Source organism: Coenobita brevimanus, unplaced genomic scaffold (genome assembly GCF_032717465.1).
Source record: "Coenobita brevimanus isolate Jiangsu-jjx unplaced genomic scaffold, ASM3271746v2 jjx.HiC_scaffold_2571, whole genome shotgun sequence".
NCBI lineage: Eukaryota > Metazoa > Arthropoda > Malacostraca > Decapoda > Coenobitidae > Coenobita > Coenobita brevimanus.
The window spans coordinates 176,124-239,404 of record NW_027643513.1 but is presented as its reverse complement, the minus strand read 5'-3'; the positions used below and the strand labels follow the sequence as shown (position 1 = coordinate 239,404).

General features: G+C 42.6%; 1 protein-coding gene across 1 annotated transcript; it reads right to left on the bottom strand.

Annotated features, from left to right (window-relative positions):
- Window positions 1-2,966: 2,966 nt before the first annotated feature.
- LOC145389871 (uncharacterized) lies at window positions 2,967-27,052 on the bottom strand (the record flags this gene model as incomplete). Its single annotated transcript, XM_080264998.1, has 8 exons — window positions 27,037-27,052; window positions 25,738-25,918; window positions 23,231-23,384; window positions 16,047-16,232; window positions 11,072-11,308; window positions 5,731-5,852; window positions 3,798-3,937; window positions 2,967-3,072 (listed from the first exon to the last, which is right to left on the bottom strand). Coding segments are annotated over exons 1-8 (1,137 nt in total), but the record flags the coding sequence as incomplete, so codon positions are not given.
- Window positions 27,053-63,281: the final 36,229 nt, after the last annotated feature.

Genomic DNA, 63,281 nt, shown 5'->3' with positions numbered 1-63,281 from the left:
GTCTGACAGATCGAAACGTAGGGTTTTGGTGGAGTCACCCCTCCCTGCACTGTTGCCACGTTTCCGAGCTGACCTCTCCATCAGCGATGACCTTGACACTGTTTCCCTCTTGTGATCTCCGTTTTTCTAATACCCCCTATACCCCTGCCACCAACACCCCCTATACCCCTACCCCCAACAACACCCCCATCAACAACACCCGCTATACCTCCACCACCAACACCTCCTATAAATATAGACCCCCACCATCAACACCTGTATAATAATTAGCCGTTGATAATTGCTATACTTTTATTGAGAGCATACATTCTACCCTATTGCTCAAACTCCCTAATCTTACAATCCCATCTGTCTTAATCCTTCCCACTGCCTTCGTTCCTAAATCCCTTAATTGATCTATTTTTAACCTAAGTGTCCCCACACCTTTTAAACCATTTACCTCTCTGTCACTATTCTCCACCATATGTATCAACTTGTATTATATTGTGTATAGAACTTTCATACTGTATGCTGTACTACTGTATAATGTATAAGAATACCCACTGTTTAGTGGAAATAAAGTTTTATTATTATTATTATTATTATTTCTCTCTCTCTCTCTCTCTCTCTCTCTCTCTCTCTCTCGCTAGATTTTGTTATGTCATCCATGGTTTTTTACTTCCATTTTTATGTATGGATTATAATTTTGACTTTATTTCCGCACCACCCTTGAGGTAAAAGTCACGGCGCGTTTTTTTTATAGAGGTTTCCCCAATAGGCCTAAATCCTGTAGGGGGTTGGTGACCTCCCACAGCGTACACACAAACACGTGTCGCGTGAGTGCTGCCACCCCAGAGCTGTTTGATATATTTATTTTAATTATGAAAGGATCGCCTCTTCCCACTTTTATCCCTTCAAATTTTCTTGCAATTATACTTGCTAAATTAATTAGCAATGTTAGAAGTGTTGGGGAAGTAAATAATAATTAGAATATTTTTAGAGCAACACTGCCAAATTTTTATGCCACGTTTCTCTATTATCGTATAATATAGTATGCAGAATAGTTTTATTCTTCCTTGATACATGTCAGCACTTTCATTACAGTTATATTAGTATGAGTTATGTTTATGTATCATTCCTACTACACAAACCACAGGCGTTATACATCGTAGGGTTAGGAAACATGGCAATAGTGTAGGGAGGGGGTGACTCCACCCAAACCCTATGTTACGAGGAGGAACACTATAGTCCAGGAACGAAAAATATATCAGTTATCCATGTAACTAGCGTTTTCTATTTCGGTAGATTATTTTCTTGTCTGCCTAAAGTATCGTGATGTACGAACAATGAGATTAGATATCGAAACTGTAAGATGCGAATTAGTTACAAAGACGGTATTTTGTTTTGGCTAACGTTACATCGATACGTTCAGCTAAGAGCAACTCGGCAGAACTGAACAGTATATGACGTGCTAGATGAACGCTGTGACCGGAAAATAAATATATATGTATATATACTTCAGCATACAGGAAGCGATTTTATGTTAACTGAAGAGAAGCCACCACAGCTAATGGGTTAAGTTTACACACACACACACACACACACACACATTGCGAAAAGTTTCACTGACGAAGTGGGTGGTTACTGTCCCCCTTGAGCAAGGGGACTGGTGTGTGCGTGTGTGGTCACAGCCTTGCCCTTAGATCGGACTATATGAGCTCTCAGCTCCCTTCCGGGAGGGTAAAAGCTGACGATCACGACCATCAAGTGATCCTGACCGACCCGGTGAATTACACACACACACACACACACACACACACACACACACCATTACTTGCAACTGGCTGGCCTATCATACAGCCATATCCTATATTCATGAAGTACAACACATCTTACATTTATGTAGTATAAAAAAAAAAAAAAAAAAAAAAAAGGTTATATAATACAGAACTGGGAAATATGATGATGATGATGATGATGAGAGGGGAGTAAACAGGGTGAGATGCGGAGAATGAGAGAGATGGATGGACATAACAGTGAATGTATTATGTATATTAACATGACAAATGCCGAAGTAAGCTGGTAAGGGTGAGGTAATATGGAGCCTGACCCTACCGTGACACCATATAATTATTGATTTATCCACTGATAGATCTATCTATCTATCTATAGCCCGACGCCCTAATCCCGCAAAGGGTGGCCGCAGACAAAACGCCTCCAAGTCGCTCTGTCACCCACCATTTGACTACCCTCCCTCCAACTCACCCCCCCCCCTCCCTCATATACCTCTCAACTCCATCCCTCCACCTCATCCTCGGTCTAGCCCTCCCTCTCCCTCCCTCCACCTCACCTACATACACCCTCTTAGTTAGTCTTTCATTCTCCATACTCTTCGCATGTCCAAACCACCTCAGTGCATTTCTCCTAATCTTCTCAATCACATTCACATCCACCCCACAACGTTCCTTCACTTCTTCATTCGTCAACCTGTCCCACCATGTCACTCCACATGCTCCTCTCAAGTAACTCATTTCCACTGCTCCCACTCTTGACTTGTTCCCCTCTTGCAAGGTCCACACCTCGCTTCCATACATCAGGGTAGGGATCACAATACTATCATGCAGTGACTTCTTAACTTCCATACTCACCTCCCTATTTCTCATCACTGCTTTCAGTGAACCAACAACCTTCCTTCCCTGCTGTACTCTTTCACGCACTTCATCCCCCAAAGTTCCATCCTTACTCATGACACTACCCAAGTACTTGAATATATACATATATATATATATATATATATATATATATATATATATATATACACCTCTTCAGTCCTTCCTTCCATCTCATCCTCAGCCTACCCCATCCCCTTCCACCTCACCTACACTCTGCTAGTCAGTGTCTCTTCTCCATTCCCTCCAAATGGCCAGACCTTCTCAAGGTATTTCTCATAATACTTTCCATCACATGATACATTGCATAATAATTACCTTAAGCCATGCAAAGGAAGGCATGTTGCCTCGTGTTGTGGCCCCGTGTAGATAGATTAGTATGTAGTCCTCTGCAATTAACTGGTCTAGTGTTGTCAGCACATACCTGTACAAGTAATATATAAGTTTCATATACCTTTGTGCCATTAATGTATTAGGTGGTCCATCTATTGTGCTCTCCAGTCTTGTCTGTTGCAGGAAGGACTGTCTACTAATGTGAGGAACAAAGTCATTTTGGCTGCCTCATGAAATTATTAATTAACTGTACAGTCAGTGAACATAATAGAATAAACAGTAAAAGGCATGAAAAAGGCTATGGGAAGTAGAAAATGATGCAGGGTATGCACTATACTATTTTTACTATAACATGGCTCAGATTTTTGTCCTTTAGTGGCTTATTTCATGTTGCTAGTGGGAGAAAAAGACAATACTACACCTGAACATCCTTTTCATAGCATATCTTTATAGGTGACATCATATTCTAGTGTTAATTTATTGTTACAACTCATCATTAATGATGTTGACATGGTAGTTTTAGGCCAAGTTAGAGTTAAAAGGATATAGTATTGCTGACTGAGCTGTCCCAGCAACACATGAACTATGGTTGCATAATACATGGATCACCCTTGATAAGTTTCACTTATATATTTTATTAAGACTTTATACAAGTTTCATATACTGTACTTGTATTTCCATTGTGTAAGTTAGCAGTACCAGTCATATAAAAGTAGCTGATACTTTATTTATATTTCCATATAAATCACTGTTCCAGCATTAGGCCTACATTATTTTAAAATACAGTAATTTCATTCAAGCTGGAAGAAAACTTACATGAAGAGGTTGTCCATGACATAATCATAGTCTTTGCGTGACCTGTCAGGGAGGAAGCAGGCAGAAAAGACGATGATGGCCTCATTAGCCCCTGAATAGTAACCCCCGTGGCTCAACACTTTTTTGTACAGCTCAATCACCTGCAACATTATCATCACCATCATCATCATCATCATCATCCCAACCTCTTTTCCCATACAAGGGTGGGGTGAGGTAGGGTTAAGAGAGCAATAAAAAACACTAATAAACTAGAGGGAGAACTATCTAATTTCTGCCTAGTTAACTAGGCTGCACTCTCATTCACTCACCATTCATGCTCCTGGGATTCTGACTCCACCTTGCAGTCACAATCCTTACAGAGAGAGTGATGGCCTTGGGAGAGGGGGGGAGAACCAACACATCATCCATTTTGGGATGAGATACCCTAGAAAATATGAGTATGAAACGTATTGAAGACGAGGAAAATTTATATAATTAATGCTGAACGTAAGAAAGCTAAAGATAGCGACATACAGTTAACAAATTAGAAAACTGCCAAATTTCACAACATCAAAAGCAGTGTTTTGGTGATGAGACTTACGGCAGTGTCTGAGGGGCAGGACTCTCATCGGATGACATGGATTTCTAATTTTGAGCATCCTGTAAGTTTTTTAAAATTTGCCTCCATTTGCTGTGACAGATAATGATGCATTCTAGAAGATGTGGCAGCACATACAAGAGAGTTTGCTGTATATGCACAATATATTGTATATATATATATATATATATATATATATATATATATATATATATATATATATATATACAGAGAGAGAGAGAGAGAGGGAGAGAGAGAGAGGAAGTGAGGAGTGTGTGCTGCAGCACAAGCTATTGATTTGTGATATGGTGTTTAAAGAACAAGTGATGAAAAAGAGGACTTATGTACCTAGGAGGAAAATATGGAAGCTGGAAAATCAAGTAGTAAGGGATGTCTTCTATAGCGAGATGAGGAGAGTGGTGGCTGAACAAGGAGTCGTAGACCGAGGCGTTAATGAACAGTACAGAGCCCTTAAGAACAATCTCTTGAGAGTTACTGATGTAATGTGTGGTTGGGCAAGAGGACCACCAAGACATAAAGTAGCTTGGTGGTGGGATGAGGGTGTAGAAGCTGCAATTAAGATGAAAAGACTTTTCTGGGAATGGAAGAAGGATGGTAGCAAGGAGGAATACTTGGCTGCCAAGCGTAGGGCTAGAAGAGAGGTATACAGGGTGAAGTCTGAGTCACAGAGACTTTTTCTTGATAACCTAAACCAAGGGTCTATCATTAATTTTAGTATTTGCCCCAAGTAACTGTACTCCTTGACTACTTCAAGAATTTCTTCTGGTATACTGATGATGCTCTTTGGTATGTGAAGATTACACATTACAGTAGTTTTAGTCCAGTTCATCTTTAGCCCTACTTTGAGCCTTTCTCTGTTCGGGTCATTTAACGTTTCTTGCAATAAATGTACCATCATGCAATCCCATTTTGCCCATATAAAAAGGAGTCCTGAGGCCCAGGCAAAGGCTACCCATTCCTAATATTTATAGGCAATGGTGACCAGCCCCACTTTCCCGTGAGTGGCATTGTGCAAGCAAAGAGCCCCCAACTTCCTCCTCAGATGAAACCCATAGAGGCTCCATCTGGTCACAGTGCCTTAACCCACTAAACCACCAAAAACCATTTGGTTATACAGATATACTGACTGAAAGTATCCAAGCAGATGTTGCTCATAAAGGTGTACAGTACGTACTATGGGTGGATGGGGTTTACTGCTCACACAATACCATTCTGGGACAATAGATTGGTCATTCTCACTTCAAAAATCAGGAATTAAGTAGACCAACCCAGGGTCCCTATGTTCCTGGTGGGGCAATAAAAGATTGGATGATGGATAAATGATGATGTACTGACCTTCATGTCAATCCTCCGTTCAATTCCAGATATGACAACTGATCGCCATGACCGTTCCTCACTGGTTTCCTGCACTGCTGTGTACTCAGGTAGTGGCTCTATCCTTGGCTGAGGACCCAGACCTGAATCAAGATAGAAGGGTCTTGTTATCTATTCTTTTTTTTTTTTTTTTTTGAGAAGGGATGTCTTCATGTTGTGTCACTGATATAACCAGGCAACTCCACTGCCTGATAATACTAATGCCCCTGAACTCTCATCCTATCCCCTGAAAAGAGGTTGATGGACTGCAGGGGAAGGACAATGTACACCTGCAGTCCACTGGGTTCATGTTTCAGATGAGCATGATGGCACAACAACAGCATTTTTTTTTTTTTTTTTTTTTTTTTTTCCCCCTCAAATAAAGCCACTGTAAGTTACAGAAAGATTGAGTGTTAAAGTTCTTTTGTCACCTGTAAAGCTCACTTGCTAATTTCCCTGTTTCGGTAGTAGATGGATGGCTACCATCAACTCGGGAGATACTACCATGAGAGTGGTATGTGATTACAAGCTCTGTAACAAGGCACATAATCATCACTCTCAGGCATGAAACTCTGACAAATTGTTAGAGTCCAGGATGAGACATTTATATTGTTACAAAGCTTACCGAACATCTCTGATATCTTTTTTCAGCAGTTATCAGCAACTGTAGGAAAGTAATTAGCTAGTTTTGGCACTTAATTTAGTTGCCAGTTCATATAAAACATAAGTAATACCCTGATCAACCCTGTATAGTATGACGATTCCACAAGAGTAAACATGGCATCATTTTGCTTGTGCAAGCAATGTTGGGTCTGGTTAGTACTTGGATGGGTGACCGCCTGGGAACACCAGATGCTGTTGGCATCCCTACGTGTCAAGTGGGGTTGGTGGAGGATTAGTGCCCCTCCCTGTAAAACAATTAACTCTAAGCCCTTGGTCACCCCCGTTTGGGATACATGGCGTCTGGCAATGAATGAATGATGTACCTTATATATCCTACTGGCTGCATGGAAAAAACTGTGATATTATGGAACTTATCACTGTAGTGCATTTATTTTAGGTGAATAACCAAGGGGACGCATTCCTGCCTAATAACTATAGATTCATGAAATTCATGCAAGGTCACATGCTATAAAACTACTTCAAAGAAACTTGGATTTTCATACAAAATCCATAATGTCTACCCAAATGAGCAGTTAGCTGTAATTTGCAAGTCATGTGCAGTCTCAGCATAAATAATGCTTTCCCATGTGGAGTGGATGTGGAGATGTTCGTTTCGTTTCGTTTTTAAAGGCTCCAACATGCTTGCATGTGTCGGCCTTGGTCACCTAATGGCGGCTCTCCATGCTGCACGATCCATTGCAGCCTCCCTGTTCAGTCCCTTAACCCTAAGGTCACACTTAATGACCTCGTCCCATGTCTTTCTCGGTCTACCCCTCACAACCCCACCCCCAATATTAACACTTCTCACCTTCCTCACCCAACTATCATCCCCCATCCTCTCCACATGTCCAAACCACCTCAATCTACCTCTCCTCATCACAACACCAATACAGTCCAGTCCCATCCTACCTCTCAACTCTTCCATTGTAAACCCAGCCCCTCCAGGCCTTGGACGCAGGGACGCACTGCACATCCACCTAATCACTGTCATTTCTGTACGTCTGAGCCGGCGAATGTCTTCCTCCTTCACTGCCCAGGTCTCACTGCCATACAGCATTACACTCCTAACACACGCTGCATACAAAGACCCCTTAGCACGTAGGGAGAGCCCCCTCAATGTCAGGAGAGGCAAGAGCTCCCTGAACTTCTTCCAACCACTTCTCACCCTAGCCACAGAGCTAGCTCCAGCCCCACCTCCAGCACACAACATGTCTCCTAAATAACAAAACTCTTCCACACACTCAAGAGATTCACCAGCAAGTTCAATTCTTTCACGTCTGACGATCTCCACCTGCTCACCCCGGCATGCCGTACACATAAAATCAGCATTATCTCGCAGTCTACCTCTGATACCAGCACATCTCTTATGCACCCATTTATCACACACACCGCACAAGATGGAATTACTTCCCACGCCCTTGTGGCAAACTGCACATGGCCACTCTCCCTCGTCTTTGACAGTACTGCCACCAACCCTAGATATCATCACTTTTGTTTTATCTGCATTTACCCTTAAACCCTTTTGCCCCATATCATCTCTCCACTTCCTAAACCTTTCCTCCGCCTCCCTTTCATTCTCTGCAATCAACACCAAATCATCAGCATACAACAACTCCCATGGGAGTCCGTTTCTAAAGTCACGTGAAAGGGCTTCAAGTACCATGATAAACAACATGGGACTCAAGACTGACCCCTGATGCACACCAACATTCACGGAAAACTCATCACTCAAATCTCCATTCACTCTCACCTGGGTGTGAGCACCCACATACATGGCCATAACCACCCTAACCAGCCACTCCTCCAAGCCAAGCTTTCTCATTGCCCACTTCACCACCTCTCTAGGGACTCTGTCAAAGGCCTTTTCCAAATCAACAAAAACAAAATAAAGATCCCTTCTCCTACCAATATATTTTTCCTGAAGCTGTCGAACAATGAATATGGCATCAGTGGTCCCCCTACCTGGCATAAACCCAAACTGCATCTCATCAATATTCACTCTTTCTCTAATCATACCTTCTAAAACTCTCTCCATTACCTTCATTATCTGATCTAAAAGCTTTATACCTCTATAATTCCCTCTTTCCAGGGCATCACCCTTCCCTTTATACACATTTACAATTACACTCTTCAGCCAATCATCTGGGACAACACACTCATAAATAATCCTATTTATCAGGTCAGTGACTAAACTCACCCCTATATCGCCTGAGGCCTTCAACATTTCGGCAGTCAACCCAGACACACCTGCTGCCTTCCCCACCCTCATCCTGCCTATTGCCTCACTCACAGTAGCAGTATCAATCAAAGGCCAAGGGCCAGACACTGGATCTGCTGGCTCCAAACCTTCCCTGTCCCAGTCAAACTCCTCATTCAACAACCGGTTATAATGCTCTCTCCATGCATCTTTAATATCCTCACTGTTCACCACTACCCTTCCTTCATCATTCTTCACACACTGCTCACCTATGATATCCCGATTATCCCTCTTCACCTGACCTGCCACCCTAAATATATTTTTCCTTTCCCCATGATTTAGGTTATCAAGTAATTGTCTCTGTGACTCAGACTTTGCCCTGTATACCTCTCTCCTAACCCTACGCTTGGCAGCCAAATATTCCTCTTTGCTACCACCCTTCTTCCATTCCCGGAAAAGCCTTCTTTTCTCCTTAATTGCAGCTTCTACACCCTCATCCCACCACCAAGTTACTTTATGTCTTGGTGGTCCTCTTGTCCAGCCGCATGTTACATCAGTAACTCTCAAGAAATTGTTCTTGAGAGCTCTGTACTGTTCATTAATGCCTCTGTCTACAGCTCCCTGTTCAGCCACCACTCTCCTCAACTCGCTATAGAAGGCATCCCTTACTACTTGGTTTTTCAGCTTCCATATTTTCCTCCTAGGTACATAAGTCCTCTTTTTCATCATTTGTTCTTTAAGCACCATATCACAAATCAATAGTTTGTGCTGCTGCACACACTCCTCACTTCCTATAACTTTAACATCCCTCACTAACCTCCTATCGGCCCTCCTAACCAGAAAATAATCTATCTGACTGCTATTTCCCCCAGACTCATACGTAATTAACCTACTGTCTCTTTTCCTAAAATATGTGTTGCACACAATCATGTCCGTTGCCTCCCCAAACTCGAGTATCCTTTCCCCTTCTGCATTCCTTAGACCATATGCACATCCCCCATGCACTCCTTCATAACCTTGGGCTGCTTCACCTACATGACCATTTAAGTCCCCTCCCAAAATCACTATCTCCACTAATCACTAATCCACTAAAACAACTGGAAAAAATTCAGAGCAAAGCTATAAGAATAATTAATAATCCTGAAATTATAAATTAACTACCTCTATTACAAGTAAGACAAAGTATTGCCTCCCTTGAATTATTTTACAGATACTTTTATGGCAAATTCTCAGACAAAGGTGCATCCATTGTGCCACCTCTCCAAACATTCCCCTGTGCTACATGGGCATCTGGTAGCACCATGACTTGACTGTCACACTGCCATATTGTAGAACTTCTGCATATCAGAATTCCTTTATTCTCCAAACTACTTCTCTCTGGAACTTGATTCCCCAGATTTTTCCCCAAAACTTCAGCCTTCAGCAGTTTAAGTCAAACTGTTGCAGAGTTTTTATGAATGGAGGATACCTGTAATTTGGTGTATGATATTTTGTTTTGTTTGGTTTTTCCTTCCTCTGTTGGTCTTTAGTTTAGAAAAAAAAAAAAAAGGACAAGAACCCAGTAAATTGCAGGTTGAAGTTGCCCTTGCATTCAATCATCCTCCTTTCAGGGGATAGGAAGACTGGGAGGGCTTGTATAACTGGGCAGTAGTATCACCCCATTACACTGGTGTCACCTTGTGAAGTCATCCCTATCCAGAACCATGCAACCTTTTGATACAGCCAGACCAATTGTCAGTCAGCAATACTCACACTCCATGATGGATTTCACCATGGGTGTCTGGAGAGGGGGGCAAGGGGGGGCAGTTGCCCCACCTTAGAATTCCAAAGTGTGTCTGGAACTTTTCCGGACGTCACGTATATTTTCGTTCCTTTGAGTTATAGCACATCAGCATATGAAGACTTTTCGCCTGCAATTTAAGTACATCTTGATACTATATTTTATAGTGAATTATATGTTCGGTCGGCACATATATGTATAATTTCTTTTATTTTGCCCCCCTTACAAAAAATCCTGCAGATGCCCCTGGATTTCACAGTTCATCCAGTGTATCTGTGTCAACACGGGTGAGCACATTGGTGAACTCGCCACATGAAAGCATCTGTGTATCATCTTCATCACTGTCACATAGGTTCTTTTCATGTAACCTTTTGTTGTAACCAAACAGCTCTTAGCAATACTTACATTCCATAATGGATTCCTGCCGTACATCTAGTGTGTCTGCATCATCAATGAACTTGTCTTGTGAAAGCACCTGTGCGTGATTGTCATTATTTCATATAACCCTTTGATATATTCAGACCAGGTGATGACATAATTATGGAGGTATGCAAAATGTAGGAGGACTGCTTGATGTAACAGAATGGGTTAAGGTAAGCCTGTGCCCATGGTCAGACACGATGAAATGGCTGTTAATCCTTTGCCCAGAGTTAACACATAAAGAAAAAGAGAAAAAAACTCACGCTCCATGATGGATTCCTCTAGTTCATCCGGTGTGTCTATGTCATCTGGCGTAAGCATATCAGTGAACTCATCATGTGAGAGCATCTGTGCGTCATCGTCGTCGTCGTCATCATCGTCATTGGTGTGTTGGCTGAGGGAGGAGAGGGAGTGTTGGTCGTCCTCCACTGCCACTGTCAGAAGCTCCTCTGTCACTGTCAAACGTTTCTTCCGGGTCACCTCCAAGCTTGACGGACGCTCTGTAGAAGAGATGCTCAAAAATAAGAAACTGGGAGTGAGATTCTTGAACATAACTGTATTTATGATCAAGGCCCTGTTATAACTGTGATATGTATTCCCAGGAAGGACAAAGAAAGGACAGTACAGTGTCTTCCCATGTCTCTTGTTCTTCCCAGAAAAAGAAATCTTGGTTATGAGAGATATTATCGTAGGTTAATATATATATTTTTTGAGGGAAGAACAAGAAACGGGCAGTAAAGAATCTCTCATATCTCTGGTTCTTCCTGTAAAATACATATAAGTTATAACAGGGAATCGATTGCAAATGTGTTTGAGAATCCCACCTTGGGATTGGATTCATAAATACACATAGCCCCGTATTCTCTTTGGTTAAGTAGGCCCCCCTAGATTTTATCTGTGTGTCTGATATAATGTACCATTGTATCTCTGTTTCTAATATACTGTTGATATATACAGTTAACTTTTGTGGTAGATGGGGGGGACAATCATCCTGTCACTCAGTGTAGGGATGCCCTATGGTCTCTACACTGAGTGACAAGCCTAAAGGTTTCCTGTACCCTGGAAACCATTTACTACACTGGGTGGCAACCATATAACTGGGGTTTTTTGGCAAGGTTAAGTATACCCCAGATTCCCCTATCAAAAATCACTTAATCATGGCAAATGTTTTGGAGAGCCTCAGAGGACCCAATATCAGCCAAGGACCCCAACCAAATGGACAGGTTTCATGGCCATGTGGAATGTGAGAGGTGTGAATCAGGACAGCAAGAGGGCGGAAGTGGTGAATGTGTTCAAGAGTGCGAGATATGCCATGATGACACTGTGTGAAACAAAGATGAAAGGGTGTGCAGTGGAGGAGTGGGAGGGTGTAAAGTGTGTGAGGTCAGGCATGAATGGGTGAGGAAGATGCAAGGAAGGAGTTGCTTTGTTGATGAATGAGGTGTGGCAGAATGGAATGAGAGATTACAAATGTGTCACCTTGAGATGTATGTATGTCATGTTCAAGTTTGAGAAGGTGAAAGTGGCTGCCACTGTGATTCTAGCATATGCACAGTGTGATGACAGGAGTGAGAGAGAGAAAGACAGGTTTTGGAATGAGCTGGATGAAGCAGTGGGAGAAATGCCTAGGAGCTAGAAAGTGATTGTAATGGGCAATATGAATGGAAGAGTAGGCACTGGTCCTGAGGATGACATAATGGGTTGTAATGGAGTACCAGGAGAAATTGATAACGGGAAGCAACTGAAGGATATATGTCAGGAAAGGAGGTCCTGCATTTGTAACTCGTATTTCAAACACAGAGATGCACATAAATATACATGGTATAGAGGGAATGGGGATCAAGTTGAATGAAGCCTGATTGATTATGTGCTTGTGGAGGTCGATGCTGGGAATGGTTGCTGATACGAAGGCAGTAAGAGGACGATGTGGTCTGTCAGATCATATGATTGTGGTATGCAAGATCAAGCTGAAAGGAGTGAGGTGGACCAGGAGAGAGAGGAGCAGTCAGGGAGAAAGTCTGAAAGTCGAGAATCTGAGGATCACAGAAATGGATGAATACAGGACCAAAGTAGGGGAGGAGTTAGAATCAGTATATTGGAATGAAATGGATCTGGACAGCCTGTAGAATGCATATAGGGATTGCTTAGTTAGGAATGCTGAAGTGGTGTGTGGTGTGGCAAGAGTAACAACAAAGAAGAAAGGTACGGCATGGTGACGTGAAGAGATTAAGAGAGCGGTGAAGGAAAAGAGAACGAAGTGGCTGGAGTGGTTAAAGGACAGGGGTTCAATTGAAATAAGAACTGAATATATTGAGTGCAAGAAGCACGTAAAGAGACTAGTGAAGAGGAAAAGGAGATAAATGATGATCAAGGAAGAAAAATGAATGCAAATTGCTCTGAAAATAGAAAGTTATACTGGAAAGAGGTGCATAAATGTAGAAGTGACAGTGGAAAGAAATGTGAAAGAGTGAAGGCCGTAAGTGGTAGATTTTTAACCCATGGGGATGAAGTAGGGACAAGAGGGAGAGAATATTTTGAAAGCTTGGTGAATAAATATAGAGAGAGCAGAGCCACTGTAAACATGATTGAGGATGCGCAGAGGAATGCAGTGATAGGAAACGTGACACTTGCACAGGTGAAGAATGCTGTGAAGTGGCTGAAACATGGGAAAGTAGCTGAGGTGTATGCAAAGATAATTAAGTGTAGTGGAGAGAGCAGAATGAAGTGCTTTTTGGAGATATGTAAGAAGGCATGGATGAGTGAAACTGTGCCAGCAGATTGGAAAAAGGCTGTGATTGTACACCGGCAGTTGAGCAAAGTGGGTACGAGGATTATTGTGGCATAAGTTTATTAAGTGTGGTAGGGAAGGTATTTGGAAGAATTATTATAGAGAAAGTAAGAAAGATATCAGAAGTCCTAGTGAGTGGTGAACAGGGTGGCTTTAGGAGTGCCAGAGAATGTGTGGATCAAATATTTGCAGTGAGACAAATAGTGGAGAAGGCTTGTGAGGACTTTAAGGTGTTTATGGCATTCAAGGATCTGGAAAAAGCATACAGCAAAGTAGATAGAGAAGGATTATGGAAGATTTTGCACATGTATGATGTAGTTGGGAAACTGCTAGGTGCCATCAAGAGTTTTTATGACAGCAATGAAGCATGTGTAAGGGTAAATGGGCATCTAAGTGAATGGTTCATGATCGGTGTGGGTGTGTGACAAGGTTGTGTGATGTCCCCATGGTTGTTCAGTATATATATGGATGGGGTGATGAGAGAAGTAAAAACATGAGTAATGGAGAGAGGGATGGCATTGGTACTGAATGGTGATGGATGGAATATCTCAAATTTGTTGTATGCTGATGATGGAGTACTACTTGCAAATACTGGACAAGAACTTAGTAGACTAGTGCAGAGTTTTGCAGATGTCTGTGACTGTCGTGCCTTGAAAGTAAATGTAGAAAAGAGTAAAGTGATGGTTATTGAGAAAGAAGGTGACTCCCAGTGTGATGTTACAGTGAATGGAGAAAGACTGCAATTGGTGAGAGAGTTCAAGTACCTGGGTACAGTGATAGAAAAGAGAGGAAAATGTGCAAAAAAAGTGGAAAGTCAAGTGACACAAGGAAGTAAAGAAGCTGGTGCTATTAAGACCTTGATAACAAACAGAGGCTTGAGTGTTGCAGCTGTGCGAGGCTAACATGAAGAAGTGTTCGTGCCAACTTTAACATATGGATGTGAGAGTATGGTGTGGCATGAAAATGAAAAGTCAAGAGTGAGAGCAGTAGAGATGGGACTGCTGAGGATTGTATGTGGAGTACAGAGAGTGGATAGGATACAAAATAATGATTCGTGAACAATGTGGAGTGAGGAAGTCTGTGGACACCAGAGTCAGAGAGAGTGCACTGAGATGGTATGGTCATATGGAGAGAATGGATAACAATAGAGTGGTGCAAAAGGTATATCTGAGCAAATTTGATGAAGGGAGGAGGCGAGGTAGGCCAAGGAGAAGGTGGAGGGGTATGGTGGATGAGTGTGTGGGGAAGAAAGGTATGGAAGTCAGTGAGGCTAGGTAACTGACAGGAGATCGAGCTGGCTTGATGAATGTTGTGAGAAGAAGCTCATGATCAGGGATTTGGCACCCCTTTTTAACGTGACAGCATCCAGAGTGATTATATTGGATACGTTTATGTGAAACTACAGAGTGTGGTGAATGTTTTTAACGTATCAGATAGATCCAGGATTCTGGAGGCTTGAATGATGAGTGAATGGAAGCATGGACCATTGTACTGGGCAAATTTGGGCTGTCTAGACATTGCTGCTCCTCACCCTGCCCTAGTATGGGAAAAGAGGTCTGGATGATACTGACTTTCAGTTATCTGCCATCACAATATATGGCTGAAGGCAGTATCTGGCGCTGCTGGCTCAGCTCTGTTAAAGCAATATCATTCATGGGAAAGTTTTTAGGATAGAGGGTCGACAGGGATAGTAACACAGTATCCTGCTCAACGCTGAATGTCGAGCCGATGGAGGGTATTATGCAATATCTGGTGTTTCACTTTATTTGGCATAGGGCTTGGCTGAATTATGTGGGATAACTGAAAGTTTACTGTACACATTTACAGTCACACTCTTCAGCCAGTCATCTGGAACAACACACTGATATATAATTGAGTTTTTCAAATCAGCAACTAAACCCACTCATATATATCTCCTGAGGCCTTCAGCTTTTCAGCAGTAAATCCAGAAACACCCACCACCTTCCCCAACTGCATATTGCCTATCGCTCTGCTCCCAGTATCAGCATCGATCAAAGTTCAAGGGCCAAACTTTGGATCTGTTGACTCTAAACTTTCCCTGTTCCAGTCAGACTCCTCATTCAGCAAACAGTTATAATGCTCTCTCCAGGGATCTTTAATATCTTCACTGTCTACCATTACCATTTTTTCATCATTCTTCATATACTGCTTACCTATGATATCCCTGTTTTCCTTTTTTGTCTGATTTTCTACCTTAAATACCACGTTCTTCCTTTTCAGATGAATAATGTTGGCAGTGATGATGATGATGATGATGATGATGATGATGGTCCTTTATGTATTATAAGTTGATGATGATGATGATGGTGGTGGTGGATCCTTGATGCTTCCTAAGTTTATAGTGATGATGATGACAATGAGAGTGATGATGTTGATGAAGATTCTTTACATATCCTAAGTTGATGATGAGAATAATGATGATCCTTTACCTTTCCTAAGGGTGACCTGGCCGGTTGGGGGTGAGACAACAGCGGTGTAGAGAGAATAATCGTCCTCTGTAGGGGTGACAGGTGGCTGTGAGGTTTCTTCCCTCTCTGCAAGTCGCACTCCCCCACACTCCTCACTGCCAGGCTCCACCAGGTATCGGAGGGTTGTCGGGGAGCTTGGGAAGTCCACTGGGGGTTGACATGAAGGGAAATTGACAGATAGACTGATGCTTTAGTTTACTGGATGAATAAGTAGATTAGACAGATTGGTAGTTAGAATTATTGACTGTTTTTTTACAATTGACTTATATGATCACATGCTTTTATGACTGTAACATTTAGCACATTTTTTTCATTGGTGTTTTTCACTGCTACATTGCCCATTTTTCTCATTATACCTGTATGTTCATTTCCTCACTTATATGATTGCTAGAACACTAAATTCATTAAAAAATCATTTGTTATACAATCCATCCACCCATCCATCATCCAATCCTACATTGCCCCTTGAGGAGTGTAGGAGCCCGGGGCTAGGCAGTTGGTCCTGACATTTAAGATGAGAGTGACCAGCCTCACTCATCCCTGAATGGCACTACATGAGCAATCAACCCCAACCATCCCCTGGATATAAACCTTCACCGCTCAACCCCAATCACCCCTTGGATATAAACCTTCACCGGCTCAATCTGATTGGAGTGCAATAATTACCCACAAAACCACCAGGAGCCAAAATTTGGTTATATGGTTACCACCCAGTGTAGTAAATGATTTCCTGGTGTACAGGAAACCATCTGGCTTGTCACTCAGTGTAGAGTCACCCACAGGCAGAAGGAAGAGGAAAGAATGAAGGAAAGAAAGACAGAAGAAGGAGTGTAAAGTTACCCATAGGCAGAAAGACAAGGAAAGAATGAAGGAATGGAAGACAGAAGAGGATGGAAGGAAAGAAGGATGGAGGAGAGGAAAGGGCAGACACCCAACAGCAGCACTACACTGAGTGAGTGGATGGTGAGCATTCCCACCCACTTTCAAAGATGCATCCCATTCATATAATGATGGCATGCTGTTGATAAATAAGTAGACATTTTGTTGACCACAATAACATTCCTCTGTAGGCATAAATTTATAAAACTGCATTTTTCTTTTCTCCATCCAGTTGACACTACATCAAACTCAGTCTGTAACTTGCTTAACATCATACATGTACCATGTCCACTAACAATTACAGAATATATAGAAGAGTATGTATAATGCATGAATATTATAACCTCTTTCATGTTGTCTCTATATCAGAAAGGGTGTACTCAGGGTGTGTGTGAAGCTGAAGGGTGTATTATTATTATTTGTATTATTATTATTATTATAATTACTGTATTATTATTATTATTCTGTGGTAGGTGGGGGCACTCACCATCCACTCATTCAGTGTAATGCTGCTCGTGGGTGCCAGCCCTTTCCTCTCCTCCTTCCTTCTTTCCATCCTTCCTTTTCTGTCCTTCTTTCTTTCCTCTTCCTTCGGTCTGCGGGTGACTCTACATTGAGTGACAAGCCAAATGATTTCCTGTACACCAGGAAGCCAAATGCTGCACTTGGTGGTAACTATATAACCAGATTATGGCGCCTGTTTTAGTTGGTAATTAAGGCACTCCAATCGGATTGAGCCGATGGAAATTTATATCGAAGGGATGGTTGGGGTTTATTGCTCATGTAATGCAACTCGGGGATGAGTGCGACCTGTCACACTCATCATCAATATCAGGACCAACCTGCCTTGCCCAGGGCTCCTACTCTCCTCGTGGGGCAACGCAGGATTAGATGATGGATGGATGGATGGATGGATGGATGGATTATTATTATTATTGTTATTATTACATGATTGGATGATTGATGGATGGATTATTATTATTATTATCATGATAGAGAAGTTAGCAGGAGAGTGGAAGATAAAAATGGTAGATTGATGGTGGAAAGAGGAGAAAAAGTGAGTAGACGGAGAGAACACTTTAAGGAACTGTTAAACATAGAGAATGAAAGTAATGTGAGTATAAGTGGCTTGGGAGTGGCTGGGAGCAGGAGGTAGGTGAGAAGGGAGGAAGAGATCAGTAGGATGGAAGTAGTGGAAGCAATGAAGTAAGTAAAAATGGGGAAAGCTCTAGGAATTGATGAGGTGTGTGGTGAAATGCTAAAGCATGGGGAAGAGATAGTAGTGAAATGGATATGGAAGATGTGAAGATTGGCTTGGTAGGAAGATAGAATCCTAGAGGATTGTAAGTCATGTATAATTTTTCCCCTGTACAAAGGAAAAGGTGAAAAAGAAGTGTGTATCAATCATAGGGGTATTTGTGTAATAGGAACAGTATATGGTAGGATGCTTACTGACAGAGTTAGAGAAATAACAGAGGAATAAGTTGGAGAAGAAGAGGGAGATTCTAGGAAGGGAAGAGGTTGTGTAAATCAGGTACTCATCCTTAGGTCTTTAGTGGAAAAGTTTCTAGAGAAGGGAAAGAAGTTGTATGCAGCCTTCATGGATTTGGAGAAGGTATATGACAGAATGGATAAACATAGCATGTGGAAAATATTAAAAATATACAGTAAAAGTCCTGCAATCTGAATGACAGGGGACTGAGGGTCTTTTGAACACCTTTTTTTTCTTTTTTTTTTTTTTTTTTTTTTTTAGAGAGGGACCTCAGAAAACATTAGAAATATGTACATGATCATTAAATAAACACTTAATATAATATGGGTCATTGTTTTACTCGCTGGAAATGCATAAAGGTGTAGCTGAATAGTTGCAGGCAGTTATTCCAAGTCCAAGAGCAAGTCCAAGCCAGATAAATCCTTTGATAAAGCCCAGACAAAGCCCAGAGAAAAAATCCACTTGATAAACTTAGTTTTCACTCAGTTCACTAAACAGTAACTTACTGTAATTCACTTAATTTTCACTTAATACACTTATATTTATTACTGCATTTAAAATTATCTGCCAGCTCAAAAAATTTGGAGTATTGGGATATTCAGATTATTGGTGGTTGGATTAAAGGACTTTTACTTAATAGAGTAAATGGGAAGCTGCTGAATGCTGTGAAGAATATGTATGAGGGTGCTAAGGCTGCAGTGCGTGTGGATGGTGAACTGAGTGAATTTTTCTATCTGAATGTTGGATTCAAACAGGGATGTGTCATGACTCCATCATTGTTCAATCTGTATATGGATAGGATTATAAAAGAGATGCAAGGTAGGGCAGTGAATACTGGTGCAGCCCTAATGAGAGAGAGCAGCATTTGGAAACTTCCTGTTCTGTTGTTTGCAGATAATACCGGTACTGTATTGTTAAGAAAAGACAAAGGGGAACTGCAAGGCTTGGTGAAAGAGTTTGGGAAAGCGTATAAGAAATGGAATCTAAAGGTGAACATAGGGAAAAGTAAAGTTATGGTCTTGGAGAGAAATGAAGTCACTGAATGGTCTGTGAGGTTGGATGATGTGGAAATGGAAAATGTGAGTCTGTTTAAGTACAGTACTTGGGTAGTGTGATGAGTAACGGTGGAAGTTTGGAGGATGAAGTGCTTCAAAGGGTACAACAGGGAAGAAAGGTTGCTGGTGCTTTGAAAACGGTGATAAAAAATAGAGAAGTGAGCATGGAAGTAAAAAAGCCGCTCCATGAGAGTATTGTGAAACCTGCTGTAACATATGGAAGCAAAGCTTGTGCCTTGTTGGAAGGACACAAGTCAAGTGTGACAGCAGTGGAAATGAGTTATTTGAGAGGAGCATGTGGAGTTACATGGAGAGACAGACAAATGAGGAAGTGAAGAAGCATTGTGGTGTGGATGTGTATGTGACAGAAAGGATTAGGAGAAATACACTGGCCATGTGGAAACAATGGAGAGTGAGAGACTAATGAGGAGAGTGTATGTGAGTGAGGTGGAGGAGGGGAGAGGGAGGAGGAGGCCAAGAATGAGATGGAGGGATGGAATAGAGAGGTATGTGAGAGGGGTGTGTGAGCTGAGGGGAGGGCAGTGAAATGGCAAGGGACAGGGTGACGTGGAAGTGATTTGTTTGTGGCTACCCTTTACAGGATCAAGGCGACTGGGAGTTGATAGATAGGTAGATAGATTATTATTATTAGTAGTAGTATTAGTATTAGGATTAGTATCAGTATTGTTATTACTATTATTACAGTACAGTAAATGTCCTCTAATACGAATCACATGGAACTGAGGGTCTTTTGATTGTTTTTTTTAGGACTATTAAGAGGGGCCTTTGAAAACATTTCAAATATGTACATGATCTTTAAATAAACACATAAATGATATGAATTATTGTTTTACTCACTGGAAATGCATAGAAGTGTAGATGAATAGATGAAGGCACGTATATCCAAGTCCATGGGCAAGTCCAAACCAGATAAATCCTTAGATATAGCCCAGAAGAATTGGAAAAACACCAGAAAAAATAGAAAATTTTTGCCTTGGCAAATTCTGAATATTGGGATTTTCGGATTATTGGTGGTCGGATTGGAGGACTTTTACTGTATTATTAATATTACTATTTTATCTATCCATCTATCTATCTATTGCCAGATGGCTCAATCCCATAAGGGGTGACCACAAACAAATGGCCTCCATGTCGCCCAGTCCCCCGCCATTTCACTGCCCTCCTCCTAGCTCAAAACCTCCTCTCTCATATACCTCTCCACTCCATCCCTCCATCTCATCCTCAGCTGCCCCCTCCCTCTCTCCCTCTCCCCTTCACTCACATACACTCTCCTCATTAGTCTCTCACTCTCCATCCTCTCCACATGGCCAAACCACCCCAGTGTATTTCTCCTAACGCTCTCTATCACATTCACATCCACACCACAGTGCTCTTTTACTTTCTTATTTGTCAGACTGTCTCTCCATGTAACCTCACATGCTCCTCTCAAATAACTCATTTCCATTGCCATCACTCATGACTTGTGTCCTTCCAACAAGGTCCAAGCTTCACTTCCATATGTTAGAGTTGGCATCACAATACAGTACTATCATGCAGGCACTTTTTTTAAAATATCATACTCAGTTCCCTATTTCTTATCGCTGCTTTCAAAGAACCAGCAACCTCTCTTCCTTGCTGCACCTTTTCAAGCACTTCATCCTCCAGACTCGCACCCTTACTCATCACACTACCCAAGTACTCGTGCTTAAATGCACTCACATTTTCCATTTCCTCGTCATCCTACCTCACTGTACATTCATTGACTTCATTCCTCTTGAAGACCATAAATTTATTCTTTCCTACATTATTATTATGGAGAATGTGAGTACATTCAAGTACTTGGGTAGTGTGATGAATAAGAATGGAACTTTGGGGGATGAAGTATGTGAAAGGGTACAGCAGGGAAGGAAGGTTGTTGGTTCACTGAAAGCAGTGATGAGAAATAGGAAGGTGAGTGTGTAAGTTAAGAAGTCACTGCATGATAGTATTGTGATCCCTACCCTGACGTATGGAAGTGAGGTGTGGACCTTGCAAGAGGGAAACAAGTCAAGAGTGGGAGCAGTGGAAATGAGTTACTTGAGAGGAGCATGTGGAGTGACATGGAGGGACAGATTGATGAATGAAGAAGAGAAGGAACATTGTGGGGTAGATGTGGATGTGGTTGAGAAGATTAGGGGAAATACACTGAGGTGGTTTGGACATGTGGAGAGAATGGAGAGTGAAAGACTAAGAGGGTGTGTGCAGGTGAGGTGGAGGGAGGAAGAGGGAGGGTTAGACCGAGGATGAGGTGGAGGGATGAAGTTGAGAGGTACCGGTATATGAGGGAGGAAGGGATGAGTTGGGGGGAGGGTAGTCCAATGATGGGTGACAGAACGACTTGGAGGCGTTTTGTCTGCGGCCACCCTTTGCGGAATTAGGGCGTCGGGCTATAGATAGATAGATAGATAGATGATATGGGAGGAAATATTGTACTGAACAGCAGAATTATTATGACTCCTATGCCCACAAACGTCAGCTGTGTTTACAGCCACAGCCCTTGCATCTACTTCTTCCCCATCTGACCACTGTCACTCCATCCCTCACTCACCACTCAGCTGTTTTGCAGAAAATAAAATAAATATGTAGGAATTGCAGGCACAGTAATTTTGTCTGGCAAAACAAACATTTATTCCTGTCAACTAGATTTCTCTTCTTTGCCAGAGCAAATGCAATGATGAGTGAGTGCCCTGGGACACCACGTATGCCCCAGCCTCAAAGAGACCCATGATGATGGCTCAACAGGACCTGGTACTCAATAAGGTTAGTTACACCTGTTTGGTTAGTGTGTTACATCTACTCAACCTCTGATCACTCTTTCAGTCATACTCATAGGTGATACGGTGATGGAAAGTAGTCAGATAAGGCATTAAAGGAGGTCTAGGGACCAGTCTAAGGTTCTATCTATTTATCTATAGCCCGACGCCCAAATCCCGCAAAGGGTGGCCGCAGACAAAACACCTCCAAGTCGCTGTCACCCACCATTTGACTACCCTCCCCCCAACTCACTCTCCCCTCCTTCATATACCTCTCAACTCCATCCCTCCACCTCATCCTTGGTCTACCCCTCCCTCTCCCTCCCTGCACCTCACCTACATACACCCTCTTAGTCAGTCTTTCATTCTCCATTCTCTCCACATGTCTAAGGTTGCTGTTGTTACTTTTACAGAGGGGGAAGGGTGTGGGTTCCACTTGGCCTCAAACATAGCCTTATTAAAATCATGTTTTAATTGTCCCGGTATCCCATAAATCATTATCCGATCCACTTTCCATAATTTAACCCCATCGGATAATGGTGGTGTGCTGTACTGGCATTATTCTTAGGCATCAGAGTATTGAATCACCCTGTAGAAACTTGAAGCCTGCTTTTAAATGCAGAACTTGGGGAGGCAGGAGGGAGGGTTGTACCTTACCTGTCATTGGTTCACAGATCGCTGTCTCTGTCTGTCTGTACCTCATAAATGTTCATTTAAAAAAAAGATCAGTATTACTGTCAGGAACTGTGCATTACTTGTCTCTGGCCGACAGATTTCTCTGTTAGGCACGGTGTACTGCGGGTGTGTGATGCTGAGGACAGGAATGAGAATTCAGATGGATGCTGCAGATGATAAGATGTAAAGTTTTGCAAATGGCTGTACACAACCTGTCTGGGAATACATTACCTGTCTCTAACTGTACCTTACCTGTCTCTGGCTCATAGATCTCTGTGTCAGGTAGGGTGTACTCTGGATGTGTGAGGTTGAGAGGTGTGCCCCTGTGTGCGATGGGGGCCTCCGCTCCACTGAGGGCAAACATCTCCTCCTCCTCCTCCATCGCAGCGCCCACCAGGCGCCCATTCTGCTTGAACACAGCATTAATGTCTGCAGCTCACTGAGATGGTTAACCATGCTGAAAATATGGAGAATGACAGACTGACCAGGAGAGGGAATGTCAGTGAGGCAGAGGGTAGGGGGAGTGGCAGACCATGCATGAGATGAAGGAATGGGGTGGAAAGGTATATGAGAGAGGGGATATGAGTTGGAGAGAGAGAGAGCAGCCTCTTGGCAGTAGACAGGGTGACATGGAGATGATTCATTTGTGATTATGTTTTCCATGATTAAGGTGTCTTGCTATAGGCAGATTGATGGTGAATTGTTTAGCAATGAAGATAGTATTAGCATTAGAATAGTTTAAAAGAAAGAAAAAACCTGTCTGACACTATACTGCTTTACTGTACACAACAAGTTCAAGTGTTGTATAAGAAACTTTAATTTCTTACTCCTTATTTTAATTTTTTACTCTTTATTTTGAATATCTGCCAGGAGTAGACTGTAGCACCAGTTGAACAGGGCGGCACTTCTGAGGTGGAGGGCAAGCTTATGCCAGGGAGAGCTGGAGCCCTCATTTCACCAGCCCTCAGGAATTGATCCTTACCATCCCCCTTTGCTGAACATTTTCAGTGCTTTCATTTGCACAGAGAGTAGGCCAGCATATTCTCTTAATACCTGTACCTTCAACTGTCTACACCACACTATATGCATGTAAAATATCACACCTCCTATTTCCATTCCCTTTACTAATGGCCGCTACATTAACATCAGCAAATGAGGTGATATCTCGGATTGCCACCACCGGCAAGGTAGGGCTGGCAGCACAGGGTCCTCCTGGTTGCCATGAAGCGACTGTACCAGCAGCAACTGTTGCAAATTCTGTTCTTGCTTGTCAGCGGAGAAGAGCAGGTGCAGCCTTATTCTTCGCCAGTGTCCGTGCTTTCGGTACCAATTAGAATTCAGTTCATTTTTTCCTACAGTCCATATCCTCTCTAGCCTTGTTCCTCACAGAACCCCAAATTTCTCCCTCTACTGAATTTCCCCATTTTGTTTTCCTGGTTACCATCTCTTCACAAACTTCTGTAACAAGGGTGGCACCTGTTGTTATACCAAATCTGAATGTGCAGTTGACACTGTTTTAAACTTCACCTCAACTAATTTTGATTACTCACTGTGTAAACTAAATTATCTAAATATTACCAAATGTGTCTGTGTAGTCTATCACTCCCCCAATGCTTCTTTAGAACCCAGTGTATTTGACTCCATATCCACACAGCTGAGTAACTTTAACTTTGTCCTTAGCACCAAGATTACCATTTTGGGTGATTTTAACGTACTTAATGTTGAATGGTTATTGCATTCTGCCAGGATTGACGATGCTGGTCTAGAGTGCGAGCCGTTTGCAGAATCATTTAATCTCACACAGTTGGTAAAGCAACTAACCAGAATAACAGATAATCCTGGCCATAATGCCCATCTCTTGGATCTGTTCCAGACAAATAATCCAGATCAATACAGGATAGAAGTACTGTCACCACTTGGATCCTCTGACCACAGTCTCATCAAAGCCTCATTAGTCAGCCCCCCCAGACCTCCCTATTCTGAACCTGTCAAGGTGACCCAATGGCATTGATTATCTTGCTAACATTCCATGGCAGGCTATCTTCTCTAGTGATGTCAATTCTGTCCAGTCCCACATTAATGACTTAATACTGCCTGGTATAGATTTATTCATACCAGGTCAACAGTTAAGTAAAAGATCAAACTCTCCAAAATGGTTTGATAACAACTGTGCCAGAGCAATGGCCCAAAAGTCATTAGCATTTTTTTCTTCTTTTTTTTTTTTAAGTGTCCGACTCTGGGCAGAGGTTCAGGGCCTATTTCTTGGGGGCAGTGGCCTATCCCAAGGCCCAGTAGTCCTCCTACACCTCCACATGTCACCACTTTGGCACTAACACCCACTGTCCATATTGAATACATGCTAGGGCTGTCTCATACAGGACTGGTGTACTGGTATTAGCGGGGGTACTTTTAAGACATGTCGGCGGGTCATCTGGTGGATCAGGAAAGTCTGCTTTTAGGAAATTCAAATCCATAAACTGTTCCCTGCCCCAGCCGGGATTCAATCCTGGGTCCATCAGGACTGCAAGCCGCCTCTCTACCGATTCAGCCACCGCATATAACTCTTACGTGTACGAAAAGTGTTAAGGATATGTATGGTAAAAATGGTTTAATATATGGGACAGTACAAGTTTGACTCATTCCTGTGAAGATACAATTAGGTAAGAACACACACACACACACACACACACACACACACACACACACACAATGTATACATTATCATTACCTCAGTGCAGTCTGTATCACTAAAGTCTTACCTGCATGGGGAACCTGAGAGGGTCTCGAACAGACTGCTGGTAGGAGTAAATAGGAGGTGGGATGGATGTGTGATCTGAGAGGGGAGACTGGTTGGCAAGGGTACCACTGCTGCTGCTGCCACCTTCAGACAAGTCCATGCTCTCTTCACTGCCTGGCTCTCCTGCACCCTCACCCTCCCACCTGAAGAAACGTGAAGCTGTAAGAGTTACTCCCCTCTTTGGAGTGTAGGGATTCAAGACCACGTTATCATAGTCCAAAACATTTAGAGACAGGAGAGAGTAAATGGTAATAGTCAATCCCATGTTGCCCCCTTTAGAATGTATGGGTCTGAGTCTTGGCTACCCTTTTGTATTGTATGATATTGATTACAAAGACATCGACATGCTTGCATTCATCGGCTTCGGTCGCCTAATGACAACTCTAGACACTACTTGATCTCATGCAGCCACTTTGTTGTATGCTTTTTCCAGATCCATGAAAGCCATAAACACCTTATGGTCCTTCTCACAAGTTTTCTTTGTTATCTGTCTCACTGCAAATATTTGATCCACACATCCTCTGCCACTCCTAAAGCCACCCTGTTTATCACTTACTAGGACTTCTGATTTCTCTCTTACTTTCTCTGTAATAATTCTTCCATACACCTTCCCTACCACACTCAGTGAACTTATGCCATGATAATTCATGCACTCACTTCACTCACTGTTATTTTTTTACAGGGGTACAATCACAGCCATTTTCCACTCTGCAGGCACAGTTTCACTCATCCATGCCTTCTTATATATCTCCAACAAGCATTTAATTCCTCTCTCACCACTACACTTAATCATCTCTGCATACACGTCATCAACCCCAGCTGCTTTCCCATTTTTCAGCCGCTTCACAGCACTCTTCACCTGTGCGAGTGTCACGTCTCCTGGCACTGCATTCCTTCTCTGCACACCCCTAAAACCAATCATGTTCACAGCCACTCTGCTCCCTCTATTCCCATTTATCAGGCTTTCAAAATATTCTTTCCATCTGGTCCTTGCTTCATCCCCATGGGTTAATAATCTACCACCTACATCCTTCACACCATCACATTGTCTTTCTTTTTTTCACTTCTACATTCCTGCATCGTTCCAGAAGGAGAGTTAATGAGACAAAAAGCCTTTGACTCCACCTTGTTGAGAAGAGTGTATGTGAGGAGCCTCCCCACACAAGAGAGTTATACTCTACACAGGGGCGAATAAAACATTGTGTGTGTGTGTGTGTGTGTGTGTGTGTGTGTAATACTCACACGTGTGGCCGCTACTCACGTGTCGTTCATCTTCACCTAGAAAGAAAAAAAAGAACAGGTTAGAGATAACTCTCTAAGTACAAACTCATTATGGGATCTGGCTATAGATAGATGGATAGACAATTTTTTGTTGTTTCCTTTTTGTCATTTTTTTGCTTACCTTTTGGGGTTCTCTTTTTATCAACTTTATTTTGCCATTTCCATTTTTCTTGTCTGTCTATTTTGTTTAATTTTCTCTATAAAGGCTCCAACATGCTTGCATGAGTCAGACTTAGTCACTTAATTACAGCTGTCTGTGCTGCTCAGTCCCTGGCAGCCTCCCTATTCAGTCCTTTATCCCAGAGGTCACACTCTATGACCTCATCCCAGGTCTTTTTTTGGTCTGCCTTTCACAACCCTAACCCCATCGTTCATACTTGTCACTTTCTACACCCAGTTGTCATCCCCCATCCTCTCCAGATACCCAGACCATCTCAGTATATCCCTCCTCACCACAACACCAATACACCTTTTATGTTTTCTCTTTATTTCGTATCATATTTTTTTTCTCAATTTTCTTGTCTTATAATAATTTAGCATTGGTTAAGAAGAGGTACATGATTGAATAATAAGGTGAAGGTCTTAGTGTTTTCTTGGTGGTAGGTAGGGGCACCCATCATCCACTCACTCATTGCAGGGATGCCTTATGGTCTCTAAACTGAGTGACAAGCCAAATGGTTTCATGTTCCGAGGAAACCATTTACTGCACTGGGTGGTAACCATATAATCAGGATTTTTGGCCAGGTTAAATGTCCTCCAGATTCCCTATCTAAAATCACTTAATCATGGCAAATGTTTCAGAGAGCCTTAGTGGGCCCAATACCTGCCCAGGACCCCAACCAAATGGGTAGATTCGCGTGGCCATGTGGAATGTGAGAGGTGTGAATGAGGAGAGCAAGAGGGTGGAAGTGGCGAATGTGTTCAGGAGTGCAAGATATTCCTTGATGGCACTGTGTGAAACAAAAATGAAAGGGTGTGAGCTGGAGGAGTGGGAGGGTGTGAAATAAGTAAGATCGGGCATGAATGGGTAAGGAAGATGCAGGGAAGGAGTTGCTTTTTTGATGAATGAAATGTGGCAGAACTGAATAAGAAATTACAAATGTGTCAGCTGGAGATCTATCTATGTCAACTTCAAGTTTCAGTAGGTGAAAGTGGCAGTAATTGTAGCTTATGCACCGTGTGATGACGAGTGAGAGAGAGGAAGACAGGTTTTGGGATGAGCTGGATGAAGCAATGGGAGAAATGCCCAGGAGCTATAAAGTGATCGAAACGGGCGATATGAATAGATGGAACGGGGATCATGTTGAAAGGAGCCTGATTGATTGCGTGCTCGTGGAGAGGTCGATGATGGGAATGGTTGATGATACGAGGGCAGCGAGAGGACGATGTGGAGTTTCTGTCAGATCATATGACAGTGGTATGCAAGATCAAGCTGAAACAAGTGAGGTGGACCAGGTGAGAGAGGAGCAGTCAGGGAGAAAGACTGAATGTCGAGACGCTGAGGATCAAAGAAATGGCAGATGAATACAGGACCAAAGTAGGGGAAGAGTTAGAATAAGTGAATTGGAATGAAATGGATCTAGACAGCTTGTGGAATGCATATAGGGATTGCATAGTTAGGAATGCAAAAGCAGTGTGTGGTGTGGCAAGGGTAACAAACAAACAAGAAAGGTATGGCGTGGTGGTTTGAAAAGGTTAAGAGAGCAGTGGAGGAAAAGAGGAAGAAGTGGCTAGAGAGGTTACAAAACAGGAGTCCAGTTGAAATAAGAACTGAATGTACTGAGAGAAGAAGCACATAAAGAGACTAGTGAAGAGGAAAAAGGAGAAGGTAAATGATGATCTAAGAAGAAAAATGAATGAAAATTACTCTGAAAATAGGAAGTTATTCTGGAAAGAGGTGCAGAAATGTACAAGTGACAGCGGAAAGAAATGTGAAAGTGTGAAGGACGTAAGTGGTATATTATTGACCCACTGGGATGAAGTAAGGACCAGGAGGGAAGAGTATTTTGTAAGTCTGATGAATGTGAATGGAGAGAGCAAAGAGACAATTAACATGACTGGTTTTGGGGGTGTACAGAGAAGGAATGCAGTGCCAGGAAACGTGGCACTTGCAAAGGTGAAGAACGCTGTGAAGTGGCTGAAAAATGGGAAAGCAGTTGGAGTTGATGAGGTGTTTACAGAGATGAAAAAGTGTAGTGAAGAGAGCAGAATGAAGTGCTTGTTGGGGATATGTAAGAAGGCATGGATGAGTGAAACTGTGCCAGCAGAGTGGAAAAAAGCAGTTATTGTACCCCTGTACAAAAGTGAAGGTGAGTGAAGTGAGTGCAAGAATTTTTGTGGCATAAGTTATTGAGTGTTGTAGGGGAGGTATATGGAAGAATTATTGTAGAGAAAGTAAGAGAGAGTTGTCAGAAGTCCTACTGAGTGATGAACAGGGTGGCTTTAGGAGTGGCAGAGGATGTGTGGATCAAAAATTTTCAGTGAGACAGATAGTGGAGAAGGCTTGTGAGAAGGACTATAAGGTGTTTATGGCATTTATGGATCTGGAAAAAGCATTCAACAAAGAAGACAGAAAAGGACTGTGAAAGGTTTTGCGCATGTGCGGTGTAGATGGTAAGCTGCTAGGTGCCGTCACGAGTTTTAATGAAGGTAGTGAAGCATGTGTAAGGGTAAATGGACATCGAAGTGGATGGTTCACAATCGGTGTGGGCATTCAACAAGGTTGTGTGATGTCCCCATGATTGTTAAATATATATATATATGGATGAGGTGATGAGAGAAGTAAAAACACGAGTAATGGAAAGAGGGACTGTGGTAGTAGTGAATGGTGATGGATGGAATATCTCAAATTTGTTGTATGCTGATGATGCAGTGCTACTTCCAAACCCCGGACAAGAGCTTGGTAGTCTAATTCAGAATTGTGCTGATGTCTGTGAGTGTCGTGCCTTGAGGGTAAATGTAGAAAGGAATAAAGTGATAGTCTCCCAGTGTGATGTTACAGTGAATGGAGAGAGACTGGAATTGGTGAGAGAGTTCAAATACCTGGGTACAGTGATAGAAAAGAGAGGAAAATCTGCTGAATTGGAAAGTAGTGGGACACAAGGAAGGAAAGTAGCTGGTGCAATGAAGGCCTTGGCGTGAAACAGAGGCTTGAGTGCTGCAGCTGAGTGATGCATACATGAAGGAGTGTTAGTGCCAACTTTAACATATGGATGTGAGAGTACGGTGTGGCATGAAAATGAAAAGTCAAGAGTGAGAGCAGTAGAGATGTGACTGCTGAGGAATGTATGTGCAGTACAGAGAGTGGACAGGATATGAAATAATGTGATTCGTGAAAGGTGCGGAGTGAGGAAGTCTGTGGACACCAGAATCGAAGAGAGTGTACCGAGATGGTATGGTCATCTGGAAAGAATGGATAACCACAGGGTGGTGAAAAAGATATATCTGAGCGAATCTGAAGAAAGGAGGAGGCGAGGTAGGCCAAGGAGAAGGTGGAGGGATATGGTGGATGAGTGTGTGAGGAAGAGAGGTATGGAAGTCCGTGAGGCTAGGGAACTGACAAGAGACTGAGCTGGCTAGATGAATGTTGTGAGAAGTGCATGATCAGGGATTTGGCACCCCTTTTTAATGTGACAGCGTCTGGATTGACTCTTTGGATACGTTTATGTGAAGCTACAGAATGTGTTGAATGGTTTTGGCGTGTCAGATAGAGCCAGAATTCCGGAGGCTTGAACAATGAGTGAATGGAGGCGTGGCCCGTTGGGTTGGGCAAATGTAGGTTCTCTGGACGTTGTTACTCCTCACCCTGCCCCAGGGTTGGAAAGGGGGTCCAAATGATGATGATGATGATTATGATGATGATGATGATGATGATGATGATTGTTATTACTGTTATTATAATATCCCTACGCGACCCCTCACCAACCACTCACTCAATGTAGTGCTGCTTTGATGTCTGCACTTTCCTCTCTTCCTTCTTTCTTCTTCTTTCATTATTTCCTTCATTCTTTCCTCTTCCTTCTCCCTATAGGTGACTCTGCACTGAGTGACAAGCCAAATGGTTTCCTTTACACCTGGAAACCATTTACTATGCTGGGTGGTAACCATATAACCAAATTATGGCACCTGGTGGTTTAGTGGGTAATTAAGGTGCTCCAATCAGATTGAGCCGGTGCATGTTTATATCCAAGGAATGATTAGGGTTTATTGTTGGGGTTTATTGCCACTCAAGGATGTGAGGCTGGTCACTCTCATCTTAAATGCCAGGACCAGCTTGCCTAGCCCCTGGCTCCTACATTTCTCGTGGGGTGACATTGGATTGGTTGATGGATGAATGGATGGATTGTTATTATAAAATTTTATTTTTGTTACTACTTCTGCTACTATTACTACTGCTAATATTTTTTTTCACTTAAGATCACCTCCATCCATATTTTATATTATAGTGTGAAGATCAGTACCAATCTTCATAATACAAGGCCCCATTTGGAGTTGTAATGTGAAGTACCGGTACTACTGCTACTACTGCTGTTACTACTACTACTACTATACTACAATTGTTATTGGCACCATAACAATTTTCATACTACAGACGAATCTCATACATGATAATACCGTACATGAGAGAGAGAGAGAGAGAGAGTTTAATAAACATATCCCAGGCCTGTTATTTTCTTGAACTGAATAACTTTTCCAGGATGAAAGGCCTCATCAACTCTGCTTAATTTTTACAGTAAAATATTCACGGGTCCAGAAAGACGACGGTAATATTTGGAGAGAGAAAAAGGGGTTGTGGGGTGGTGGTGATTATGATGACGTTGATGATGGTAACAATTATTATAAAGCTGCTGCAGCTGCTGGTGATGATGATGATAATGATGATGGTAATGATGATAATGATCTTTCTGCCACTGCTGCTGCTGCTGCTGCTGCTGATGATGATGATGATGATGATGGTAATGATGATGATGATCCTTCTGCCACTGCCACTGCTGCTGCTGTTGTTGTTGTTGCTGCTGATGATGATGCTGATGATGATGATGATGGTTGAACACTAACATTAGGAGTGACACTAAAGAAAGGAACAAGGAATGATGAGGAACATGAAGAGAGACCTAGCAATGACTCGAAGAGACTGGAGGAGGGATTGGAGAGGGAAGAGAGGAGGGGAAGAAAGAACAGAGGAGGAGGGAAAAGGGAGGGGACTCGAGAAAGAAGAATAGGATGAATGATGAGAAATGTGAGGGGAGGAGAGACTAAAGGGAAGGAAGAGAGAAAGGGTAGAAAGAGAGGAGGGGGAGGAAGAGAGGAGTGACAGGAGGAAAAGAGGGAAAGGTAGATAAGGAGGGGAAAGAGAGAAAGGAAGCAAGTGAGAACAGGAAGAAAGAGAGGAGAGAAACAAGTGAGAAGAGGAAGAAAGAGAGGAGAGAAACAAGTGAGAAGAGGAAGAAAGAGAGGAGGGAAGCAAGAGAACAGGGGGAGGATGAGAGGATAGATGGGGAAGGAAGGGAGAGAGGAGGGAGAGGAAGAAAGGACTGCATGAGAGAGGAGGAAATGAAGAAGGAGAGGAAGAGAGAAAATAAGAAGAGTGTAGGAGAGGAAGATATGAGATGGATGAAAAAGAGAGAAACGAGAGGAGAAGAGTGGGAGAGGAAAAAAGAAGTGTCAGGAAGAAACTGGGAGAAGGGAAGAGGAGCGGAAGATGATAGACTCAGGCTAGGAGGAATAGAGAAGGGGGACGACGAGAGGAGAGGAATGGAGAAAGAGAAGGGGTAGGGAGCGAGCTGAGGGTGGAAAAGGGTTAAGAAGGGAAGAGACAAGGAAATGAATGGATCAGAGGTAGAGGTGAGGAAGAGAAGAAAGAGGGGCGGCACGAAGAGATACGAGGGCAAGGGGGAAAGGAATGAATGGAAGAAATAGCGAAGGAAAATCGAAAGGAGGGGGATGGAGAGGTGATAGAGGGAGGGAGCGCACAGGAATGGAGGGAGGGAGGGAGAGAACAGGAACGGAGGGAGGGAGGGAGGGAGAGAACAGGGATGGAGGGAGGGAGGGAGAGAACAGGGATGGAGGGAGGGAGGGAGAGAACAGGGATGGAGGAGAGGAGAGAGGAAGATAAGAGAAATGGTGGGAAGAAAGAAGGGAGAGAACGGAGCGGGGATATAAAGGGAGGACGGGAGAGAGGAGAGAAAATAAGAATGGAGAGAAGATAAGAAAACAGACAGAAGGAAAGGAGGGAAGACTAAAGGGGAGAGAGAGGAGAGGCAGGATAATGGTGGGAAAGTTGAAAACAGGAAACAGGAAAATGAGAGGAGATAGAAAGAAGTAGAGACAGAAACCGCAGAGAGAGAGAGAGAGAACTAAAGGACACGTATTGTTGACACCCAGACCCGGTACACAACACTGTACCCAGTCCGCGGTGCAACACACACACACACATACACACACACACACACACACACACACACACACACACACACACACTGTAAAAAACTGCATAAAAAGAAAGACGACAAAGACGTAAGGAAATTTAGTTTCCCAAATAGGGCAATTGATCAGTGGAATGCACTACCGAAGGAAATAGTGTGTGGCAAAACAATTCATAAATTTAAGGATATGTACGATAAATATGGTTTAAGACACGGGACAGTACGAGCTTGACTCATTCCTGTAAAGATACAATTAGGTAAGAACAAACATATACTTGTACACAGAACAGGAGAAACTTGGAATGTGACATCCGTAGACTGTCAGGCAGCAAGATTTTCTCATAGCGAATTTATAGCCGATCGAAAGTTAGGTTAGGTCACTTTGGGCAGGGTTTGGTCTGATTAGGTAATTTTTGGTTGGGTTGGCTTCAGTTCGACTAGATATAGACGGATTAGGTTAGATTGCTTTAGAATACGTCCGTTTTGATAGGTTTTGGGTTGGGTTTTATTTGGTTGGGTTGGGCTGGGTTAGGTTCGGTTGGATTAGGTCATTTGAGGCTTGACTGGGTTTCGTTAGGACGGGTATGGTATGGTTAAGTGAGACTGGGTAGGATTAGGCAGTGTTACATGCGGTTAGGCTGCGTCAGAATTAGTTAGCTTAGGTAGGGAGGTTACGTGAGATAGTGAGGTTAAATACAATTAGACTGGGTTAGGTGAGGTTAAGTTAGATTAGTTTGGGTTATTTAAGGTTGAATTAGGTCACTCGAGGTTAGGCCAGGTTCAGTTCGAGCAAATATAGATAGGTTAGGCGAGACTGGCCTAAAATAAGATTCAGACAACGTTATAAACACAACCCCCTCCTCCCATCTGATTCTGTGACCTACGTCTTGGCTTCAGTCTTTCTCTCCCTATTTCACTCTCTCGTAAAAGTCTTGGTCCCTGTCGAAACGCCTAAATTTACTGCATTGTCAAAGTGGTTTATACATTGCGGTCTTTTGTTGGTCGGTCCTTCCAAAGTCAAATATCACACGAGGTGGACGTGGTTTTGTGTGTGTGTGTGTGTGTGTGTGTGTGTGTGTGTGTGTGTGTGTGTGTGTGTGTGTGTGTGTGAGCTTGAAGCTGTGTGTACTTGAGTAATGCCCACATGCACACACAAAGGCCAGGACAGTAGTGTGTGTGTGTGTGTGTGTGTGTGTGTGTGTGTGTGTGTGTGTGTGTGTGCAAACGTGTGTACTTGACTGATATCTACATGCATACACACAAAGGCCAGGACACACAGAGTAGTTGTTTATGTGCGTGGGTTTATGAATAGACTACACTTACACTCAGGCCAGGACAGACATAGGGTAGTGTGTGTGTGCGTATGTGTTTGTATGTGTTAACAGAATACACATACAGAGTACCATGTGTGTGAACAGAATATGTAGAGTAGCATGTGTGTGTGTGTACGTGTGAATGGAATACACATGTAGACGTGTGTGCTACCCACACTGACACCCTCTAATTCTTTCAGCCAGGATTGGAGATGTACCGTGTATATGTCATTACTCCATATTATAATTACAAATCATAATAGATAGCATGATGGATAGATAGATAGACAGATAGAAGCAGCAAGTACGTGTGGACATTCAAGTGCATATACTGTACATACATACCAGTTCTCACAAACCACTTACTAAAGTCAGTCAATAATATCTTTACAAACACTCCCGACGCAGTGCCAAGCGACATAGGTTTCATATAGTCAGGGAGCCCACTGGAGTTCATTTACACTTTTGGGAACGAAAGGTTTGATAATGTTGATCGGCTGCTACTAATATGGGAATGAAAAAAAAAAAACATTTAAGTTCAACATTCGTGGGGTTTAGAGGGGCCAGGCCCCCAAGCCCCCCCAAAAATAGGCCTTTATTTACACTTTGGTGAACAAGACTGAAAATAACATGGATCAATACCATTATACTACTGAGTTGAAATATGCAACTTAAGAAAACAAAATTTCAGGGGTTTCCATTTAAGAAGGGTTCATTTGGAGGGTTCAATAGGTTTTTAATTACACTTCCGAGAACAAGGTTGAAACTCATACTGGTGAATGACCTTACATACCTTATCCAAAATACATCACTTAAGAAAATATATTCCCTGGCATTTTTAAGAAAGGTGAGTTATGGTGTCAATTGGCCTAAAACAGATTATATTAGGAACTTGGAGATCAATCCTATAACTTACTTTGATCATATCTTTTGTATTCCTAATAGAAAAAAGCAACTTAAGAAGCAATAGTATCAGGCGTTTTTATATTAGAAAGGTTCTTGTTGAGGGCCCAAAAGCATATCGGTTATACTTTGGAGAACAAAGTTGAAGCTCGTGTTGGTAGATGACTTTACGTAACATGTCCAAAGTTCATTAGTTAAAAATGACATTCACTGGCATTTTTGCATTCTCTGCAGGTATGGTGTGGTGATTTCAGTTTAAGAGACCTTCTACTAAAGACTGACGCTGTTTCAAAATGGCTGCACGAGAAGATTATACTGGTATGTTTATCACTCAGCTCGTATTCTTTTCTTTTCAGTCACAAATTGGTTATTGATGAGAACTGACATAAATTATTGATACTGTTTAACCATAAGGAGTCTACATGATTCCTTTTGTCTTTCTTTTACAGAATCTACCCAGCAGCCAGTGCCCTCCAGATGTCTTGTACATGTTCTGCCCATTGAATCAAAGATTCTACCCTGGGAACCTGACAAATGGAATGTAGTAACACGTGTTGCCGAAGCTAGGAAACAGTGCAAAAACTTCCAAACATCAAAGTACAGAGCAGTTATTGAGGCGTTACCAAGTGACCCAGGAGAGGATGATGGCTACCACAGCAAATGTTATAAGAATTTTACTGCTATTCAACCTGTGTCTAGGCCTATTCATGACACTTCAGGCCCAGAAAGAAAGATTTTGCGCTCCGAATCATCATCATCATCTGCGTGTGTTAGCCCTATTAGCTCTACTAGTAGAAGAGAGTCTACTGTGGGTATTTTTCCCAGTACATGTTTGTTTTGTGACAAGAAGGTTAAAACACGACCAGATGGAACAAAAGAGCTCCCAGGAAAACTACTAACTAAGCAAGCAGAAGAAAAGATCAGGGAGATAGCAAATATCCTCAAACTATCACACGTACTAGTCAAAATTAGTGGAGTTGACCTTATAGCTAAAGAAGCCCAGTTCCACCACAGTTGTCGATCCTTACACATACGGAGGGCAGATAGGGCAAGAGGATATGATCTACCACCAGTTGCTGAGGAACGTGTTAGTGCCAAGTTCCCCCTTGACCGTATCTATTTATATGTCAAAGACAACATCATTGATTGCCAAAGACCTGAACGTCTTACATCCATCTATGAACAGTATATAGATCTCTGTACAGAACTTGAAGTAGTCCCTACAGTAAGCAAACCACAATATCTGGGAGATCTTTTGACCAAAAAATTTCAGGGCACAATTTTATTGCATTCTCCAGAGTCCCGCCGGCAAGGGGTGATTGTCCACAGCACAGATATTGAGTATGATTCCATCAAGACAGTGTGTGACTTTACATCATCTCCTGAGGCTCAGATTCACAAAAGCTGCCTTACAGCTCAGACAGGCCCTAAAGGCTGTTACGAAAGAGCCACTCCCAGATCCACTAACTGTTGAAGCTGTGAACCATGGTGAGGGAGAACCTCCTGAACTTGTCAAGACTTTCTTTCAGACACTAATTGGAGGACCCAAAACCGGACAATATTCAGACTCAGTAATGCGCCGCTCTGATTCCTTGAGCCAGGATGTACTCTTTTTGGTCAAGAATGGTCACCTGAAACCGAGAAAGCATATACTGATGGGTTTGTCACTGAAGTCCCTTACTGGTAGTAAGAAGATTCTTACACTTCTAAACCGAATGGGACACTCTCTTAACTACCATGCTGTTGAAGAAAATGAGACCAATCTTGCCTATGCTATATTGGACAGACAGCTGAATTGTCCAGCAGGTACGGTTTCTGGAGTACCGTGTGGATTGGCCTTTGACAATTATGATGAAGTAACACACACACTATCAGGGTCCGACACCTTGCATGACACAATGGGCATATTATATCAGGCTCAGAGCAGGTCGCCCCCTACAGAACCCTCCCCACAAAGAGGTAGGCAGAATGAAGATAAACCTAAAGAAGACATTTCCCTGCCAAAGATGGAAGGTAAGAAAAGGAGGAGGAAATTAGATGTCCTAGATAAAGACCTGCCACCCTACAGGAAAAAGCCAAGAATGAATGACTTCTCCTATGACAACAAGGATTTCCGCAGCAACATGGATCTCTCAGTTCCATCAAGAAAGCTGGACTTTTTATGGATGGTGATGCATGCTCTGGGAATGGAAGGTATTCCCATGTGGACTGGGTTCAATGGTCAAACTTACATAGATGATCTTCCAAAACAGTCAGTCCTCTACATGCCTAACATCAGCCAATCCCCAACAAGTAGTGATGTTGTTGTGGAGACTCTTTGTATTACTCAGAAATGTGCAGAGGAATGCAGACAGCCATATGGTGTTGTGACATATGACCTGGACGTTGCCACAAGGGCCATAAAGATACAGATGACTGAGCAACCAAGGTTTGACAACATATTCATTATGTTTGGAGTGTTTCATGTACAGATGTGCCTATTTAGAGCTATTGGAAAGATCATCAAGGAGTCTGGAATGCCAGAAATGTTAGTTGAAGCTGAAGTCCTCGCATCAGGGTCACTAAAAGGTTTCTTGGAGTGCAAGAACTTCAATAGATGCAAACGCTTACACCCAATGCTAGCACCTGCCTTTCAGATACTACATTTCCGTGAATTCTGCAGGGAGCACCAAGATGAAGTGGACTCTCTCAGTGATATCCTAAAATCCTCAGCATCAGACAAGAAGGAGAGCAGGAATCAGCTCTGCACCACTTCAGAATTCAACATGCTCTTTGATGAATATACTCGTTACTCTCAGTCAACACTTGATGGAAAGCATGGCCCAACTGCCAGATTTTACATGCAGTACGTAAATAGAATCAACCTGTACCACACCATCGACAGAGCAGTCAGAGAGTGTGATGTCAACCTGTACACATGGGCACTCACTCAAGCAGTTGACATCTTTTTTGGGACCAATCAACAAAATTATGCCAGGTGGATGTCAAAGCATCAACTTGATCTGATGAATCTACCTTCCACACATCCAGGCCTAAAAGAAATGCTGAAAGCTGGACTTTTCAGTATCCGAAGAACAGAAAATCAGTTCACCAGAATTCCGGTAGATCTGACTATTGAGCAAACAATAAATGCAGATGCTGCATCAAGGATGACAGGCTACACAGATTCCACCAACAACTTCACTACCCGTCTCCGATGGAGTGCTACCAAAGGTGCCAGAGCTGGATTCATAAGTGCATTCCTTGAAATGGCTGGAATGAGTAAATCTGGTGACATGCAGGCAGAGCTAACACCAAGCCGTATCGCACGTGACAACAAGGACCTCAGAAAATTGCTAAAGACGATCGACCAAGACTTTGCCAATCCATTCATTGAAAAATTAGAGTTCCTTGTTAATATTCAGACAGGGAAAGCGGCTACAGCTGAAATTTCTGAGTCATTACTTAACATTGAGAGCAAAGGCAGAGAAAAGCATGATGATTTCATCTCAGAGTGTGTGGAAGATGCTGAAAGATTCGAGAAGCCCATCACCCAAATTTCCTTGAGGACATTTGGTGACCAAGGTGCAAGAAACAAGCGGGCAAGCAATCCACTTGTGAAGGAACTCAGGTGCACTAGGGACCTCTTTGGACGGATTGCCATCATCACTGCAAAAAGGAAAGTAGACCTGGAATACCTCCTGCAGTACCCTCTCACTCCTGTACCTCTCACTATGTGTCGGACAGATGGCACTATGGTGTCCATTGCGCATGGGAAGAAGGCCGACCTTTTCAGAGTCCTTAAGGAAAGAGTAACAGTTCATGGTTCCCCAGTGAAAATAAAATCAAGCATAGTTGATGGTAACTTCCTCCTTCACTGTCTTCCACCAAATCTACCCCCAACATACGGTGGACTTTCACGAGCTTTCCTGAAGTTAGTCCTGACTCAACCTTCAAAACGGGTAGACATTGTCTTTGATACATATGAAGAACCTTCCATTAAGGACAATGAGCGTGAGCACCGTGGGGTAGAGGAAACCATTTATGTCATCACTGCAGCAGAACAAATTCGTCCACGCAACCTTCAGAAAGCTCTAAAATCCCGATCCTTCAAACAAAATCTACCCCGCTTCTTTGTGAAAGATTGGGCAGACAAGCAGCATTTTGCAGAGCTGAATGGTAGGGAGCTCTATGTTGGTGTAGACACAAGCTGTGTGCAGTTCAGGGGAATCAGTGGGTATGTTGAAGTTACACCAGTAACTCACTTGGATTGTAACAATCCAAAGGCAGACACAAGAATCTGTCTCCATGCAATTGATTCAGATATCTCTCTCCAGCAGCCAGGTGACATAGTTGTGAGGGCCTCAGATACTGATGTTGCTGTTATCCTCTTACACCATTGCCATCGTATGAAAACCAATGTGTGGATGGACACTGGTACCAAAGGTCAAGGCAACAGGTGCTACGTAAATATTTCAGCCATAGCCAGCAAGATTGGATCCAAAGTCTGTGAAGCCCTGCCAGGTTTTCATGCTTACACAGGATGCGATTACACCTCATCCTTCATTAGGAAAGGAAAGAAGCGCCCTCTGAAAATTGCTGAAGTCAGTCAAGTCTACCTTGGTTGCTCTCTCTGCATTGGCAATGGGTGAAGTAGATAAACCAACATACAAACTTCTCAAAGAGTATACTGCCAAGATATATGGTGCAAAGAAGGTAATGCCCCTGAACAAGCACAGGTTCCTATGTTTCGAGAAATCGTTTGAACCAAAGAAAGGCAAGGGGCTGTTTGCAAGTCTGAAGGGTGTAGATGCAAGCAGTATTCCACCCTGTGAAAATGTCATTCAGCAGAAGATACATCGCAGCAACTTTGTGGCAATGACATGGCATGCAGCATGTGACAAGGTGATCCCCAAAGAGCCGTTAAAAGGATGGGAACTCGTGGATAATGCCTACCAAATTGTGTGGTTCACCAGTTCCCAGATGCCAGACTCTGTTCTCCCCGATTCTGCTTATCCAACCGACGATGACAGTGATGCTGAGACTCCAGAGCAATGCTTCGACTCAGACTTCGATGACAGTGAGAGTGATGTAGATGTATGCAGTGAGACTGATGATGACTCTGACTGATAGTAAAGTAAAATATAGCTTGTTTCTCCAAGTTCCTAATATAATCTAATGTGATTGAAAATCTACTGAACTCTCCAAAAGAACCTTTCTTAAATGGAAACCCCTGAAAATATTGTTTCTTAAGCTGGATATTCAAATTAGGGATGCTAAAGATATAATCTATCTATCTATCTTTCTATCTATAGCCCGACGCCCTAATCCCGCAAAGGGTGGCCGCAGACAAAACGCCTCCAAGTCACTCTGTCACCCACCATTTGACTCCCCTCCCCCCAACTCACCCCCCCCTCCCTCATATACCTCTCAACTCCATCCCTCCACCTCATCCTCGGTCTACCCCTCCCTCTCCCTCCCTCCACCTCACCTACATACACCCTCTTAGTCAGTCTTTCATTCTCCATTCTCTCCACATGTCCAAACCACCTCAGTGTATTTCTCCTAATCTTTTCAACCACATCCACATCTACCCCACAACGTTCCTTCACTTCTTCATTCGTCAACCTGTCCCTCCACGTCACTCCACATGCTCCTCTCAAGTAACTCATTTCCACTGCTCTCACTCTTGACTTGTTCCCCTCTTGCAAGGTCCACGCCTCGCTTCCATACGTCAGGGTAGGGATCACAATACCATCATGCAGTGACTTCTTAACTTCCATACTCACCTCCCTATTTCTCATCACTGCTTTCAGTGTACCAACAACCTTTCTTCCCTGCTGTACCCTTTCATGTACTTCATCCCCCAAAGTTCCATCCTTACTCATCACACTACCCAAGTACTTGAATGCACTCACATTCTCCATATCCTCACCATCCAACCTCACTGCACACACTGTGACTTCATTCCTCTCAAACACCATAACTTTACTTTTGTTAACATTAACTTTCAGCTTCCTCCTCCTACACACTGTCCCAAATTCATTCACCAAATATGAAATTCACCATTGTTCTCTGAAATGTAATTATAACCTATTTTTGACCCCACCTGGCCCTAACTGACCTTTCTTAAGCAAAAATGCCAGGGAATATATTTTCTTAAGTGATGTATTTTGGATAAGGTATGTAAGGTCATTCACCAGTATGAGTTTCAACCTTGTTCTCGGAAGTGTAATTAAAAACCTATTGAACCCTCCAAATGAACCCTTCTTAAATGGAAACCCCTGAAATTTTGTTTTCTTAAGTTGCATATTTCAACTCAGTAGTATAATGGTATTGATCCATGTTATTTTCAGTCTTGTTCACCAAAGTGTAAATAAAGGCCTATTTTTGGGGGGGCTTGGGGGCCTGCCCCCTCTAAACCCCAGGAATGTTGAACTTAAGAAATGTTTTTTTTTCATTCCCATATTAGTAGCAGCCGATCAACATTATCAAACCTTTCGTTCCCAAAAGTGTAAATGAACTCCAGTGGGTTCCCCTACTAATAGCACTTTTTTTTTTTTTTAGGGATTTATGTGTATTAAACCTTAAGGATTCTTTAGTATGTTGCATTTATTGTTTTGATAAAGACAATTTCCATCAGTAACCTTCAGAATGACACCAAGGTATAATGTACAAAATAATTGGCTATGGAAAAGGTGTTAGGAAATCTCAAGAGTCACATATAATATGGGCCAAAACCTTATGACATGTAACCTTCAATCCGATGACCTAACAGTAATGAGGGGGATATGAAGACTAAAGCTCACCCTTTCAATTAGGAAAGGTTGCTTCCTAAATGAATACAATTGCTTGTCGGTATCCACACTATAATGAACCCCTTCAATACGATGTCTACTAGATTTAATTATTGCAACTACCACGAGATTTTATTCAACTTATGACATCTCAAAACTCTTCACCTTAAGTGGAACTGCCGAGACAGACAAAGAAAGAGACAGACGGAAGCAGAGACTAACAGAGAGACAGAGGCACAGGCAGAGGAAGATTTAGAGAGGGAGAGATTGGATCAGTTACAAGGACAGGGAAAACTGAGGAGAGGAAATCAGGTAAGGAGAAGGGTAGAAAGACCGAGAGAGAGACTGAGACAGAGAGAAGGAGGCAGAGACAGAGAACATGATGCAGAGGTGAGTGCATGCAACTGAATGAGGTAAACGTGAGAGGATGCGGGGTTTGGAAGTGGAGGAAATGGAACGATTCTTTCAGTCCAAAATGGAAGAGGCTGAAAGAGTGCGCACATATTCATTCACGCAAACACTGATACAAGCACTGATCAGCGCATGCACGCACACTAATACACGCAGGCACTGATACACACGCGCACTAATAGGCATTGATACACACAGGCACTGATACACACAGGCACTGAATCACACAGGCACTGAATCACACAGGCACTAATAGGCACTGATACACACAGGCACTGATACACACAGGCACTGAATCACACAGGCACTGATACACACAGGCACTGATACACTATCTATCTATCCATCTATATACCTAGGCTGCTTCCCCCAAGGAAAGGGAGGTAGCCGAGACAGGACGACACACTCCCCATTTACTCATCCATTCAAAGACGTTCATTCCCATCTTAGCCCCAAAGGGGAGAAAGGACAGATCCTCACCGCACCACACTGCACAAGGGTCAACTGCGCAATGCAATCAGTGACATCCGCAGCAGGGCCCGACAGCAGAGCTGCTTTACCCCTGCCACATCATAACAGACTCATCCCCTTACCTGCACCTGACCTGAAATAGCTGATCAGACCAAATGGGGGAGGATATCCCCTCAGGGCTGCGTCATCACTTATTCATTCACAATTTCTCTCCACCCATTTCTGTCACGCACAGCCACTCTTCCTTGCTCAACAGACGTCCCTCTTGCATCTAGCGCTCTCTTCACACTGTCCATCCATCCTATTTGTGGTCTCCCTCTCAGCCTTACACCTCTCACATCAGATCTAGTTATCTTTTTCACCAATCGCTCATTATCCATTCTCTCCATATGCCCAAACCATCGCAACACCCTCTGCTCAACTCTACCAGCCATCTCCCGAACAACTCCAGTTCTCCTTCGCACTTCATCATTCCGCACTCGATCCATAGGCATCACTTCACACATACTCCTCAGACACCTCATCTTCATTACATTCAAACTTTTCCTCTCTGCTACACCCATATTTTTTTTTTTTTTTTTTTTTTTTTTTTAAATAACAGAACGGAGGAAGGAAAAACAAATGGAGAAAAAAAATAATCCATACACCAGATTACTGGTGTCCTCTGTTCATAAAATATCTGTAACAGTTAGACTTGAACAGTTGTAGGTTGAAATTTGGAGGAAAACAACTCTGGGGAAGCGAGTTCCAGAGAGATGCAGTTCGGGGAATGAAAGAATTCTGATAGGCAGAAGTTCTGCAATATGGTTGAGTGACATACCAGTCATGAGCGCTACCAGATGCCCGTGTAGCACGAGGGAAGGCATGGAGAGGTGGCACCATGGTCGCAACTTCGTTTGAGCACTTGCCAAAAAAATATCTGTAAAATAATGAAAGGGAGGCAACATTCCTTCTTACTTGCAGGGGAGGTAGTTTATATGTAATGGCAGGGTTGTTAATGATTCTAACAGCTTTATTCTGAATTTTGTCTAGTTGTCTTAATGCAACCTCTCCACAACCATTCCACAAGGGTGAGCAATATTCAAGCTGAGAGCGCACATGACTCTTATAAATTATAGCTAACTGCTCATCAGCGAAGAAGTTACGGACTCTGTACAATAATCCAAGTTTCTTTGAGGCGGTTTTAGCAAGTGATCTGACATGAGAGGTCCAGCTGAGGGCACTGTTAAGTGAGACACCAAGAATTTCAATACTTTTGGAGATGGGAATATTAGTAGCACTGAAGGTAATGTATGAATCTGGCAATATCTGTCTATTAGTAAACTGTATATATTTAGTTTTACTAGCATTAAAAGAGACAAGGTTGTTTTGTCCCCATTCACTGATTGTAGACAGATCTTGATTTATGGAGATGGCTGTATTGAGTTGAGAGGTAGAGATATTAGACTTTGTAAATGGATGTCTGAGTGTGAATGAACTATGTAGTGTTGAGTCATCTGCATATGAGTGAATGGGATTGTGAGTGACAGATAAGAGATCATTAATATGAACCAGAAATAGGGTTGGTGCCAGAACTGATCCCTGCGGCACGCCGGCGTTAATTGAGTGGAAATTCGAATGTACATCATCTACTTTTACTCTTATTTTCCTGTCACTAAGATAAGAAGAAATCAAAGGAACAAAAGACGTTAGTCCATAGCAAGGGAGTTTGGACAGCAGGGAACGGTGCCATACTCTGTCGAAAGCTTTAGAGATATCAAGAGCTACTGCATGAGTTTCTCCAAAAAGATCAATTGATTGATGGATGGTATGAGTTAAGAGATTGAGTATGTCAATGGTGGATCTTTTGTGGCGAAAACCGTATTGTCTATCATTAATTAAGTTGTTGGATTCAAGATGTTTAACAATATGCTTGTTAATTAAAGTTTCAAATACCTTACCAAGAGAAGATGTGATAGCTATTGGTCTGTAATTGGAGGGGTCAGACGAACTTCCTTTCTTCGGAACTGGGTGGATATTGGCTTCTTTCCATGAATTTGGGAATAAAGAAGTACGTATGCATAGTCTGAATAATTTAGCTAGGACAGAGGCAAGTTCAGGGGAACACTTTTTCAAAACAATTGGCGGAATTCCATCTGGACCTGGAGCTTTGTTGGTAGGTAAATTGTCTAGGATGGATTTTACAAATCTTGTCTGTATTTTAAGTGGGGCAATTTCGGGAGAATCAAGTTCCAGTACTGAGACATTCTGGCTGGTATCATCTATGGTAGAGTTTCTTGCAAAGGTACTAGCAAAGATATCTGCTTTCCCACGTGTGTCATTTGTAATATTGCCATCTGAAGATTTTAGTGGGGGAATGGAAGATGACTTGTTAAAGTTATTATTGAAAGAATTAAGAGTTGACCAGAATATTCTATTGTCATTAGGGTTGTTAAGTAGTTTTGATGCTTGCTTTTGAAGAAAGTTTGATTTAGATAGATTTAATACAGCTTTTGCATGATTTCTAGCAATTTTAAATTGGGAGAGTGATTCAGGTGTTTTTGATTTTAAGTAAGAGTTATATGCTAATGACTTTTGGGCTGTTGCTCTGGCACAATTGCCATCAAACCATTTTGGAGAGTTTGATCTTTTAGTGAAATGTTGACTTGGTATGAATAAATCCATACCAGCTAGTATTAAGTCACAAATGTGGGACTGGGTAGAATTGGGATCACTAGAGAAGAAAGACTGCCATGGAACATCAGCAAGATAATTTCTAAATCCATCCCAGTCTGCCCTATCAAAGTGCCATCGGGTCACCCTGACAGGTTCGGAATGGGGAGGTGTAGGAAGGTTAACTAATGAGGCTTTGATGAGATTGTGGTCAGAGGATCCAAGTGGTGACAGTACTTCTATCCTGTATTGATCTGGATTATTTGTCAAGAATAAATCCAAGAGATAGGCATTATGGTCAGGATTATCAGGTATTCTGGTTGGTTGCTTTACATGTTTCAGCCCCATACAATGCAGTCGGTACCACAACACCCTCATACAGCCTTCTCTTTACATCCATTCTAAGCGAACGACATCTAAACACTTTTTTCATTCCTCCCAGCACCTTTCCTACTTCATTTATTCTAAACTTCACTTCTGCATCCTTTAAGCGTCACGTTATAATGATTGATGAGGCAGAGCTCAAGGAGAGGATAGGAGAAGTTGTTGAATCAGTATCTGCTTTATCTGACCCTTTTGCAGCAGACATTAGATATCATCCAAAATGTTGGCAGCATTATGTGCAGAATTTAGGCAGGGGGTTTGAAAGTGGTGCCACAATGCATGTTCTGAGTGCTACCCTCCAGGAAGCAAGAGGAGTGTTCTTCAAGCATGTTGACAATGTTATCTTTGTTGAACATGAGATTCGCTCACTGCAATCCTTGCTTAATGATTATAAGCACATTGTCGGTGACTATGGCTATAGTGTTGGTGAAATGAAATCATCCTACTTAAAAGAACTGTTGTTGAATGAATATAAAGATTCAATAGCATTTAAAGAGAGAGAAAACAAGAACAAAAGTGAGTGGGTGTATGATGTGAGTGGAGGAGGTGATTCTATTCACACTGCCATCACTTCGTACGGAATAAGCGATGATCAGCTCATTGAAAACTTAGCACCAAGATTGGCGCAAGAAATTAAAGAGGTTTCAACTCCAATGTGGCCACCCGATCTTGAAGAGCTAGAAGAGGGGAAGAGATATCGCCACTGCTGCTAAAACTTCTAAGTTTACTGCAAACCCCATCAAGAAAGACTGCTGATTTGAGCCCCACTACCCTCAGTCTTGCATCAATGATAACTTATCATGTGAGTAAAAAGCGTACATCTACAGTGATCAACACGGGGGTAACTGTTCATGGTATGACGAGGAGCAGAGAACTGACAGACACACTACACAAAGCTGGAGCATGCATCAGCTATGCAGATGTTCAGCTATTATACGACCACTGGACTCTACAAGATGTAGAGACTTCTTCATCATGCCCCCAAGAGATTGCTGACACGAAACCAGCAATAGTAATCGTCGACAATGATGACTTCAAGGTGGACTCAGTGACTGGCGATGCTTCTGGAGCACACCGAACGAACGTTATGTACATTCAGCCATTAGAGGATGAAGAAAAACGGGATAAACAAGGGCCAAGAATCATTAAGAAAAATGAGATTACAACAAAGTTGAAGCAGAAATGTAGCGAAATGACTCAGGTTCGGTAGTACAAGTGCCCTATGGGCAGTTCGAGCGAGCCCCCAGTGCGTCCTGAGGTGGAAAGAGTTGAGAATTGCACAAAGGTGCAAAGAATGCGATCCGTACTACACACTATTTGTCGAATGGATGACAAAGGTACAAGGACCTCCCCTGAGGCTCAACAAGTACCAGCATACAGTGGCTTCCAGTCTTGCTGTCAGTATCCACCACGGAAAAGCAAACCATACTATCATACTACATATCCAGAACCTCCTACCAAATCTGTACTGTATGACATTATGTTGAAGCTGACAAATGCAATAGAACAAAAAAGAATTCCATTTTCTTTCCTTGTTGGGGATATGCCAACCTACAAACTCATTCTGCAGCTCAAATCTGAATCCCCAGACAGGTTTCACAGCATCATTCCAATTATTGGAGCATTTCATCAACAAATGTCATACATGTACGCCATCTACAAAAGATTTAAGGGCTCAGGTATGGCAGATACATTAGTGGCGGCTGGTGTGATAGCAGGAGGATCTGTAGACCAAGCCTTGCGAGGAAAACACTATAGAAGGGGTTTGAGATGCATACTTCTGTGGCGAGAGGTTTTGATATACAAAAGGCTCCAAGGAATCCTTTGTAACAAAGAACCGTCTGATAACATCAAAGAAAAAATTGATGTTCTAAGGCATCCTTTAGACCAGTGATTTTCAACCAGTGTGCCGCGAAGCAACTGCAGGTGTGCCGTGGGAATTGGGGAAGGAAGATTGATCCTCCCTCAAACAACGTGCACATGGCAAATGTGACATCTATGAGTATGACACTATCATGTGTCACGGCATAATGACAATGAATTTAATTAATTGTGAATTTATATTATACCCTATTTGTGGGGGGCATATCACACTGTATGTACGAACTGGTAACCCTTATTCCGCCGGGCCTCCGGGCTAACGGATTTTCTCAGCCAGACGGGCCTTCACCACAGCGGCACTTGGACGCGCTGCCCGGCGCCCCTATTCCTTGTATACGTCTTAAAAGTAAAGATCAGGAGATATGGATAGATTTGTAATTAAGAAACGAACGTTAGAAGATGAGGGCAGTGAAGCTAGTGTGGCCGGAACTAGTTCTGGAAGGAAGACAATTAGGACAGACAGTATTACTTCCAAATCAGTTGTGCGACAGTATAAAGAAGACTACTTGTCCTTCGGATTCACTTCATCTGGAGAAGAGGAACCTCGTCCTGTCTGTGTTGTTTGTGGCGAAAGACTAGCAAATCAAGCGATGGTTCCAAGTAAACTTAAAAGACATCTTCGGACAAAGCACTCTCATTTATGTGAGAAATCAACTGAATATTTTAAAAGGCTTATCACTGACCAAACACGCCAGTCTCAACAAATCACCAGAATCACGACTGTATCTGCCAAAGCTCAAGAAGCAAGTTATGCTGTTGCAGAAATAGTTGCCCAAAAAATGAAATCACATATAATTGCAGAGTCGGTAATATTACCAGCATGTAGCAAAATTGTGAACATCATGTTTGGTGAAAAATGTGAAAAAGAGATTTTGAAAATCCCAATGTCAGATAACACCATCAGTCGTCGTATTTCTGATATGTCTCAAGACGTTGAGTCACAAGTCATAGCTTGTATCAAAGAAATGAGAATTTTTGCCATCCAATTGGATGAGTCAATTGACATCACTGGAAAAGCTCAGCTGTTAGCATTTATCAGGTTTGTTTGTAATGAAGACATAATTGAACAATTTTTATTTTGCAAACCACTTCCAGAATCAACACGAGGTCAAGATATTTTTGAGGTGATTGACAGCTATTTCAGCTCAAATGATTTGTCATGGAAATCATGCATGAGTATCTGCACAGATGGTGCCCCTTCCATGTCAGGGAGCATAAAAGGATTCATTGCACTTGCAAAACAGAAAAACCCTGGCATTGTTTTTACACATTGTTTCCCGCATAGAGAGGCCCTTATTTCAAAATCATTAGTTCCTGAGTTGCTGCAAGTATTAGATGAGGCAATCAGAATAGCTAACTATATCAAAAGTGGACCATTAAAATCAAGGCTTTTTTCAAGTCTTTGTTCTGCCATGGAATCTGCTCACACACAACTGCTACTGCACACAGAAGTGAGGTGGCTATCTCAAGGGCGAGTTCTTTCAAGGTTTTATGAACTAAGAGAGGATCTTCTTACATTTTTAACTTCAGAAGGGTCTCAACTGGCTGACCTACTTAGTGATGAAACCTGGTGCAATAAAGTGGCATTCCTAGCTGACATTTTTCAAGCACTGAACACTCTCAATAAGAGTATGCTGGGAAAGAACGAAAACATTCTTACTTGTACAAATAAAATTTATGCATTTAAGGAAAAACTAACGTTGTGGGGATCCAGAATAAAAAAAGAGAACAAATTTGAAATGTTTGAATTAACAAAAGATTGCAGACTGGACAAAAATCTTCTTACGTTGATTCTACAAAGCTTGTCGCTACTGAGTAAGAACTTTGAAAAGTATTTTCCATCACTTGAGATATCGTGCTTGGACTGGGTAAGAAATCCGTTTGTGGCAAGTACGTACGAGTCATCAGAGCTAACAGTTACCGAAGAGGATGAGCTGACAGTAATCAGGAATGACAGAGCACTAAAACTAAAGCATGAATCCACAAACATGACTACTTTCTGGTTGTCCCTTTGAGACGAATACCCTACCATTACTAAGAAAGCAGTTGGAGCTCTTCTTCCTTTCTCAACTTCCTATCTGTGTGAGGCTGGCTTCTCTGCAATGAACACAGTAAAAAACAAGAACAGGTCGCGGCTTCAGACACTGGAGGAGGACTTGAGGGTATGCCTCTCCACCATTCGACCTCGGATGAGGCACATTATGAAACAAGGTCAAATTTCCCATTGATAACTGTATGTATGGAGAAGGCTTTTATTTTTAGTCATGTTTTTACTTAAGTGAAATCAATATCTTCAGTTTTAAATTTTCATGTACATTTCTAATGGCTAGTAACTTTATCAAGGACATCATGTTTTATTACCCACTGATATTTCTGTTTGAACAGGCGTTTTATTTTTAATGGTTATTGTGCTCGAATAAAATTAGTATCTTTAGTTTCAGATCTTCATATTATTTCTAATGGGTAGTAACTTTATCAAGGACATCATGTTTCATTTCCCAATGTTATTTGTATCCATGAAAAGGCCATTTATTTTTACATATGCTTGTGCGTGAATAAAATCATTATTTTGTGTTTTAAATCTTCATAATTTTTATTGTGTTTGATAGCTGGTAACTTTGTCAAGGACATCATATTTCACTGTAATTTTGGAGTAATAAATATGCAGAAGAAAGTAATATTTTGAAAACCTTGATAATCCATAAAAAATAATAAATAATTAACAGTAATTAACATGCTTGACGTATGCATGTCATTAGTTCTACTTTGAAATACTGATGGTGTGCCTCGTCCATTTTACGCCTGGCTTGGTGTGCCGTAAGAGAAAAAAGGTTGAAAACCACTGCTTTAGACACTCAAACTGAAGTCCTTGCAAACACTTATCAAAGTCTTGAAGAAGATGATGAGTTCAAAGAGCTAGTGGAAAAGGTTTACGAACAAACTGGGTTGGACATGGGAGACTTTTGGATTTCTTTCTTAGAAATGTCTGATCCACTCGCCCAAAACATACATGCTTGTCACTCACAGAATGGGCCAGAGTATATCTCCTCATCATATGATATGCTACCTGGACTGCTAGCATACAAAAACAAGGAGTACGCACGCTATTTGTCAGATTTCTGGGCAATGCTATCTACGTTACCAGAGACCCAAAAATCATGGTTTAACCAAAATTTTGCTCAATCAATGTCAGGTCTTCCTTATTCTTGCATGCCACTTGACATGTGGATTGAGACAACAATGAACCTAAACTCGAAGTTAAAACAAGGGTGGCTTAATCTTTTGCAAAATGAAAAGCAGTTGTTCTCAACCACAAGAAATGCTAACAATATTGCAAGAATTAAGTCTGCACTTAACAAAAGTCTCAACTGTAAGCGACGAAATAGAAGACACAAGGAGTGTCAACCTGCAAGATTAAAGATGGATGAAGAAGCTGTTCAAGACTTGCTTGCATGTCTTCAAGACTTCAATGTCGACCCATTCGACACTTCAAATCCAACACTAAGATCACTCCAATCAGGCATCATTGCTCCACAAGATGTAATCGATGACACCAAAGCCGCTCTCCCAGAAGCCAGAGACCAGATTGGGACACTTTTTGAGGAGCGGATTTTCTCAAAATCAAAAAACATTAGTGCAAGAATCGACACAAGAAAGAGGAAAAATTTTGACAGTATTAAAATTTGTGGACAATCAAGTGCACAGATGAAGATGACTGACATGGAAAGGTCAGGGTTAGCGGCAGTGTTGAGTCTTGTAGAAGGGTCGGGTGCCGTTGACCTTGAAAGAGTTTTGAGTGGAAGGGTGACCGAGGAGAGTTTGTCATTATTCAATGCCGATGGTTCCATGAGAAAAACAGCAAAAAGCAAGCTTCTTGATTACTTCAGCCTTGAACCAACATCAGCCACCCTAGATGACTATGTCAGCATCACTGACATGGGCATGATCTGGAGACTTGCATCTCCAACAGCAGAAGACCGAGAGGCTAAGAGACGGGATGGGGATTGTTATAGATGGATTCACTATCTCACAAAAATACATGACCTAATCATCTCTAGACATCCCCGTGCCACCACCATTATTCTGGTGAATGACAGATATGATTTATCCCACTCAATCAAAGATGATGAGCATGACCGCCGAATCGCTAAACACGGGAGACAGCCAAAGAAATATCCAAAGCTCCAAGAAAAATTCCCGAATCAAAGTGACCTTCAGTCTGTCATGACAAATGAAAGTAACAAAAGGAGACTGCAAATTATGATAAAAGATTTCTTGTCGCAAAGTGAAGTCAGAAAAAAGTTCTTGTACTGTGAAGGCGGCAATGCAACATTCCTAGAACTGAATGAGGAAAAAGAAGACTTTGCATTTTCCCATGCAGAGGCAGACACAATGATATTTTCTGCATATGCCAAGCTGCGCAGCAATGGCATCACAGCACCTGTGGACGATGACACTAAAAGGGAAATGGAAACATTTGTGTTGACAAAAATATATGGAGAAAGTGCTGGCATCTCATGTGGACAAGCAAGGGCATCAAAGTGGAGGAAACAAAAGAGGAAAAGTACCGTCACTCTTCCACCTGACCAGGATTCGCTATCAAACCATTTACAGAGAACCAACTACATCACTTCCTGTCAGATACATTTCAGAAACAAAGACCACCCATCTCCTATTTCCCATGGTTGGGAACTAAGGAGTGGGAGGTGTCGACCAATTCGTCACACCCTTCCACCTCTGATACAGCAAGCTCAGTGTGCTGCTAGAGAAGACAGGGATCCACAGAGAAGACGAACAGATTGTGATGGCGAGGAAAGTGGCAGTGAAACTGATGATGGCCAAAGTGAGTTTGGACAGTCAACTGACTCAGATGAGGATATTTAGGTGAATCTTGCCTTTCGTGTGACTTGTTAATAATAAGTACATATTCATCTATAAATGTAAATATTTATTTGAACTTTTTATAATGTAATATGTCTGAAATTAATTGCAATATGGCCTGTGTTCAAGATCAAGTAATCTTGGAAATATAACACATGTAAGCACTCACACAGACACACACACACACACACACACACACACACAGACACACACACACACACACAGACACACACACACATACACAAACACACACACACACACAAATCAATTGTATATTTTGCTTCTTTATGACAGATGATTTCATTTGACACCGGTTTCAACCTGATCAGATGCCTTTGATGAAAAAATGCAAAAATGATGTTATAATCCAAATATGACGTTACATCTCAATATCATATATTCGTAAGTCAGTAAAAATGTAATTTTCAACATTAATTTATCCTTGGCTTTGAGTCATAATTTTAAGGAAGTATGTGATATTTTGTTTTTGCCTTTTTTGCTTATCATTGAATGTCAGCCATCTTGGAATTTCTCCTCTACCAGAGTGAGCCCACCATTTTGAGAGGGACATGGGAGCTAAAATGTTTAATTAACATCTAAAGATCATGAAAATATAATAAAACCTTCCTTTCAAAGCCACGGTCAAGGGACTTTTTTATTTGACCCTACTATAGGCATTATCATTAGCTCTCATCATTAAGCATTATCATTATCAACAGCTCTGCCTCCTTTTCCCACCCAAGGATGGGGTGAGGAATTCTCAATTAAAATTTCATAAGTAGGGGAGCAACTGTAATACTCTGTACATCTCAACTTGGCTAAGAGTGATTTAGAAAGGATGCAAAGTCAGTATTGCCATCCTTGTCTTACTCTGCTTCAGGGCTTTGGGGATTGGCCTGCAAATGACACAAATCTTTGCCAAGTCAAGGTGGACAAACCAAAAATGTTCTAACTCACTTTTCAGAAGGGCGGTAATAGCCGTAGTTGTAGTGGTAGGTGTAGTAGTAGCAGTAGATAAGATTTGAAGACAGATGGCCTAGGGTAACCTCTTCTGACCAGTTAATTTCCCCACAGGTTAAAGGCCACTGTGTTACAAGGAGCCTGCAGCACCAACCCCAATGTAGCATTGTCGCCCATCGAAGCATCGACATCGATTGCTGCATCGCTAACCCCATCACAGCAACGACATCGATTGCAGCATCACTAATCCCACTGCAGCATCGACATCAATCGCAGCATCACTAACCCCATCGCAGCATCGACATCAATCGCAGCATCACTAACCCCATCGCAGCATCACTAACCCCGTCGTCAGTGGTAACACCAACACAGCAACAACGGAAACATCAACACGAGTTTCACAGGCAGCCCCTGAAAATGTGGCAGGTTTTTAGGAGATAATCTCAGCTCTGTTGATAATTTAACTCTTTGTCTGTGGAGGTGTTCAATACAGATCTTAGTTAACTCTTAATGTATTGGTGCTGGAGTGGCACTACTAGGATGAAAGGGGGGAGATTGCCTTCCCTATCCCCCAACAGGAGAAAGGTGCACTACAGAAGGGTAACTCAGCCTGCCATCCACTGAATTCATATTCTGATGGGCCTGGGGTTGCAACTACTACAGCTACTAGTACACCAGAACAAATATGAACAAATCCATTTGACATCATTTGTCTGGCTCAATTCCCTGGTAATAGTCCCTCATGTACTTCCTTATTCCCAGAAAGGAAGATTGTGGACTGCAGCAGAACATGACAATCCTATGGTTCTGCATTATTTACATAATTCTTAATGACTAGTATTATTCTTGTGTTACTCTTTTGTTACTACTCAAGACTGAATATGAAAAGATAGCAGTTTAGATAAATAGGTAGTAGGAAACGGGGTTGTAGATAGACAATTTCTTCACAGAGAGGGCTGTCTCCTAATATGAATAAAACAGTCTGGTGGTAGCAAGTATAAACTATATGACATCAGCAGAAGGCCCCATACTACAGGTCCCTTTGGCAAAATAAAAGATGTCACAGCCAAAAGAAAAAAAAAAATCCTGCACTTTTCCCCCCATGTAAGATGAGGTACTTTAACTGGTTATAATAATAATAATAATAATAAATCATCCATCATCCAATCCTACATCGGCCAATGAGGCAAGTTGATCCTAACATTTAAGATGAGAGTGACCAGCCTCACTCATCCCTGAATGGCATTACGTGAGCAATAAACTCCAACCACCCCTTGGATATAAACATTCACCAGCTCAATCCAACTGGAACATCACAATTACCCACTAAGTCACCAGGCACAAAAATTTGGTTATATGATTACCATCCAGCACGATAAATGTTTCCCTGGTGTACAGGAAACCATTTGGCTTGTCACTCAGTGTAGAGTCACCCACAGGCTGAAGGAAGGGGAAAGAATGAAGGAAAGAAAGACAGAAGAGGGGGTGTAAAGTCACCTGTAAGCAGAAGGATGAGGAAAGAATTAAGGAAAGAAAGAGAGAAGAGGATGGAAGGAAAGAAGGATGGAGGAGAGGAAAGGGCAGACCCCCGAGAGCAGCTCTACATCGAGTGAGTGGATGGTGAGCGCTCCCACCTACCACAAATAATAATAATAGTAATAATAATAAGTACTTTAATAACCCTGTCTCCTGCCATTTCACTGCTCCCCCCCTCTCATATACCTCTCCATTCCTACCTTATCCTCAGTCTCCCATTCCTTCTCCCTCAACTCCCTATGCCAAATGAGGAGGATGGTGGACCGTAGAAGAAAGGGAACTTCTGGTTTCCTGTCCAGGCAGCTGGCTGGTATTAACGTGGCAGCTGGTTGGTATTAATTTGGCTTTTGGCTTTCTTCTACCCCCCTGCTCCCTCTCTGTAGGCGGTTTCCATGGCTCAGTCAACTCACGCACCTGAAAATATACTATACATTAGTTCTTTCCTTTCAAACCTTGATTAACAAAAGTAGCTTGTTGGCAGCAAGAACATTATCATCTGGAGACAACATGAGTTAAATAACTTCGCAATACCAAATGCAAGATGTTTTTAATAATAATTCATCCATCTATCCATCATCCAATCCTACATTGCCCCATGTGGAGCATAGGAGCCCGGGGCTAGGTAACTGGTCCCGACAATTATGATGAGAGTGACCAGCCTCACTCATCCCTGAGTGGCATTACATAAGCAATCAACCCCAACCACCCCTTGGATATAAACCTTCACCGGCTCAATCCAATTGGAAAATCACAATTACCCACTAAATCACCAGGCGCCAAAATTTGGTTATATGGTTTCAACCCAGCATAGTAAATGGTTTCCTGGTGCACAGGAAACCATTTGACTTGTCACTCAGTGTAGTCACCCACAGGCTGAAGGAAGGGGAAAGAATGAAGGAAAGAAAGACAGAAGAGGGAATGTAAAGTCACCCGTAGGCAGAAGGACAAGGAAAGAATGAAGGAAAGAAAGACAGAAGAGAATTGAAAGAAAGAAGGATGGAGGAGAGGAAAGGGCAGACACCCGAGAACAGCGCTACATCGAGTGAGTGGATGGTGAGCGCCCCCACCTACCACAAATAATAATAATAGTAATAATAATAACTACTTTAAGAATAACGAGAACTACTCTAAGTCTCAATGGCATGCCTAATGGGCCACATCCCCACACATCATTCAAGGCCCTGAAATCCTGATACCACAACACAGGCATAACTATCCACACACAGGAGGAGGCCGTAGCACGGGCCGAACAGGGTAGTACTCCCGAGGGGAATGGGAATGCTGGTGATAGGGAGAGCTGGAGCTCCTGTTTCACTAGCTATCTAACCATCCCCCTTAGCTGACCTTTTCAGTGTGAGTAACATGGAGAGTAGACCAGCATACTCTCCCAAACATTTCCTCTAACTATCTATGCACTACACCACATGCACTTTACATTTCACACAACGTATCCCACTACGTTACAGGGGTTGGCGCCAGCAAGGGCATGCGGCCAGAAAACTTCGCCCCCGTTACCTAGTGGCGGACTTCTGGGGGGAGGCGTGGCAGGGGTTCCGCCGGCATAGATCATGGGTCCAGGGCGAGATGGGGCTCGGGCCTGTGCTAGAGTGTACAGGGCATTGCGGTTCCCAGGCTGCCGCTTACGCCCAATAGAGAGGGGCCCGAACCTGGGAGTAGCGCCCCAGGAGGCTGCCCTATCAGTGGGTGTATAATGGCGGGATAGTTGCAGTGCCAAGACGCGCTTGGAGGGTGTCCCTGCAGCTGTCCTGGCAGGGTGCCCCGAGGCCACTACCACAGCCACTGGTAAGCTGGTGGGCTAGGGGTCCCAGATCCATTGCCTGGACCTGGGACTGTGCAGTGAGTGGGACCTGTGCTGTGTCTGTCCCCCTTTATTAATACTGAAGATGACAAAACAAGTTTCAAAGCAAGCCTGAGGACAGTAAATCATCCATGGGGATGAGGGTGGGCTCACGGAATGTGGGAAGTTTGAGGGGAAGAGCAGGGGAAGTCGTTGAGGCATTCAGTAGGAGGTGGGTGGATGTGGCGTGTTGGCAGGAAATCCAGTACAGGGGTGGATCAGCCAGAAAGATTGTTGGGAAGGACTGTTGCTAAAAGTTGTTTTGGCAGTGGGGGACAGACGGATATGGAGGTGTTGGTGTGATGGTTGCGGAGAAATGGGTGGAATATGTTATAAATGTTTTGAGAGTAAGCGATAGGATATTGGTAGTGAAAATTCTGTTGGAAAGAAAGATAGCTGTGATTATATCGGCATATGCTCCACAGGCACGATTGGATGAATCAGAGAAAGATAGATTTTGGGATGATTTAATATGTGTAGTGGGTGGTATGCGGGATGATGAGATAGTGATTTTGGGACGGGACTTAAATGGTCATGTAGGTGAAGCAGCACAAGGTTATGAAGGAGTGCATGGGGGATGTGCATATGGTCTAAGGAATGCAGAAGGGGAAAGGATACTCGAGTTTGGGGAGGCAACAGACATGATTGTGTGCAACACATATTTTAGGAAAAGAGACAGTAGGTTAATTACGTATGAGTCTGTGGGAAATAGCAGTCAGATAGATTATTTTCTGGTTAGAAGGGCCGATAGGAGGTTAGTGAGGGATGTTAAAGTTATAGGAAGTGAGGAGTGTGTGCAGCAGCACAAACTATTGATTTGTGATATGGTGCTTAAAGAACAAGTGATGAAAAAGAGGACTTATGTACCTAGGAGGAAAATATGGAAGCTGAAAAACCAAGTAGTAAGGGATGCCTTCTATAGCGAGTTGAGGAGAGTGGTGGCTGAACAGGGAGCTGTAGACAGAGGCGTTAATGAACAGTACAAAGCCCTCAAGAAATATTTCTTGAGAGTTACTGATGTAACATGCGGCTGGACAAGAGGACCACCAAGACATAAAGTAACTTGGTGGTGGGATGAGGGTGTAGAAGTTGCAATTAAGGAGAAAAGAAGGCTTTTCCGGGAATGGAAGAAGGGTGGTAGCAAAGAGGAATATTTGGCTGCCAAGCGTAGGGCTAGGAGAGAGGTATACAGGGCAAAGTCTGAGTCACAGAGACAATTACTTGATAACCTAAATCATGGGGAAAGGAAAAATATATTTAGGGTGGCAGGTCAGGTGAAGAGGGATAATCGGGATATCATAGGTGAGCAGTGTGTGAAGAATCATCAAGGAAAGGTAGTGGTGAACAGTGAGGATATTAAAGATGCATGGAGAGAGCATTATAACCGGTTGTTGAATGAGGAGTTTGACTGGGACAGGGAAGGTTGGGAGCCAGCAGATCCAGTGTCTGGCCCTTGGCCTTTGATTGATACTGCTACTGTGAGTGAGGCAATAGGCAGGATGAGGGTGGGGAAGGCAGCAGGTGTGTCTGGGTTGACAGCCGAAATGTTGAAGGCCTCAGGCGATATAGGGGTGAGTTTAGTCACTGACCTGATCAATAGGATTATTTATGAGTGTGTTGTCCCAGATGATTGGCTGAAGTGTGTAATTGTAAATGTGTATAAAGTGATGCCCTGGAAAGAGGAAATTACAGAGGTATAAAGCATTTAGATCAGATAATGAAGGTAATGAAGAGAGTTTTAGAAGGTATGATTAGAGAAAGAGTGAATATTGATGAGATGCAGTTTGGGTTTATGCCAGGTAGGGGGACCACTGATGCCATATTCATTGTTCGACAGCTTCAGGAAAAATACATATTGATAGGAGAAGGGATCATTATTTTGTTTTTGTTGATTTGGAAAAGGCCTTTGACAGAGTCCCTAGACAGGTGGTGAAGTGGGCAATGAGAAAGCTTGGCTTGGAGGAGTGGCTGGTTTGGGTGGTTATGGCTATGTATGTGGGTCCTCACACCCAGGTGAGAGTGAATGGAGATTTGAGTGATGAGTTTTCCGTGAATGTTGGTGTGCATCTTGAGTCCCATGTTGTTTATCATGGTACTTGAAGCCCTTTCACGTGACTTTAGAAACGGACTCCCGTGGGAGTTGTTGAATGCTGATGATTTGGTGTTGATTGCAGAGAATGAAAGGGAGGCGGAGGAAAGGTTTAGGAAGTGGAGAGATGGTATGGGGCAAAAGGGTTTAAGGGTAAATGCAGATAAAACAAAAGTGATGATATCTAGGGTTGGTGGCGGTACTGTCAAAGACGAAGGAGAGTGGCCATGTGCAGTTTGCCATAAGGGCGTGGGAAGTAATTCCATCTTGTGCGGTGTGTGTGATAAATGGGTGCATAAGAGATGTAGTGGTATCAGAGGTAGACTGCGAGATAATGCTGGTTTTATGTGTACGGAGTGTCGGGGTGAGCAGATGGAGATTGTCAGACGTGAAATGATTGAACTTGCTGGTGAATCTCTTGAGTGTGTGGAAGAGTTTTGTTATTTGGGAGACATGTTGTGTGCTGGAGGTGGGGCTGGAGCTAGCTCTGTGGCTAGGGTGAGAAGTGGTTGGAAGAAGTTCAGGGAGCTCTTGCCTCTCCTGACACTGAGAGGGCTCTCCCTACGTGCTAAGGGGTCTTTGTATGCAGCATGTGTTAGGAATGTAATGCTGTATGGCAGTGAGACCTGGGCAGTGAAGGAGGAAGATATTCGCCGGCTCAGACATACAGAAATGACAATGATTAGGTGGATGTGAAGTGCGTCCCTGCGTCCAAGGCCTGGAGGGGCTGGGTTTACAATGGAAGAGTTGAGAGGTAGGATGGGACTGGAGTGTATTGGTGTTGTGATGAGGAGAGGTAGCTTGAGGTGGTTTGGACATGTGGACAGGATGGGGGATGATAATTGGGTGAGGAAGGTGAGAAGTGTTAATATTGGGGGTGGGGTTATGAGGGGTAGACCAAGAAAGACATGGGACGAGGTCATGAAGTGTGACTTAGGGTTAAGGGACTGAACAGGGAGGCTGCAATGGATCGTGCAGCGTGGAGAGCCGCCATTAGGTGACCAAGGCCGACACATGCAAGCATGTTGGAGCCTTTAAAAACGAAAACGAAAACGAAACACATGCATTTCATAAAACCCATCCAATAATCCATCCAACTTTTCAAGTTAAATAAGTGCTGTCAACCCTCATCATGTACTCCCCCATACAAATGTCATCCAATCATCATCTATCTGCTCAGCAAAAAATCTAACACACACCAAAATGAGATACTGGTCTCTGGTTTGAATAAATCTACACTATCAGTCTACATATAGCCGGACCCCTTAATCCTGTAAGGGGTGGCCACAAACAAATTGCCTCCAAGTCGCCCTGTCTCTTGCCATTTCACTGCTCCCCCCCTCTCATATACTTCTCCATTCCTACCTTATCCTCAGTCTCCCCTTCCTTCTCCCTCAACTCCCTATTCCAAATGAGGAGGATGGTGGACCGTAGGAGAAAGGGAACTTCTGGTTTCCTGTCCAGGCAGCTGGCTGGTATTAACGTGGCAGCTGGTTGGTATTAATTTGGCTTTCTTCTCCCCCCCTGCTCCCTCTCTGTAGGCAGTTTCCATGGCTCAGTCAACTCACACACCTGAAAATATACTACACATTAGTTCTTTCCTTTCAAACCTTGATTAACAAAAGTAGCTTGTTGGCAGCAAGAACATTATCATCTGGAGACAACATGAGTTAAATAACTTGTCAATAACAAATGCAAGATGTTTTTAATAATAATTCATCCATCCATCCATCATCCAATCCTACATTGCCCCATGTGGAGCATAGGAGCCCAGGGCTAGGCAATTGGTCCCAACAATTAAGATGAGAGTGACCAGCCTCACTCATCCCTGAGTGGCAGTACATAAGCAGTCAACCCCAACCACCCCTTGCATATAAACCTTCACCGGCTCAATCCAATTGGAACATCACAATTACCCACTAAATCACCAGGCGCCAAAATTTGGTTATATGGTTACAACCCAGCATAATAAATGGTTTCCTGGTGCACAGGAAACCATTTGACTTGTCACTCAGTGTAGTCACCCACAGGCTGAAGGAAGGGGAAAGAATGAAGGTAAGAAAGACAGAAGAGGGAATGTAAAGTCACCCGTAGGCAGAAGGACAAGGAAAGAATGAAGGAAAGAAAGACAGAAGAGAATAGAAGGAAAGAAGGATGGAGGAGAGGAAAGGGCAGACACCCGAGAACAGCACTACATCGAGTGAGTGGATGGTGAGCACCCCCACCTACCACAAATAATAATAATAGTAATAATAATAACTAAGAATAACGAGAACTACTCTAAGTCTCAATGGCATGCCTAATGGGCCACATCCCCACACATCATTCAAGCCCCTGAAATCCTGATACCACAACACAGGCATAACTATCCACACACATGCATTTCATAAAACCCATCCAATAATCCATCCAACTTTTCAAGTTAAATAAGTGCTGTCAACCCTCATCATGTACTCCCCCATACAAATGTCATCCAATCATCATCTATCTGCTCAGCAAAAAATCAAACACACACCAAAATGAGATACTGGTCTCTGGTTTGAATAAATCTACACTACCTGTCTACCTATAGCAGGACGCCTTAATCCTGTAAGGGGTGGCCACAAACAAATTGCCTCCAAGTCACCCTGTCTCCTGCCATTTCACTGATCCCCCCCTCTCATATACCTCTCCATTCCTACCTTATCCTCAGTCTCCCCTTTCTTCTCCCTAAACTCTGTATGCCAAATGAGGAGGATGGTGGACCGTAGGAGAAAGGGAACTTCTGGTTTCCTGTCCAGGCAGCTGGCTGGTATTAACGTGGCAGCTGGTTGGTATTAATTTGGCTTTCTTCTCCCCCCCTGCTCCCTCTCTGTAGGCGGTTTCCATGGCTCAGTCAACTCACACACCTGAAAATATACTATACATTAGTTCTTTCCTTTCAAACCTTGATTAACAAAAGTAGCTTGTTGGCAGCAAGAACATTATCATCTGGAGACAACATGAGTTAAATAACTTGGCAATACCAAATGCAAGATGTTTTTAATAATAATTCATCCATCTACCCATCATCCAATCCTACATTGCCCCATGTGGAGCATAGGAGCCCAGGGCTAGGCAACTGGTCCCGACATTTAAGATGAGAGTGACCAGCCTCACTCATTCCTGAGTGGCACTACATAAGCAATCAACCCCAACCATCCCTTGGAAATAACACCCGCTCAATCCAATTGGAACATCACAATTACCCACTAACCCACCAGGCGCCAAAATTTGGTTATATGGTTACAACCCAGCATAGTAAATGGTTTCCTGATATAGATATAATTTCCATCAGTAACCTTCAGAATGACACCAAGGTGTAATGTACAAAATAATTTGCTATGGAAAAGGTGTTTGGAAATCTCAAGTCACATATAATATGGCCCAAAAGCTTATGACATCTAACCTTCAATCCGATGACCTAACAGTAATGAGGGGGATATGAAGACTAAAGCTCACCCTTTCAATTAGGAAAGTCTGCTTCCTAAATGAATAAAACTGCTTGTCGGTATCCACACTATAATGAACCCCTTCAATACGATGTCTACTAGATTTAATTATTGCAACCACCACGAGATTTTATTCAACTTATGACATCTCAAAACTCTTCACCTTAAGTGGAACTGCCGAGACAGACAAAGAAAGAGACAGACGGAAGCAGAGA